Source organism: Nannobrachium achirus, assembly GCF_963921795.1.
Source record: "Nannobrachium achirus genome assembly, chromosome: 22".
NCBI classification, from domain to species: Eukaryota; Metazoa; Chordata; class Actinopteri; order Myctophiformes; family Myctophidae; genus Nannobrachium; species Nannobrachium achirus.
Window position 1 is genome coordinate 19798745 of NC_137829.1, and position 71989 is coordinate 19870733.

Sequence of the window (71989 nt, forward strand, 5' to 3'; positions counted from 1 at the left end):
CGAACGTAAAAACTCAGGGTCTTCATCAGGCCATATATATGAACTGATGAAGACCCTGAGCGGTCGAAACATGTTGGATTTTAATATTTTGTAATGAAATAAAGTACCCCGTTTTTACGCCTGTTCTCCTCCTCTTTTAACTTATTGAGTGCTCGGTCTTTCTACATTTTTATACATTTGAAAACTTGTGAAATGGGACATTCTGCATATAGAGTACTTTCTACTTTTGTTACTTTAAGTAGATTTTAATACAATACGTTTGTACTTCTACTCAAGTATAAATGTTGAATTCCAGACTTTTACTTGTAACAGACTATTTCTACATTGCAGTGATTACACCTTTACTTACAGTAAGCAAACCATTTGTGTATTTTTCCACCACTGTCATTACAGTAGGTAATCAATGTCTGTTTCTGAGCCAGATGATCACTACTGGACCTAAACCTTCACTTACTGTAGTTAAGTTGTAGCAGGGTCCATATACAGTAACCATGTTGTTTCTGCCATGGTTACTGGCAATAGTTGTCTAGTGGAAATTGTATGAATGTGTTTATTATTTACATTTTTCTGTAGGTCTCTGCTACCCCCACCGCAGACACATGGCACTCAGCTTTCCCACACATTTAAGGACCACAGTGGAAATTAACTAAAGCTTTTTTGTGTTTAAAACTTTTGACCGATATGTAAAATTTGTGTCAATAAAACTGTCAATATTGGGTCAATATGCTCCATCCGGGAGAATTATATAGGATCTTCAGGAATTCATCATATGTAGGTTACTGTACTTTCACGACGGCTTAGCCTGTCTGTGACCCAGGTCATAGACATCTATATTATGAAGACGATATGCGTCAGATTTCAGATTGTTGCCCTGAGGGTAAGAATCCACGCTACCGCCCTTTTCCTTAAAAGACAATGCAATTGTTAACATACACCGTGGCTGGGTGGTTCAACCTTCTTTTGAGCCAATCGCGGCAAAGGAGACACACAATATAAGGCTCCTGAACACCCACCACCAGCATCAACCTGTGTTTGCCTTCAGAGCTGATTAAACAAGGTATCCAGAGATTCCAGACACAGGAGCGGACCACTGCTATAGAGCCAAGATGAATCTTCACATTCTTCTAATCGTCGCTACAATCATAGGAAGAAGTAGACAACTGTCAGAGAGTGAGTGTCGTGCAATTGGAGAATGGAGGCTTCCAGAATTCACCGACATCGCAGTGATATGTGGTACCAACACCATCTGTCTGGGAATCCAAGCCTGCCCTGTCCTCTACACCGGCTACAACCACTCACTGTTGATTCCGAACCATAACTCAGACCCAGCCTGCAGCGGAACCCTGGATGACATTGTATCTCCACCCGTGGTGCGTTTCTGCTTCCCCTTGAACATAACCCATACCTGTGATAGTATCTTCAGGACCACCAGCGCTGCCGGCACAGGGGTGTTCTCAGACTTCTCCAACATCCAGACCGTCAACATCAGTGGCATTGTGCGAGCCTCTGATCCCACCACAGGGACAATCACCTACAATGCAGAGATGAAGTACTACTACTCCTGCGCCTACCCCTTAGAGTACCTGATCAACAACACCCAGATCGATGTGTCAGCCTCCTCTATCGCATTGAAGGACAAAAATGGCAGCTTCGTCAGCACCCTGCGCATGGAACTGTTCAGCGATGCTGCGTACACAACGCCCCTGGTGCTGCCTGAGAATGGAATCGAGCTGAGGAAAAATATCTATGTGGAGGTGAAGGCCATCAACTTGACAGAACAGTACAACGTGCTCTTGGACCGGTGCTACGCCTCAATCTCCCCACTTCCTAGCACACATACCAATTCCAGTTTCTTCAACCTGATAATGCCCTGCAACAGGGACCCGCTCACCAACATGATCGAGAACGGCGTCAGCCAGAGTGCCAAATTCTCCTTCCCGGCTTTCCGCTTCATGGAGCAGCAGAACGAGACCGTCTCCACCTACTACCTGCACTGCATCACCCGGCTGTGTGAGGTCAGCACCTGCCCCACCTTCCTGCAATGCACCCCTAACCCTGGCAGGAGAAGAAGAGCAACAGAGGAGGATGAGACTGCAGACTCCAACCTCCACACCATCACCTCCCCAGAGATCGTCACCCAAACGACACCAGAAAACGGCCACCCACTCTCAGCCCCACTGATGAAAACCCGTGAGAATTCGTCTACTGGGCTTAGTGCAGCTGTAGGAGTTTTAGCCTTCGTGTGTATTGTTGCCCTGTGTATCGCTGCCGTCTTTTACAAGAGGCTCAGGAACTAAAAGCAAACCTCCTTGAGCTGAAGGCGGGATAATGGGGCATCAGGCTATAGGCTAAATACTGTCTTTTGAGGTGTACCATATCCACCAGCTTGTCTAACTCTTCTGGTGGAGGACAGTGCTTGGTTCACCTCATTGTTGTTTGTGGGGAGATTTTTGTTGGTTTGTTGTCCAGACAGAAAAACGGTTAAACCGTGTAGGATTATTCAAATTGTAGATGAAGGAATATGATTTATTTGATATGTTTAGAATAGATGTTACGGTATCAATCAATAAACGTTATAGTCACAACAGCTAAATCACATTGTACGTGCAATTATGCATTCAGTATAGTGCAAGCTGATAAAGCACAGGCGAGTGTACAGTAGGTGTAAATTTAATCTTAGTGTTTTTAATAGCAAATGAACTGAAAGTGTTAATGCACGTATGCACTATGCATGTACTGTAAGCTTTTAAATTAGTTATATGTGAAAGTCTGTGAAATGTTTTGAAAGTGAAGTCAATGTACAGTATTACTGCTTAATTTATTTAATTCATCACTGGCTTGAAATAGAAATCAAATAAAGACTTGAAAGAATGGAGATTTCTTTGTTTTTGTTTGTCACAATAAGACAATAATTTGATGACCAGTGGACACTCAAAGAGTCTCTTGCCATTAATTGCGATTAGACGATTATGTAATAATTGTGACAGCCCTACATGGAATTAAAAACAGACATGACAAAGGTTACAGCAAAACAGCAGCCACTGCACCCCTGAGCCACTGCTGCTCCAATGTTAAAATAAAGTGCAGTGCTCACTGGGTAAATCCTCCCAAAACCTATACTATTGCAACAAATCACTTTACACGCCACTGGGAATAGACAGCTCATCCACACGATAACTATTGAGCTTCATTAAATCTTAATGCAGGGAATGGAAAAATACCATTTACTTACACAAGTAGTAGGCTAAGCTACGGAAAAGCGAATCCCCCCAGCAATGCAGGTTATGAATGATTGACACTACAGGCCGATACACACTAATACACAGAGATAGTAGATCCATATGCACACAGCACCTGCAAGCACCTCAAGGGATGTAGATATGACTTATGTGTACATACAGTATTTGCATTACTTACTTCTACTTAATATTGTTGACATTTTATCCGGTGTGTAGAGGCAGGCAGCAACTGTATTCACACACAATCGTCCTCGGGATCCACACGGGATGTCTTTGACATCTATGACTTCAACTGCTGTCAACGGTTCAACACAATGTTATAAAGCAGGGGTAGGCAACCTTAGGCACGGGTGCCAACATTGGCACAGGGGACGGTGATCACTGGCAAACTGGTTAAAGTGTTTTTGACTAAAATCAAATATTGTTTTAAACATGGTCAATTAAATCAAGTCACCTAATTTGCAGCAAATTGCATCCTGCACATAATTCTAGATTCATTAAAATGAATCTAATGGTCGATATAACATGTCCATCAAAATGAATGTCATTCAAATTGATGTTGACATGGCACACTATCTATTAAATTAAAACATGGCACTTCATTTCAAAAAGGTTGCTGACCCCTGCTATAAAGTGTACAGGTTAGGTTAAATGTTAGAACTATAATTATGCACACTGCAAAAACATCCAAAATTCACAATAATTATTCAATTTCTTTCCTGATAGCAGATCTTTCCAAGTTCCATGAATAACAGTTTGATGATTTTTTTTTGCTGCGAGTCTCATCATTAAAACGTTCAAATCTGCACACAGAATGGTTCAGTCACAGACACGCTTTTATGAGCCCATTTCATTTGATGGCAACAAATATCATCGCCGTCTCATTTAGCCACCAGAAACGTGCATTTCTCCAATTGGATTGTCATAACTCCGTAGTCCTAATATGACAGTACGTTTTATTGCTTAATATTATATTATATATGTTCCGTCAGCCCGCTTATGGCACCATAAATAGTAGACAACGAGGGAAGAAATAAACTCTGCTTGGACGCCATCGGACAAGTCCGTTCCCAGGTAAACACGACTGTGGAAAAATCCCACTCATGTCCAGCTGAGAGGAACAGATGATTTGCTCCATTAGCGGGAACAGGGGGGTCGGCTGGGGTGTTGGGGCGAGGGGGGGGATGAACCGCGGCCCAGCGGGTGATGATGAAAATATTATCCTTAGTGGAATGGAAGAGTAGGAGGGTGTGTTTCATGCGTATAGACCGTGTGGCCAACAGGTTTTCAAAGTGGGGGCCAGTTGCAAAGGAGAGGAAAAATGAAGGACACAAGAAGCCTTTCGTGCACACTCACAGTAGGACAAGTAAGACACTCCACCACAGTTTTCTAATTGGCCTCATGCTGGCACTATACCAGTCTACTTTAGGTTTGGCTATTACAATTACAATTTAGGCATGGAGTGGCTTTTTGTCCTGGGGTGTTTAGCGAGGGTTCTGTCAGCATCCCTGTGTTAGCTGATCTGAGTTAACGGCTATACCTGTAGCTCTTTCTTGAACCATAGGTCATACAGTCTAAGTACATTTCATGCAACTTCTCATGTAGGCCATGCCATTTTGCATTTTCCAAAACGTGCACAAATCGGTAGGCTATACATAATCTCTGGAGTCATGTGTTTAACAAAACATGTATCATTCAGATATGTCAATATTCAATTCCGAATGGCTGATTGCCTCCATTGTTCGATTGATTCCAAATTATTTGAATTTGAATCTCAGATTGAAGGGCTTCTATAAGGGCTTCTTATAACGAGATTTCACTTACAGTACACCTATAGGGGTCACCTCAAATGTGGACAGTATGAGAGAGCTGGCAAGAACGTCTGGGGACTCACATTAACACAAATGCAACAATTGTTTGTCAAAACATGGATTCTTTTCATATACAGTATGATTTACGAATCATGTAATACTGAGCATCAAACAGGACTTTGCCACAGTAACTGCCCGTAACTAGTTTCCTAGTTGTAAATGGGCTACTTTAGCTTTGTTTCTTTTTATTTACAGTAAAGCCATTTCGCAATGGGGGGGGGGGGGGGGCACTGCGCAGTTAGAGGCTATGGCTAATTGGGGGTCCTTAGAAATGATTGTGAACCCCTGGTGCAGTCTACAATAAATGCACCAGTCCATAGAATATTGCAATACACACATAATATAGCATCTCATCACATGTGTGAGTGCATGCGTGTCAGTATCCTATGTAATGTAGCATTACATAGGATATATTCCTTTCACCAGGTTAAGTTAACTCAGGGTAAAAATGGAACCAAATGCACCCATTTGTACACTCTCGAGAGTTGTAAAATACACCGTAAAATCCTCAGTGTCAGTGTATCAATTTATATTAAATTAACATTCAGGATTTTGCGTGTTACGTCTGTGCGTGTGTTCTTAAGTACTGTCCAAGGATGACAGTAAGGTTGAGTTGAAGCCAGTGGTCCATCCAGCGTCTGTGGAGGAAAACCCACATCTGAGGCAGCCTCGCTCCTGCTACGGTACCGGCCTCACAGCGGGCAGCTCGCCACCGCCCCGATGACGGGAAATAGGCCCTGTGTGTGTGTGTGTGTGTGTGTGTGTGTGCGCAAGTGTGACAGTCAGAGAAAATGAATAACAAAGACAGAGAAGGCAGTAATATGTGGGTATGTGTTGTGTGTGTTGATGTGCGTATCTATGTCTTTTATGTGTCCATGAGTGTGTGTGTGTGTGTGTGTGTGTGTGTGTGTGTGCGTGTGTGTGTGCGTGCGTGCGTGCGTGCGTGCGAAATCAGCAGCAAAAGTGTGAAAGTATGCAAGCCAGGTAGGTACAAAAATGTAACTACAGATGTTTATTGAAGAGGAAAAACCTATAATATGATAAATAATGATATATACAAGTAACATCCTTCTACACAAAGAAGGATCCTGAAGAATCTTCATGTCACATATTTCTCTTACTTACAAGACCTGTATACTCTTAACCGGGGACCCCCAGGGGTCTGTACTTGGTCCCATCCTTTTCTCCTTGTAAACCAAATCTCTCCACCGAAAATAGCCTCACATCGTGTCGCAACGAGTCATGTACACAGTATGCCTCTGCATGATATCCATGAAGTCCCTATTCATTAGAAGGGCTATTATCAGTTACTAGAAGCAGGGACTTTGAGTTTGAAGTTTGAATTTGAATGGAAGAAAAAATAATTCTGGGGTGCGCCTGATTTGAGTTAGGGATGTCCGATATTGTCTTTTTGATTGATATCCGATATTCCGATATTGCCCAACTCTTAGGGCCCCATTTTCATCCATGCTAAACCCTAAACTTCTTTGCCTTTTTTTACTATTTTGAAAAACGTTTTAAAATACTTCAAATAGCCGATCTACATCGAAATGTTGTGAGCTTGTAGATCAGCTATTTGAACTATTTATAAATGTTTTTCAAAATAGAAAAAAAGATTAAGAGGTTTAGGGTTTAGCTTGTCGAAATAGGGCCCTTAATTTCCGATACCAACCGATAACCATATATCACCAAAAGTCAACTAGACTGACCAACTCAACTACTTCTCCATTTTCCCACCCACTTTCTCAGCCTCTCTCAGCTCAATCCCACTCGACGCCGGACGTCCTTCAGTGCCGGAGAGGCCAGTTCCCGGGCCCTGAGCGTCCCCTGGGCCAACAGCGCCTCCAGGTATCCCTGGTCTGCCCTCAGCCTCTCTATCTCCTCCCTGATGGGCGTCAGTCTTTGGACGACCGCCTCGCACACCAGGCTCTTGTAGGCGCCCGTGTCCAGGCCCGTCGCCTGCCCCAGCACCTCCTCGACACTGATGCCCGCCATGGCGGCGTGGATGGTGACCAGGTTGGACACGCCCGGGCGCGCCTCTGGGTCAAAGGTCACCTCGGAGGTGAAGTCAGTGACGGCGCGGCGGATCTTGAGGGCGATGTCGTCAGGCGAGTCGGTCAGGTTGATGGTGGCCATCTTCTGCGTGTCCGACTTGGACATCTTGGAGGTAGGGTCGCGCAGGGATTTGACCTTTCGTGTTGAGCCTGTGGGAGAGAAGAGAAACGAAAATTGAGCAAGAGTCGTCTTAAATAACGCCACAGCTAAATCATCTGGACGGTTCGCAGAAAGATCTTTCAATGAACAACGTCACCACAAGAGAAAAACCTACACAGTAAAATCCCTTGGTCCATTTTGGTTACATTTGTACACTCTAAGACAAGTGTTACATTGACTCTCAGAATTCTGTATAATTCAGCATACTGTAGCTCAGACAGCATTACAGAGCTTCAATGAGTCAGTGCTGAGGCAGGTACAATGTACTTGTGGGAGCAGCCGTAGCCGAGCGAGCAGAGAGGCCGCCAGGGAATCGGAAGGTTGCCGGTTCGACCCTCAGCTCACCCAGCATACAAGTATGTCTCTGGGCACCCTGTTTTCCCATTCAGGTTAAAAACTAAGGCCGTTTTAAAACATGGCAGGCCAGAGTAAAGGGTTATTAGATTGTAAGTGTGCCCATGACCATGGGTGGCGTGCCAATGTGCAAGAATAGAAATATTGACACCTAAATGTTAGGTGTTTATTCATTAGATTAGCTGCAGCTGTACTGCTGTCATCACAGTATACTCTAAGGTCAATCTTATGTAGCCTAACTGATTTTTTGCCTGCTGTACATTTTAACCTGAATCGTAAAACAAACTACAAAATCATACAGCCTAGGGTTCCACCTATAACCCCTAGCAGCCCCCCCCCCCCCCAAATAGCTAATAGTTAGCTCACAACTTTCCACTTTTCTCTTTCACCTCAATCGCAGTAACATCCGTATACACCACGTCATCGCATCACCAATACTTTTTTCTTTTTTTTTCAAAACTTTTTTTTTTCCCAAATTTTTTCTCTCTCAAAAAAACCTTTTTTTTTCTCAAAAAACTTTTTTTTTCTCAAAAACCTTTTTTTCTCAAAAACCTTTTTTTCTCAAAAAACTATTTTTTCTCAAAAACTATTTTTTCTCAAAAAACTATTTTTTCTCAAAAAACTATTTTTTTCAAAACTTTTTTTTTTTACCCATATTTGGCCATTACACACACCACACTGCCGCAACATGGCGGTGAGGGCCGCGCAGCGGCCTGAACTCTAGACTTTTGCGGCCCAAAGGGCCGCAAACTTCTAGTTCATTATGAAGTGGTAACGTTAGCGTTTTCTCGTCATCAGTTGATGCTTCACATCCATATGGGTCAAGCTGCCATGCTCATTTGTTTACTTTTTGGAACACCGTTCTTGTACATTATGACACGATATTAAACACGTCTATGGGAATTCAGAATGGGGAGACGGACGTAGGATTCGTAATTACGTCAGACTTTGGTGCTCTACTGCTGTCTTTCATTCTTATATCACCACTTTCCTGCAGGTCTGCAGCTTGCCATACGTCCTTTGCTGTATTGATTGTCATACACGCTAACCCAGGACAATTAAGCACAGCCCGTCTCCCTCGCATTCCTTGTTTAGAAGAGAAACGTCAATAAACTACTGTTGCAATCTGAACGCAAATAAACACTGCCCTCTCTGGGGAACAATGGTTTCATTAGTGTACTGTCAGCGACTACCGGGTAGCGTGCGAGTGTTCAGATGACAAGCAGGCCGTGGCGGCATCGGGTGACTGTCGGGAAGCCAAGGATTCCTGGTTGTTTATCGGCCCCATCCTTTCTGCCACGGTGCCAGAACATCCAGTGTCTTTCTGTGTCATTATGAGCTGTCCCCACATCCTCCCAATACGTTCCAACGCTCGCCTCCGAGCCCGGGCCCCTCCCCACCGCCACCTCCACTCGTCAAATCTGCACCGCGTCATTTCTCTCCAACGTCCCTATTGTTCTCCCATCGTGGCCCTCCCTCCCTTCTTTATTCTAGGCAAAATTATTGAGGACGTCGTTGATTAGGTTTCAAAGAGACGCGCTGTGATCGCCGGGATCCACTCTGACGTCTCGTTGCTGGAGTTGAAGCGACGATGAGGGGAATCGACAGAGAAGGAACAATGAGGAGAGCTGCAGCGAGACTGTGTTACACACAGTTTGTGTTTGTGTGCGCGTATGCATGTGTGTGTGTGTGCGTGTTTGTTTTTGTATGACTACTTCTGAGGACATCAACATTTTAGAACAGCAATTCAATACAGTACATCTCATTTTTATCTTTTTTATTTTCCTATTTAAATCTAAGCCTAATGCCTGACTTATACTTAGTTGTGCGCTGGTGTCATAAACATTAGGCATAATTCCAACCTCAACCTAACACCTGAATGTCCGAATCCCAACCTGGATCTTTTCCTAATTGTAAGGCAAAATCTAAAAATAATCGTATTTACCGTCACCATAAAACAAACATTTCTCTCTGAGATACTTGTGGGGACATTTGGGGGCTCTCACAAGTATAGTAATGGAACTGCATAGAATATAAGCGCACACACACACACACACACACACACACACACACACACACACACACACACACACACACACACACACACACACACACACACACACACACACACACACACACACACACACACACACACACACACACACACACACACACACACACACACGCCAAATTGCTGCATGCACTGCACACACGCAGAAACCCCATCTCTGAAGTCATCTTGAGGACATCTCCCAAATCTATTATCACTCTATTATTCAGATATATGAGAGAGGGAACAGCTCTTTAATCAAAGGTCCCCTCCATGCATGGATGGCTACATCTTGTGTTTTTATGATGCCAGTAATTAAGGAGAAGAGGAACAGGGGGTATCTGAGTACAGGGGGGGTTCCCCCTCCGCATCAGAACATGCTAGCCATGTGTGTGTGTGTGTGTGTGTGTGTGTGTGTGTGTGTGTGTGTGTGTGTGTGTGTGTGTGTGTGTGTGTGTGTGTGTGTGTGTGTGTGTGTGTGTGCGTGCGCGTGCGTGCGCGTGAGCGAGCATGAGAGACTGAAAGGAAAAGCATTCAGGCATGTGTCCTTCGGTGTACTGTACACAGCTCATGTCTCTCCATGTCAGTGTAGGTTGTAAGACATGCATATGCATACAAGACATAGAAATAATTCATATATATATACCGGTACATACATTATATATATTTGGTTAAGTATCATGCATTATCAGTGTTGTACCCGAACGCGTTCAATGAACGATCGTTCACGAACACGTTCATATTTTGGGCGAACGTGAACTGAACGCTCTTTTGTTTCCGCTTGGTGAACGCTATTGTCAAACGCATTCATTCTGACGTCCATGAACGGCGCTCGTCGGCTCGTTCGCTCGTTCGGTCCGCGGTCTTCTGTCCTCGCGTCTTTCTTTTCATTCACACTTCACATTATGCTCCAAATAACACCCGCAGCTGCAGAAGACCTCGCGAAAATTGATATGTGAGCGGACAGAGGCGCGCCTCGGTGCGGTCTGCCTGGGTGCTTCTCTTCTTCCTTGTTACGTCTCGCAAGTTGCAACGCAAGTAAAGCCTGACTACTTCGCTGTGTTGCATGCCGAAAATAGCTGATCTGCAAGCTAACAACGTGTCGCATCCACAAGACAACGTGAGCTTGTAGAGCAGCTATTTTAACCAACGCTTAAACATGCAGATGGATGCGACGTTTAGAAACCTGACTTCACAATAAGCCCCTTTTCCACTGCAGCTTTAGCACCACACCACACCACATAAAAATATCTACATTTTTCATTACACAAAAGTAGCCCTATTTCTAAGAAACAAATTGACCCTTAACTGTGATTATAATACAATATAAATTTGTATTACAACTATCCTAAATTATAATACACTATAATGGATTATAACTGTGATTATAAAACACTAGGCAATAGTAGGCATATAAAGTATATGTATTACTATGATAATTATAATACACTATAACAGATTATGATAGTGGTTATAACACAATAGAATCTATTATCGTGTATTGCAACTATATCCTGCTGGTCTAAATGAAAAGTCAGTGAGTGGTCAGTCATTATGAGGGTGCAGGAAGACTGGGCACTATTGGTGGGCACCTAAATATTGTGGGCACTTCAATATTAAGTTGGATGAAATACAGTAATTGCTGTGTGTGGTTCTATTTGGGCTGTGTCAATAATTTTGACAAATAATAGCTTGCAGCAACGTAAAAAAACATTTGAATGGACAAAAGTATAAAAATATTATGGTTAAAAAAAGAACTAAAAAGAACTAAGTTAGTTCATTTTGGGGAACATGAACTTTAGTTCAAAATGTAGAATTATGAACTAGGAAATGAACTAGAAGTGTTGAACTTGAACTAGTTCATTTTGAAAGTGAACTTTCCCAACACTGTGCATTATATAGTGTAACGTGTGCATGCGTGTAATGAAGAGAGGATACATGTTGAAGACACACACACACACACACACACACACACACACACACACACACACACACACACACACACACACACACACACACACACACACACACACACACACACACACACACACACACACACACACACACACACACACACACACACACACACACACGTGTGTGTATGTCCCCACACATCCGACAGTCTGACTCCCATACACATTTGTCAAAACTCACCTGTTCAAACTGGCCTACTCACTCTAATTTACTCACATTTGTTTACTTATCATATTTTAGCTATATTGGTTTATATTGATGAATTCTTTGTCTGGTTTAATGAGAATTGGAATTTAATTAGAATTGTGCGGCGACCTTGGGTGTTCTGAAAGGCGTCTTCAAATAAAACACATTATTATTATTTTATGTGTTTTGCTGCACGTGTGTTTGTGTGTGTTCTGACTGAGCAGAGAGCTTGGTTCAGGGAACGTGTGTAGGGCTGTCACGATTATGACATTTTACATGACGATTCATTGTCACTCATACAATTGCGATTAATGATTTAATGTATTTTTGTTGTTGACAATTACATTTGTGTTTGGCTTGTAGACTCTGATGTTGCACATGGCAGATGTGACACATATAAATATATACAAAGAAATGGTTGACATATTTGTCAACTTTATACTTAAATGTCGATTGTGGAAATAGCCGACCTACAAGCTTACAACGCGTCGCTTCATGACACGTTGTGAGCTTGTAGATCTGCTATTTCCACTATTTTTTGAAAATGTTTAAAAATATATGAAATGTTTCAACATGGAAACGATTATGACAAAAATAATTGCGATTATGTCAAATAATTGCGATTAGACCAGGGGTTTTCAAAGTGGGTGATGGGGCACCCTGGGGTGCCGCGACGGTAGTCCAGGGGTGCCGCGAGATAATTTGATAATATTTGGAATTTATTTGGACACTTGAAAAAATATTTTGTATCATTTTAAACTTGAAGTACAAAGTTGTTTTCAGTCAGTTTTAACCAAAATGTCTATTATCTCAATGTTTTCCTCGCAACATAATCACTAAGATATCGTCACTGTCGGGCAGATACCTTGTATCTCCAAGTTTCAAATGTGTACGTCTTTTGCCCTGCTTCATCATACAAGACTGTCGCACAAAACTGGTCTACGATCTACAAGCACACAACGCCTCGCGATGCGAGGCGTTGTGTGCTTGTAGATCTGCTGTTTTCACTAGTTAAGTACATTTTAATGATTTTAACGGTTTTGGACATACAAGGTTTCCACCCGACAACGACGATATGCTATAAATATAAGGTGCTGGGAGTGAAAATTATAATGTAGGGGTGCCTCAGATTAAAAAAAATATTCATGGGGTGCCCTGAGACAAAAAAGTTTGGGAACCCCTGGATTAGACAATTATGTAATAATTTTGACAGGCCTAAGCGTGAGTGTTCTTACTGAGAAGAGCGCGTGGTTCAGGGAAGGTGTTTCCATAGCGGTGGTTAAAGATGCGAGCCAGGTCCTGGGCCAGCTCCAGGTGTTGGACCTGGTCCTCCCCCACGGGAACATGAGTGGACCTGATCCACAGCACAACAACAACCACAGGGAACAAACAGTACATCGTCACTGTCAGGTGAAAACCTCATGTGTCCCAAACTGTTACTTTTCGTTATTATCTCGCCACTGCCGGGCAGAAACCTTGTTTCTACCACTTTTTGTGGTCACATGTTCAGATACTGGATTCTGATTGGCTTAAAACAGTGGTAAATCAGTCAACAACCTTGAGTTGGCTCATGGACCCCGCCCACTGTTGTGTTGCAGTTGTAACATTTCCAAATAACCTTGCAAGTTACAACTGTGCTTTCTTTCATTTATATGGTAGTGGTAGAAAAGCAATTTACTGGCTTACAAATGGCTTACATCTTCAATAGGGATGGAGCTCGAAACAAGGGTCCGCTACAAACCCGATTACGAATGTATTATTGAGAACCTGGTATCAATAAGCTTTGGGCTTATCAAGCTTGTTATCGAGCATAGCGGCCCATGATGTCATGTTTAAACAATCAAGACAAGAGGCGATCAAGAAATTATTACAGTACTATTCATCATATAAAGTCATTTAACACTTATTGCACACTAATGAATGATTGTTTTAATGATATTTAATGATATTTGTTACTTTTGTCACTGTCATCTTCATAGATGGTGGTCAGCCACAAACTCACAGTCACAACAACTGGCCAATACAAAAAGATACCAGTTCTATTCAGAATTAGTCTTTTCATCTTTCCACAAATTTTTAGAAAACGCTCAAAAGTGGGCTCGATTGATTGATCAATAAGGTGCTCATTATCAATAAAAAAATAACAAGCTCCATCCCTAATTTTCAAGTTTCACATTTCTATGTTTTATTTTTGTAAATTAAAGGCCTACATTATAAAAAAGTGTCACACAAAAATCTTTGAAAATACAAAATAGCAGATCTACAAGCACACAACGCCTCTCGATATTGAATCATTTTTCTGGGGATCCCCTGAAACCCCCCCTCAAGGACCCCTGGAGGTCCCCGGACCCTAATTTTGGGAACCAATGGTGCATGTAACCATAAACAATGGTGTACTACATGCGCTGTGTTATGACCGGTTCTAAAATGTGGGCTTCCGGCGCCATTTTAGAGTTTGAGACGTTTGATTTATTCCATTTCATATAGTTAATATGTAAAAGTTGCTGCTAAAGAAAGTTGCTGCTGAGAAAACCAAACGCCCAAACAAGTTGATCTTAAAACCACCACCCTGACCACGCCAACACAAAGGCACACAACTGATCATGTGTTACTTTGGAAAACATGTAAATGTAAATGCTAAACACAAATGTTGCGTTTAGTTATTGTACAATATTAGCCACGCTGTACCTATGTACTTAAAATAAATCTGTTAATTTGTTCTCCAACGTGATCGTGATAAATGACTGCTTCTCAAATTCTGTTAATTAGAAAAACGAATGAATATAGACGTACGTGCCATAATGAAATAACTATAATTTAACATTCTGCCTCCAAACAGCATCTCTGTAAAATGTAGACTAACATGTTTTAATGTAGAATCAACATTTGGAATCAGTCAAGTACACAATGTTTAATACTCTGCACTCTGCAGTAAAAATCCTTCTCAGCCATAAAAACTAAGAAAATGCATATTCCAGCAACCAAGTACACTGCTGTACTGGCAACAGCACCAGACTGGATGTACTGTATATCGTTGCTGTTGGACAGAAACCACCCATCTCTGTTTTAACTTTTTGTGTTTTTTTGAAAATGAATGATTGAATGAATTATTACCCTACTTGATCACAATACAGCCTTACAGAAAAGCATCAAAAGTAGCAGATCTTCAAGCTCGAAACATGGCTTGAAGCGGCGCGTTTCAAGCTTGTAGATCTGCTTCTTTTGAATTTGAATCCCGAAAAGTTAGGTTTTGGACGGAAGGTTTCCACTCGACAGAGACGATATTATAAAACAATACTAAAGCAATCATACAAATATTGTAATAATCATGTCAAGTAGATCAAATTAAGGAAGATAAAGGCACATTCACTAAAGTGTCCGGGTGCAGTTCAAGACAAATTCAAATGAAGATTTTTATGAATAAAATAATAATCCATACACCGGTTGCAGATCGGCAATAAACCACTGGTGCATATGACCAAAGTCTGGACCATATTTAAGTGGATTAAAGTCAAACCAAAAGATAAACTGGACTGATAATGATGCATGTTTAAAAAAAGAAAAAAAGGTTCACTGACAAGGTTCACATAAACAGGTCACCATACAAAGCATCAACAGCAAAAAGTTGAATCTAAGAAAGTAACAATCACGTCACATTAAACTGTAGTAGTATTGACTAGTTTGTGTTCTGGCGTAGATCGTGGCATGCCGAAACGCAGAGGCTCGGAGAGCCGAACACGGATTATGTGCACGCTAAAAGACACATGGAAAACACAAACAATACTGTACAAAATACACACACACACACACACACACACACACACACACACACACACACACACACACACACACACACACACACACACACACACACACACACACACACACACACACACACACACACACACACACACACACACATCTGATGAACAGAGAGGGATAAAGCTCACTTGTAAAGCAGAATGTCAGCTGCCTGGAGGACGGGGTACGTGTACAGACCCACACTGCCTTCACCCTTCTGCTTGCTCTTCATCTGGTGAACAACACAGGACGGAAGGAAGGAAGGAAGGAAGAGAGAAAGAAAGAAAGGAAGAGAGAAAGAAAGAAAGAAATAGGTTTTGTTCCAGGGAGGGACCCCAGAAGAAAAGATTTTAGATTAAAAAAAATTCAAACAATATATAACCTACAGTATATTCAAAGATTTGCACACATGTTCACGATTTAAAAGAAATAGCAGATCTACAAGCTCATAGAGCGGCATGAAGTGACACGCTATGAGCTTGTATAGCTGTTATTTTTGAATAGCCAACCAAAATCACACTGATGCTTTCACAGTTTTAATGCATTCATTAATTCTTCATGTAAATAATATATAAGAGCAAAATGTACTTTTGTACAACTCCTCTGACATTGCAGCTCCTCAGTAACACCGATAAGCAACACTAGCGATAAAAAGAATACATCATGAACCCTAGTATCCATATTCTGGGGGGTACGTTGAGACAAAATTGCAGATTGGCTATTTTCAGTAAACAGATTTGGTATAGAGGGGAAAAACGGAAGGGGCCTAGTATAGACCCCTGCGGTACTCCGGTCAACGATGTAGGTAGGGTAAGTAGTTAAAGGAACTACTTTCCCCTCCCCAACAAGAATGCATTGTCACTTTCACGAGTCAGGGATTCTCAGTAAAATGGCGGCACGGCTGACTTCACACCCGGGTCGTTTCTCACAACGTTTGAGCTCAACTCATCTGTTCAGAGTAAACAAAAGGTGTTTTCTGCATAGCGGCGAAGCCCAGAGAACCGTTGGCCTTCCATTCCCCGCGGCTCCTGTATTAAAACTGCATGTGGTCCATGAAAATCACTGTAATTATGAGAACGTTTGGGGGAGAAAAAAGAAAAGAAAAAAAATCTGGCAGGTGGAACAGAAGGTTCTGAGAAACAAACAATAAAATGAACAATAGGGGATGCTGGATAAACTCAGGAGAACGGGGAATAAAATAAACATTATGGCTATTCTCTTGGGTATTGAAACTAATAAATGGTCAACGTGGTGAACTGAAAGTAATTGATTCAATAACAAAATGGTTGACATTGGGGTGTGTGGCATATCACAGCACACCACAAATCGGCACATAAGTTTAAATGATGTTATTTATTTTATCACCTAAGATAAAGTGACCATATAACACTAAATTTGAGTTTACAACTAGGTTCGTAAAAGAGTTGGCTGTGAGAAAGCTCCTCGCTCATACAATGGTAAAGCCAATGCCGTAGACTGGCTGCCTGCTTTGGTGTTGGTATTAAAAAGTAGACTGTTTACTATTTTAAGATGTTCAACTACACTACACTTAATGGCCTCTAGTTTCAGGGTGGTAAACTGGCACACTCAGCCTATAAATACCCAGTGCAGCGGTTCTCCCTGTTCTAAATTAATTATAGGTTATATTTATTTAATATAGGGCTGCATATCGACTATCTTCTCAGCGATTATTTTCCGTCAATGACTTTACACATCAACAAATTAACGTGAAATAATTCTACTTATTCTTTTTTTAATTAATATTCAATTAAGTCTCAGTAGCCAATTATTATAATAAAAGGTGAAATTGTTGACCATCTTTCAAAAATAGTGAAAATTGCCTATCTACACTGCTCAAAAAAAAAAACGCATAATCATTGCAATGTAACTCCAAGTCAATCACACTTTTGGGATATCAACCTGGCCAGTTAGGAAGCAACACTGATTATGAATCAGTTTCATCTGCTGTTGTGCAAATGGAAAAGACAACAGGTGAAAATGAGGCAATTTGCAAGACAACCCCTAAAAAAGGAATGGTTTTGCAGGTGGTGGCCACGGACCATTTGCCTGTCCTCATCCTTTCTGGCAGATTTTTGGTTAGTTTTGGATTTTGCCAGTGCCCTGACCACTAGAGGTAGCATGAGGCGGTATCTGCAACCCACAGAAGTTGCTCAGGTAGTGCTGCTCATCCAGGATGGCACATCAATGCGCACTGTGGCAAGAAGGTTTGCTGTGTCTCCCAGCACAGTGTCCAGAGCATGGAGGCGATACCAGGAGACAGGCCAGTACACCAGGAGACGTGGAGGGGGCCGTAGGAGGACAACAACCCAGCCGCAGGACCGCTATCTGGTCCTTTGTGCAAGGAGGAACAGGAGGAGCACTGCCGAGCCCTACAAAACGACCTTCAGCAGGCCACTAATGTGAATGTTTCTGCTCAAACTGTGAGAAACAGATAGATAGATAGATAGATACCTTTATTATCCCAAGGGGGAAATTCAGTTGTCCAGTTGTAGCACAGCAGTATACAGTTATTTACAAAGTTACAGAGAAGTAGGAAAAGATAGATAAGAGTAAAAAACAAGAGCAGTACAGTACCAAAAAAGAGAAGGTGCATCAATAGAGGGGGCGAATTAAATATAAGTATATATACATAAAGACTCCATGATGGTGGTATGAGGGCCCGACGTTCACAAGTGGGGCCTGTGCTCACAGCCCAACACCGTGCAGCCCGATTGACATTTGCCAGAGAACACATGGACTGGCAGGTCTATGTTGGGTTTTTTGGGTGTTCCCTTTATTTTTTTGAGCAGTGGTACTATCTTACACTTATGCTTTTTTTATGTACGTTTTCACCTATAATGACTTGCACAAAATATGGATACCAGATTGAAAGAGGTTAACTGTTGCAGCCCTATTGGTAAACGACTAATCAGTAATATTGGACATAATGAAGTTTTCCACCCGACTGAAACAAGATTGTAATATATCTCCACAGTTCCGGGCCGGGCGACCACACAATGTTCCTTCAACAGTGCTGAAATTCCCAATAATTGTTGCTAACCTTTCCTGATGTGGGTGCTGTGATTGATTGATTGATTGAAGGCTTTATTAGAAGTTTGCATAGGAAAATGTACAGATTCATGACGGTACAGTTCACTGGTACAAGGTCTACTAAAAGGAGATCCATGAAAAGACTAAGCTTATTTCAACAGGAAACCATTAAAGTATCTCATATAAATGAGATACTGGGGGGGCTGATTATTGACTGAGTAGGGTTAGGGTTAGTGAGTAAAATCGTGAGGGGAGATGCTGTGCTTGTGTCTCAATGGAAGAGTAGGGAGACCACCTCCAACCACTGCACATGTACTACTTATTGTATTAACATACTCTACCAATGATGTTCTACTCATTAAAATACATGAGTTATGGGCGGCAGCTTTAACTCTGAGAGTGTATGAAACTAACCAAATGGACCACGAGTTACAATTTATAAATTTACACTGAATTAAAAAAATTAACACTTGTAACTCTGTGTAACTCTCCAGACTTGCAATTTCCAATTGCATCTTTCTAGTTCTACTTGCTATGCAGTTTAAAACCGTAACAGAAATGTTGTTTGCTTTAAGGAATCGACTTATTTTCTACTCTTGAATAAACAATAAAATATATCAAATAACGTGTCACACATCAGGTTAATGTCTCTACCTTCTATTGTTCATATCCCTCAATATTTTTGTGATTAGATGTAAAGCACATTTTTATCTATTTTTTTTTTTTTTACATTGTTTCGATGAGTGCTCTATAAACCATTAAACCGGGAAAGCTTCTGTCATTTTAGAGTTTAGCTTTGGATATAGCAGAAAATAGCAGATCTATAAGCTTGTACATCTGCTATTTATGAGCATTTAAAAAGAAATCTTGAAAGTGTTTGAAAATCACACCAGTGTAAACTGAGCGGATCCACATATTTCCATATATTTAATGAAAGTCAACAGAGAAAATGTATTCACGAATACATTTACATAAATAGCACGCATGCGTGTCCTGATGAAGCCGGTCGATTTGACATATGGCCCAAGCGCGTGCCACCAAAACTGTGGAAGGAGTAGCGCGGCAAAAAATAGGTTTACTTAGGAGACGATGGAAGATGGATTAGAGTTGGACAAGTACTATAGTCTGGTTGCCCTCCACACAAATAAAGTGTATTGTTTTTTTACCTTCCACTGTGGTAGGTGTCTGAGTCGAGGCATGCTGGTGAGACAGCCGAGGATCCACGACAGCTCTGCATGTTCAGGCACCTGCAGGCGGACATATTTAAAACAGACCCATCAATATCATACGTTCTGTGGATTAAAGAAAAGACAGTTACACAGTAAACTCCTGTACACACAGACCCAAATGGACCTGCAAGGGTACATTTGTTTCCATTTGTACACCCTCTGTGTTAGATTAAGTCACCAGACAACGATACTGCCCACATACAGTAGGCCTATAGAGAGAAAATAATTAAACAAGACATTGATTGATTGAAGATTGTATTAGAAGGTTGCATAGGAAAAAGCAGTTTCATGACAGTACAGTTCACTGGTACAAGGTCAACTAAAAGGAGATCCTAGTAAGCTTTACAGTTTATTTATACAGGATCCCTTTATGTATCTCATATGACTTTGAAAGACAGACGATAGAATACAGTACTATGCATAGGATATCATCAATAACAAAAAAGAAAGAAGAGGTTAAGAAGAAGACAACATGTATTTCTCAAAGTTAAATAAGGCAAATGATAAATTGTACAACTTAAAATTTGTTTGAATGTGGACTCGTTCAGAGATTTTATACCACTGAATGAAACGTAAGTGTAGATTGTGTGTAAACAGCATAGATATACTCATTACCCTCTGAATACTCTGGGGGCCAGGGTGACTCCCTTGCACCTCCAAGTGGTCAGGACGGGTACTACTATGTTTCCTTCTAGTGTGCCACTTTTAAACAGGTCAGAGTCTGGCCTCAGAGCAAAGGACAAGATGCTGCTACCAGTATGATGCTTCAGGCCTCTCACTTAGTGCAGTGGTTCTCAACCTGTGGGTCGGAACCCCCTGGGGGTCCCCAAAATATTTTGGGGGGGCCCCGAGATGATTAACTTAATGTGCAACATTGTTTTCTCTCTCAACAGTAAACAAACCAACATAAAGTTTAAGTGTATAGAGGGTATCTGCATATTTCTAAAGTGACAATTTAAGGACTTTTAATACTTCTAAAATGGCAAATTAAACATCGGTCAAATTGTCAAACATTAGAGACCGAGATTGTGAAAATAGCCGATCTACTTGCTCACAACGCATCACGTTTCGAGGCGTTGTGAGCATGTAGATCGTCTATTTTCACAATAGAACCATGATATACCAGTATGATGCTGCAGGCATCTAAACCTTTCCATGCCAAGGACCCCCATCTGATAATTTTTTGTGCCAGGGACCCCCAGAAGAGAAGATTATGTGTTCAAAATCTATTCTAAATGATTAGTTTAACAAATGTTTCTGAGATTTCTCAAGCTGCAGCGCTGTGACTGTGAGCAATTATTTTTTATAGTCAACGGAGAAATGGATAAAATGATTGTGATACTGATAAGCTAACTTCTCTGTTGGGGGTTTGCAGTAACAACTCCAGTTTGCATCAGGCCCAAACCATCTCTCATGTCCTCAGAGACACACATCACCAAAAACAGAGAGATAGAGAGAGAGAAAGAGAGAGAGAGAGAGAAAGAGAGAGAGAGAGAGAGAGAGAGAGAGAGGAGGAAGACTGCCATGGTATTTTTTGCGGGAGGAAAGGCGAAAAAAAGGGGGGCGAAAAATCCCTCAGCTTCAGAGAATTAAACTTTATGGCAGCTGGCGATATGACCATCATCTCTCGTCTGCTTTAAGAGGATTCTGGAGCTTGTGTGACGTCAACGGGCAGATAGCAGGAGGCATGAGCCCAGATTCTACGCTCCACACGCCAGGTGGGCGAGGGTGTATTTATTACAGCGTCCACGTTGGGCCAAGGGACGGGACAGATGTCGAGGCGAGGGGATAACCATCGTCGGGGATGGATACGGGCCCGGGGCGTAATAAAAGTGGGGTTTTTAGGAAGGCTTTGGGAGGAACAGGCAGTCCATTCATACGCCGGGGCGCATGGCGTGTCTTTTAAAGCGCCGTTTTCCCAAACAGTGGATTCGGGGCCGATGTTTGGGTTGTGGACCAATTTTTATGGGTAAACAAACCCTTTTTTGTGTCTTCCTTTAAGAATACTGTATATATAAATATACATATTATTTCAAAAGATTTGAAAAAGATTCCAACATATTTCAACTTTTTTTAAGAAGTAGTGAAAATAGATGATCTACAAGCACGCTAATGTTTTCTCACTCAACAGTAAACAAATCAACAAAGTTTAAATGTAGGCTATATGCACATTATAAAGTGACAATTTAAGGACTTTTTAATACCTCTAAAATGCCATAAAAAACATTAGCCAAATTGTCAAATATTAGAGGCAGAAATTGTGAAAATAGCCGATCTAGATCTGCTATTTTCACAATAGAACCTTGTTATACAAAATGTAATGCCTCAACTCTTAGTGCTCCTCAGCTAAAATATGATGATTTTGGGGGTCGCGGCCTGAAAAGGTTGAGAACCACTGCATTAGACTGCTGCATGGTGACATGGCATGGCATGGGCCGGGGATGCACGTTCCCCAGGGCTGACAGACTCCACACTCCACCATGAAAAACAAAAAGCCTGGGACAGGCAGTCGCTTCTGCACAGTAGATCAACCTCTCCTGCTCTTGTTTCGGTAAGTGCGGCACAGAGAGCCAAGATATTCCAATAAAAAAAGAAAGAAAAAAGCCCTGGCGCTGGAGCACTTGCGGCGAGGGCGGAACTTTTACGGCTACAATACACGCGCATTTGCAAACACACACACACACACAGGCACGGGAGGGCGCACGCACCCACACACATACACGAGATACGAGTCGTTCTTCTGTGCACGTGCACACGACACCGACGTGTACAGATGAACGCGTGCACGAGCACACGTACAAAAACACCCACGTGATCTCGCTCGCTCTCGTTCCGTCTCTCGCACACTCTCGCCTCTCTTCCATTGGTTTGTAATGTGCCGTCCGGGGCGGGCGAATGTTTGATGACTGCCGCAAGAGACAGATTTCCAGCAAAGGATAATAAAGTTCTTTATTTCTCTCCCTCTCTTTCTTTCACACACTCACACTCACACACACTCACACTCACACACACACACACACACACACACACACACAACACACACACACACAGAGAACCAGCACGTGCACTTGATTTGAGCTCATCGCTATCTTTTTTCCCCTTTCTGTGTGTTTCAGTGAAGTCAGGTGTTTTCTTTGGGTCCTCATCATATTTGTACATGTGGAGCGTGTTCAATGGGAGGTCCTTCTCACTGCCAAGTTATGTAGCATGAAGATAAACGTGAACAAGAACAGTGCTCCGCGTGTCTGCGTGTCTGCGCGAGTGTGTGTGTGTGTGTGTGTGTGTGTGTGTGTGTGTGTGTGTGTGTGTGCAGCAGGGGAATACAGATGGACTGGACTATCATCACACATATGGCATCACCTTAACTCCCTCTTTTCTTTTCTCCCCCTCGCACTCTCTCACACACACACGATAGACTGAACCAAGCAAAAACCCACTTTCTCTGTGTCGAAGGGAAAGCCAAGACAGCTGTTCTTACGATGAATTCAAACCCCACCCCTTGGAGAGAAAAAAATAATAAAAAAAGAAGAGACTTTTTCACCCAAAAAGTAAAAGAAGAATCTGTTGAAATCCTGCCCGGCGTAAATCTATTATTATTCTTTCTTGGCTCCTTGGTGTGGCCGAGGCAGGAGTTAATGCCGGTTTATGGTAGTGTGTTTTCATAGGCCCTGTGAATTTGCGAGGCAGCCGGAGCAGATAAGAATGGGAGAAGTGATAAAAGTAAAGCATTCTGCGGGCGGCCGGCGCAGGGTAAACACCAGAGCGCCGGCGGCACGCAAAAGTAAACATTCAAAAGATGGCTGCCACTCTGGCTGAGTCTCCCCGATGACAAGGCCTGGAGAGAGACCAAAGGAGGCCATCTTTAAACGCACAGATGCATGCATACTACTGTACACAGATGCACTGGGGCACGCAGAAAGATGCACAAAGATAAGCGTGCACACACACAGACATGCAAATACACACAGAGGGAGTGAGCGAGAGAGAGAGACACTCACAAAGAAGCATGCGCAAGAATATTAACCACTTAATGTATATACTATATATGTATACTGTCATACGGTGAATAGCGAAAACACAACTCATTGTGAGCTTGTAGATCTTCTTTTTTCGCTGCTCATTCTAAAACAAATTATACCTGCTGAAATACAGTGAAAATTCTTGCATATAATGACATGCCCAAAACAGGGATGCCAGGCTGAAACTGGTTAAATCAATTCCACCCATCCATCATCCCGTCACACATCCATCCATCCATCCAGCTCTCCACCTGTCCAGCTGTCATCTTTCTTTCTTTCCATCCATTCATCCATCAACTCCACCCTCCAGCCTCCACCCACCTGTGACTGCTGGAACAGTATGGAGGTGTTTGGGTCTATCCCACAGGCCAGCAGGCTGGCTGCCATGTCCAGAATGTTGAGCCTCAGTTGGGCAGGCTCCTGCGGCTGGGTGAGGGAGTGCAGGTCTACGATGCTGTACAGCACCGAGGGATAGCGGCCCTGCAGGGAGGGAGGGGAGTCACCCACGCATCATGACATTTTAGCTGGCCATTAATTGCCATACAAACGATGTAATTGTGCTTGTGGAAATGAACATACAGAGAATAACCTTATGCGACTCCCTAATCGGGAGATAAGCGACCGTAGGTGGCTTATCTCCACAAATAGGGCAAAAATTTGTTTTTCCTAAATCTTCCTGATCCATGTTGATGACATGAGTGTAGACATGCTGTGTAGTGATATTTGTGATTTTAGGGCCAAAACTGTAGGAGCAGTGTCCAAAAATGTGTTTTAAAAATCAGCCTGAAGGTGGCGCTAGAATAGGGCCATGTGAGAAATGAGGGGTGGGGTCTCCGCGTTGCCTTGGCGGACTAATAGGTACCGGGCCCGGCTCTCCCGGACGCTCCTAGCCCGAGTTACGGCATTTTATGTGCGCTGCAGTGGCAGGGGGTCCTCCACTGGGGGCGCCACCACTTTTGCATCCGTTCTGGAGCACCAGGAGTCGGTGGTCCCCGGGAATTCCCCGTGAGCAGCCCCGTTGGGGTGGTCATTTGGTCATTTTTGCACATTTGGTCATTTTTTACATCTGGGGGTCCCCCAGGGACCTGGGGGTCCCTGGGGCTCCGGGGGTCCTTGGAGGTTGTAGTTTGGCAGGCAAGGAGTGTGTGTGTAAAATCTGGCATGGATCGGGTCAACGGGTGCGGAGATATAAGCAGGGAAAAAGTGTGACGTGTGAGCACATTTGGTCATTTTTTACATCTGGGGGTCCCCCAGGGACCTGGGGGTCCCTGGGGCTCCGGGGGTCCTTGGAGGTTGTAGTTTGGCAGTCAAGGAGTGTGTGTGCAAAATTTGGCATGGATGGGGGCAACGGTTGTGGAGATATGAGCAGGGCAAAAGTGTGACGGACGGACTGACTGACTGACTGACTGACTGACTGACTCACTCACTCACCCACCCACGGACAGCCTGTGGAGGTTTTGGTAGTAAATGCGACCTACGGTCGCAATCAAAATGTACATTTCTGTTTGCCATTTAAGGCTTTGTCAACAAACATCGCAAAGGGAAGATATGACAAATAGCAAATGATCGGTACCATTAGTCAAAATAAGTCATGTTCCATGGCTACAACTGAATATATATTTAACCAGTAAGACTCCCTAATCGGGAGATAAGCGACCGTAGGTCTCGCTAGAAGAGGGCCATGTGAGAAATGAGGGGTGGGGTCTCCGCGTTGCCTTGGCGGACGAATAGGTACCGGCCCCGGCTCTCCCGGACGCTCCTAGGCCGAGTTAGGGCATTTTATGTGAGCTGCAATGGAGGGGGTCCTCCACTGGGGGCGCCACCACTTTTGCATCCGTTCTGGAGTACCAGGAGTGGGTGGTCCCCGGGAATTCCCCGTGAGCAGCCCCGTGGGGGTGGTCATTTGGTCATTTTTGCACATTTGGTATTTTTTTACACCTGGGGGTCCCCCAGGGACCTGGGGGTCCCTGGAACTCCGGGGGTCCTTGGAGGTTGTAGTTTGGCAGGCAAGGAGTTTGTGTGGAAATTTTGGCATGGATCGGGCCAACGGTGGCCGAGATATGAGTAGGGGGAAAGTGTGACGTGTATGTGGTAATGTTTTTACACCTGGGGGTCCCCCAGGGACCTGGGGGTCCCTGGAACTCCGGGGGTCCTTGGAGGTTGTAGTTTGGCAGGTAAGGAGTGTGTGTGCAAAATCTGGCATGGATCGGGGCAACGGTTGCGTAGATATGAGCAGGGCAAAAGTGTGACGTGACGTGTGTGACGGACGGACAGACGGACACCTGGTGGAGCTTTCTGTAGTTGACGATTATGCAAAGTAATTGTTAATAATAATAATGATAATTTGATGTAATTATTATTATGTTTATTTCAAATACTGTACGATGATGTAGTTAATTGTCTCAGGCCTACTGTACCTGCAGGGCCACCCAGCTCTCCAGGGCCCCCAGGTAGTTCCCCAGGTGAGGAACACCTGTGGGCTGGATCCCCGAGAACACCCGCCCTTCTCCTCCCGGAGGCTCCTGGGAGTCCTGGGAAGGAGATGGAAATAAGATTAGACTTAGAGGGTTTGTTTGGGGATGAGAAAATTTAAGTTTAGGTTTGTTTATAGGTTCCTTCCCCCACAAAAACAAAAAAAGTGTTTTACAACACTTCAGGAAAGAGTGAGGAAGGAAAGACCAGTCCAATGTGTGTGAGGCAACAACACCGCAGCAGGTTTATGAAAACATGTCAGCCCAGAAGACAGCAGGAGGCCTGGACTCAGGCCTGGAGAAGAGGGAGGTAAGGCTTGGGCTGATAATCCATTATATTGGACATTTGTTAGTTACCATATGCCATATTTTCGCCGCTGTATTGAATCAAGATGGGTTACAGCCAGGCGCAAGGGTAAAGGTTCCTGCCCACTAACCGCGGAGTCTAGGGGTTTGAATCTGCCGCGAGTGCATCCGGCTTTGGCCGAGAGTCTTTTATAGCGATCGGCCCGTGTTTACGGAGGAAAGCCGGGCAGGGAGGGTGATATTTATCACCACAAGTACATTGTGCACCTATAGCAGGCTGGGGCGGGTTGAGCGGGAGGACTTAGGATTGAGGTGCTACGTCCTCCCGGTTGGGGCTCCTCACTGGCAGGTGAGTCAGTAGGGTATACTATACAATACATACAACAGCAGGGGCAAGCAGTGGGAGGAATTCATTGGCATGATGACTGAGAAAAGGTGAAAAAGAATTGTCTACTCTAAAAATTAAATAAAATACACATGTGAACAAATTATAAAGCGGGGTTTATTTGCCACTCACTCATGCAGAGAAATGTTGGTGAAATGGTCCACAAGACTAGGTGAGCCTGTTGGCAATGTGGAGGCCTGCATCGGTCATGCTTGTATTGATTATTAATCGATTATTAAACCTTCACAACATGCGCAGAGGTAATTATCCTGCTTATTACACAGCTACTTAATAAATACATTAGTAAATTGACCCAAAAGTAACAACAAAACAAAGTATTTTGTTGATTACAGTTTCAGACTTTGAAAATAAGGAAGTGTTGATCAAATCGAATCAATTTTCGGTTACTGCATCGTCTATTTCTCGCTTCAAAAAGTTCAAATGTTTTCAAAAACATTCTTGAGAGCAATGTTTAGCTGTAAATGACATGTGTGTGTTCGTTTACATGGCTGGCATGTCGGACACAGCATAAAATTCGAGCAGCGGCACTGAGTGCAGCCAGGTGCTCTGAGCCTTTGATTAGAAATCGGTCCGTTATTGAGCGGAACGGTCATTATCCAGAAATAACACACTGCTGAATTTAGCGATTGACCAATCAGAATCAAGCATTCTACCAAGCCGTGTAATAACTTATTATAATTGATTAGTTGGATTAAGTGTTGCACCCATATATCACGTACAACACAGAAGGGAAAACTTATAATGGAATGTTGTGTGGTATCTCAAACATTGATTTAACCACTTCAACCGGGGGTCCGGGACCCCTAGGGGGTCCTCAGAGTTTCTACAGGGGTGTGCCATTTCTGAGGGGAACATTAGCCGAAAATATCAGATACAAGCTCACAACGCCTAGCAGCCCGAGGTTTGGTGTAGAGGGGAAAAGAGCAGATCAAGTACAGACTACAGAGCAAACGGTCAAGTTTACTAAGTATTGAGGGTTTCAGTGATTAAATGTCTGTCTACACCAAATGTCTTTGCTGAAAATAACAAGCTGGGCAATACAATAATGGACACTAAATCGATATTGTGATAGATATGAGACTGGATTTTGCTATCCTAATATTGTGTCTTTTCCCTGTCTTAACCCATTCAGGCCAGGAACACAGTGTGTGTAGTACAGTACATATGAGTACAGCAACATAATTTTGTAATAATATTTGATGTTTTTCAGAAAACTTATGTCAGGCCTAACTTAAGCCCTAGTTTATGCGTAAAACATGTTTAAAAATAGCAGATCTATAAGCTCATGATGTGACATACGTTGTGTGTATATAATAGGGATGGTCCGATCAGGTTTTTTGGAACCGATCACCGAGCACCGATCACAAAAGTTTGATCACCCGATCCCGATCAATCATCGATCCGATCAAGTTATTATTTATATTTTCTAAATGTTAATGTTTTAACTTTATTTCATTCATTCACTCATGAATTCATTTATATATTTGCCTCCCATAGTTATTTACCAGCATTACTATGTATTTATTATCATAGCAGTAACTAATTATTCCTTCAGCACTGTGGAAATCAATACCCCAAAATGGCCTCAAGTGGGCATACTGAACGGCTGGTTGATCAGATGCACCAATCCGATCGGATCGGTGAATTTACCTTTTGATCTAAACCACCGATTATCGCCGATCATGCTTTGATCGGCCCGATCCGTTCCATTACCGATTGATCGGTAACATCTCTAGTATATAATATATATAAACATTTATATAATTGTCACGAGCCGATCTGTCACACTTGGTAAAATTTGCTTGCCCTGGCCTAGCCCTTACCTTTAGCATTAGACAGAGGGAGAGTGTAAAAGAGAGAGCGAATGTGTTAAGAGCAAGAGAGAGAGAAGGGAATTGGAATAGGGAGGCCAGCAGATGATGAATATAGTATAGCATGTCCATACCATATATCATACCATATCAGAAAGCATTTAAAAAACAAAGGCTCTATGTTCCAGAGCTGGCACTGTGTGCGAGGACAGCAGCAGGCTGCTTCCTCACACAGATCAGTCCCTGCATTCAGGTCCTTGGGCAAACATTGCGTTTCTGGTACAGCTGGGGCCTGACTTACTTCACCCAGCTCAGCTCCTTTTTGGCACGGACCCACCTAAAATGAACACTTGGCATTCAGTTTGGTCCGCTGGCACAGGCCCAGCGCCACCGCTCACGGCTCCAAGCCTGTCATATGATACAATTATAGGGCGAGTGGAGTGGACGCACATGTCGTAGGGTCCGGAACCGCCGCGGCGACTAGCACAAGGGCTTCTTCTTCGCTGGACGCTATTACGCGGTCGATTGAGGCCACCGCGGGGCAGCGGAAAGCACTCAGGTTGCCAGCTGGAGCGGTTCTCGTGGGTTAGTTAAGATACAGTCGTTTTGGGGCCACCCAGAAGGCTCGTCCCCGCTACCACGTACTAACAACACCTCCAATCATGACATCATGTGGTCGAACCCGGTCGACGAACACCTGTATCACATGTCACCCCTTTGTTCCCCCGTTTTTCTTTTTCGTCTTACTCTCTGCCTCTGCTGTAGGACTCAACAAACTCTGGAGTGTTGACAGAACTCTGAAAGTGTAAGAGTAAAGGTCCATTTTCAAATAATTGTTCAATAAACGACTTAAATCCTACAGTAAATGGTTTGTTGACGGGGGTCCCCAAAGGGCCTACACTTGCTTCCCTTTGTCGTCGCATCCTACACCAAAACACTTGGCTGAAAATAGCAAAACAACAAGCTCACAAGTTCGCAACACGGTGCAATGCATCGATGCAATTGCAGAATGTTTGCCTATTATGACATTCCCAGAATAGGGATGCTAGGGTTTATGTGGTTAAAAGGACCATATACCGTGTATAGCCTACGTTGACATTTACTGCTGCACACCATTCCGTGGTTTGTTTGATTTTCGAGAAAGCCACTGGATTCTGTTCATTTCAGATATATGAAAAGCGTTTTAGTCCAGATTCATCTGAGAACTCCCAGCAGAAGACATACTGTAGGAATGATTTACGATCACAATTCAAATGACCATAAATTGTTGATGTTTGCATTGATTGACTCAATTATTCAGTAAGTTCAGTGAAGTTCTTGTGACTTGGGAGAAAACATAAATAAATGCATATTCCGGAATCAAAAATGAAGCCATTAAGAATAAAATGGAGTATGTTTACGGCCAATGCCGGGAATAGACATGTTACGACTCCTGTGTGGTCTTTAAACCATTACTGTCTAGCAAGCAAGTCAGATATATTTTAAAACTAATTCTACTACATGCAGTCTGTAAGTAGCTACCCCATTTATCCTGTGATGAATGCTGAACATTCATTTTATCTGTGTCAAGTTGTGTCATACTACTTGAGTCTACTGTATGTGATTGTGCAGGGCTCGACAATAACTTTTTCAGCTACATTTACTTTACATTTAACTTACTTTAACTCCTGAGAAGTTAAAGTAAATATATTTTCACTTGTACAGGTACAAAGGGCACCCATCTGAGTAAAACTATTTAATTTTATATAAATGTACTTACACGTTGCACATGAAAAAAATCAGTCCATCTGTAACTAGGACTAGGTGTGGTTATTTCACTAACACCATTGTTAGAAAATGGAAATAAGGCATTTAATTTCTTTACTCCATGTGTAGTGTGCAATGGATATGCTATTCATTATCTAGGTTAGGCAGGCAGTGGACCTACAGCAGAAAAACATTAACAACTATATAATGCAATTGTTTTTAGTAATATCGTGAGTAATATCGATATCGAGGTATTCAACAACGAATATCAAAGGTTTTCCTAATATGGCCCAACCTTAGTCTGGCACATACACACTGAGGATTCCGCCGTTTATGGAAACAAAAACAAAACAAACTATCCAGAGTTTCTGCATTATCAAGAACAATTTCCTTCAGCTCAGCATGAGCAGCGTTTGGCGGGTCACAAACAGGGATCCTAACAGCAGAGCTCCTTCTGGGAACGTTCCCAGGAGCATACAGGAGGTTGCGGTGTTATCGCCTCCATCAGGCCAGCCATCTAAAAAAACACTCCCAAACGCTCTCCTTCGAGCTTATCATAAGCCATCATAATGACGACCCCAGCGGCTTCCAGGGGACACCCTCAACCCGGGCACTCGCTGCGAGGAGACTGTTATCTATGACAGCCGAGCTGGGCTACCATCACAACTAATTGGACGGAGGGACCGAGCTCTGCTGTGTGCCGAAGCACCCCGCCCCCGGGAGCCCCGTAACCAATGACCCCCACAGTCCAATAACCAGCCAGCTCTGCTGACTTCTCCATGTCAGCTAGCCTGAAGGGATTGTGTAATGCAAGGGTCTTCAACAGGGGGACCGGGACCCCTAGGGGTTCCTCACAGTTACTACAGGGAAGTCCTCCAAATCTTTGTGTAATAGGATAATTCTTTTAAATGATCAACTTGAACCCTCGCATCCCTATTCTGAGGAGAACTTTTGCCAAAAATAGCAGATCCACAAGCTCGTTTGTAGATCTGCTATTTTTGGCAAATACTGTAGGTTTGGAGCGAAAGGTCAAATTTTCAAAGAATCAACGATTTAAGTGGTTAAATGTCTGAAAAAAACATTTAACCACGCAAATCCAACATAGACTGATGACAGTGCTTGTCAAACAGAACACGTCTATGAATCTATCGATGAAATCGATGAAAATCTGTATGTAGTGGGGGTCCCTGCTTCATCTCCCTGTCAGCTAAGGGGTCCTTGGCCTGAAAACGTTGGAGACTCCTGGTGTAACGAACGACTACATCATCAGCGTTGGTCCAGAACATCCTCCATCTCCCTTGGCCTGAGCGAGAAGTTTGTTAGGGAGGCGAGACAGAGAGAGAAAGAGAGAGAGAGAGAATCCCGATTTATACAGAGTCGCTTGCCAGTGTCATGCACCAAAAACAGACGATCTGCGCCGCAACGCATTGCTTATAGATCGGCTGTTTTTAAGTGCGCGACACTACACACAACCAAGTATAAATCAGGCAAAAGAGAACAGGCAGAGGCCAGGCAGTACAGGAAGGAACCGGGTGCTTATGTCATTACCAAGGGAGGTAATTGCAGCGGAGTGCCATTGATGCAGAGTGGCTCTTAAGAGGTGTCAGGATTGATTTAGGTGCAGACAAGGCCAGGGGGAGAGCGAGGGGAGGAGGGGGGGTGCACTACCCCCCCATCACCCCCCCCCCCCCCTCGCAAGTCTGGTTCATGTGTGTTCTCACCTCGCGTTGACACGCCAAACGCATGTTCAACCCCCTCCCCCTGGGGGGAAGCCATTAGCCATGCAGACATGGTAATGGTGTCATTTGAGCCAATCGAGCGTCAAAATTTCGAGTCAACGCCGGGTGCGCTAACTGGCCACTGGGCAGTACGTGGAAGGCTATCACGCATCACATCGCCACTCCAGACACCGCTGGCTGGCTGGGCCGTTACACTTGGTCCAGAGGGGAGAGGGAGGGAGGGAGGAGGCTTTAAAAACGTGTGCTGTGCCACCAGAGCTGTTGGAAGGGAAGCCAGGGCTACGAGGTGACGTAAATCAAATACTGCACGTTGACAGGAGCAGCGAACAGACAGAGATGGCCTATGTTACAGTGCTTTAGTGCTGGTATTGAATACGGCACTGCAAACAGCAAGGCTAACAAAGTATTCTAACGGCAACATACCGTATAATTATTCACATCACAACACTGGTCCATATTAAACCTGTGCCAGATTGCAACTCATTTGAATTGTCAATAACGTGCAGTTGTTTGATCTCCAGTAATTCAACGGTGGGTTGAATGACCCCTTTTTATGGCTGATTGAACACTGTGACAGCAAACAGCAAATCGAGTACACCTCCAATGGTTTGGACTATTTTTAAGCTACATTCCAACAAGTTTTTCAAAAGGCCTAAACCAAAAAGGTGCCAACGTCAGTAGAAAAGACCAGATGTTGGATGAATAAACTCCTGTCAATGCCCATTGCGGGACTGGAACTGGAAATGAGCTTTGGCCATACACACATGTAGAGTGCATTGGCTGCTGTGAACAATATGGTAGCAATATGAAGACCCTCATTCCAAACCGCTCCATACACATTTTCTATACTTCTTTTCCTATACTGTATTACTATTTACACATTTCTTATATATAGAGAATGTAATGCTTTATATCCAAACATTTTAATCACTTATAGTTCACCCCCAAAATGACTTTTTCTATCGATTACTCACCCCATGGAGACTTGAATTCATGGATATTTTAATTTTTTTGTCGCATTAGTAAGCCAATAATTTGAGGAGACTCTTTGTGTCTCCATAGGGAACCACTGCTGGTCACTAAATGATTTGCTTAGTAATGCGACAGAAACAAAAAAATGTATTCAAGTCTCCATGGGATAAGAAATCGATTGAAATAAAGCCACTCTATCAGCTCACAATACGTCAAAATAGTGAGCTTGCGGATCTGCCATTTTTGGAAATATAATCAATTTCAGAGACAATTCTCGCTTATAATGACATGCCCAAAGTCAGCTGAAATCAGAACAGGAATGATTTTTCTTTTTTTTATGTTTAAAAAATGTAAGATTTTCTAAAAACTTTAGACGGATTTAGAAGTCGTTTTTAAAATCGGCCTCAGAAAATTCAATTCTATCATATTCGATTCATATTCGATATTACTTTTCCAAATGTAAATATACTTGGTTAATCCTTAGCTTCCTTATTGAGTTATGTCTACTTCTCCACACAACAGTATTCCCTTCAAACTGTGGATATTTTAAGCATTCATAATTGCCTGCGCTTGTGTCATTCTAACAAACCAATAAACCAAAAGTTATGACAAGTAAGCTCCTTCCCTTCCGCCCAGCAGGACCTCCCCAACTCTCCACCATCTCATCATCATCACATCACGTCCGCTCTCCTCTCGCGTCGTCTCGGTGTCTCTCGAGCGGCTGGGCGCTGCCTGATGACACGTAACAGGCATGGGAACATTGGGTGTTCTGCCTCCTCATATGTTATACTGACAGGCCACGATGCTGTCGTATTACGGCGTCGGCTAGGTGACGAAAGCTCGCTTCATCCGCATCCAGCATATGGCGAATGCATTCCACGCCATGTGTGTGTGACATTAACGCCCAACAGCCAAAAGGTTACATATACACTTATTCCATGGCCGTGTTTTCACACTTGCGGAGCGGAGCGCGGACCCTTTCCGGGAAATATATGGCCGTCCTTTTGTCTGTGTGCCTGACTGTGTGTGGTAATTTCATAATGTCATGGGGACAGACAGAGGGGTGTGTGTGTGTGCACACAAGTACATCCACACATTTATGTCAACACGTGCCTATAACAACATCAGGGAAGCTGCGAAGGTGTCTGTCGGTCTGAAACCGACAGCTCACAACGTGGGTCTGCAAGCCGCTGCCCATCAAAATAACAGTAACACCACCTAAATACACTGTACCACGAGTAGCTATAGGCTATTCTATATGGAAAACAATGGTCAAACACAACCAATTCGCCTCATTTGAATCTTCTCTTGGAATAAACTTCGGGCTTCCCCACGTTTTTCCAGACAAGACCCGGGTCCAGAATTCCATGGAAAGACTCATTTTTTGTTGTCTCTCAAAGGTTTTCCAAACCCCTGAAACCACTGTACGATGAGATGTTAGGATGATAAATGTTGGGACACGCCAACTAATTGAGCGCAAGACAAAATGAAACGACATCTTTCCAGGAGAACGGCCTTAAAGATATTAAACTGGCACAGGCTAAACCAAAGCGAGCAGGATCGTTATTTCACTTGGTGGCCCATCTTAACCTCTCAAATGAACACTAAAAGTCCTCCAAGTTGTCTACAAAAGACATGACCGCTTGTGGCAGTCCCCAAACATGCAGCATTGAAGGGAGGGTTTAAGTATAGGCCTCCATTATGGACCTCCATCCTTAGCAGAGTTGATTCAGCTTCCAGCGGGTCTAGGCACTTGGTCCTTGCACAAACCCATGCCATTAATCATAGGCATCGTTCGGCTGGAACCTCTCGGACTTGTGAAACGCTGCGTTTCTCTTCTTCTCTTGGACTTTTTGGAGCTGCCTTTCGAGAGGGGGAAGGGGGGTGGGGTGTTTCATATATCATATCAATGCCGTGGCTTCCTGGAGTGGCTCACTGACATCCCGCTCACTGTGGGGGCTGACGACCGGACCCCCGAGGTCACCTGTACTTTGACTGTGCCAATTTCAACACTTCACAAAATCCACCTCCAGGGGCAACAGCCAGGGCCTGCTTTCCCCGCTGCAGATTAACCATCGGTTCTTTGTGGAGCCCGGGGACACTCTCTAGATTTGATCAGAGCAGCCAGCGATGCAGGTTTAAGAATTGGAGATTGTCCCCCTTCTCTGTTTCAGGGCTGACAAGCTGCAGCCATGGGGTCCCCCCCAATCTCCACTCCCCCTGCCGCCCCCCCCCTGCTGAGCGTCACACACACACACACACACACACACACACACACACACACACACACACACACACACACACACACACACACACACACACACACACACACACACACACACACACACACACACACACACACACACACACACACAGGTCTCAGTGTTCTCCCTTCTGTCCTGCTCGCCCCAGGCACCCCATTAACAGCGACATCATGCTGAGACGCACCTTGAAGCAGGCCTCACTCACACTCTGCTTGTCTCTCTCCCTCTCCCTCTCTACACACTATCTAATGCAGGCGTCTGTCTCTCTCCCTCTCTCTCACACACACCATCTAATCAGGCGACCTACAGAGCACCGCTTCAGTGAAGTATTGAGCAGGAAATGGACCTTACTGTACTACTCGCCCCCCTCTCGTTTCAAAAGACTGTGTGTTTAGCCATTATTTTAAAGGCTATCACAGCTTGAGACAAAAGTGTGATTGACCACAGGGACACAGCACAAATTAACACACACATCCACCTAGAGGCAATGGAATGAGATAAAGAAAAGCACAAGAAAGCAAGAAGAGGAAAGTGATAAAGACGAGAGTTATAAAGAAAGAGTATAGACTATAGCCCGGTCCAGATTTTGGGCATGTTTTTTTTTTCTTCTTCTTTTTTCCTTCCGAAGAGGGTGTCTGGGATTGGGAGGTGTGTTTGGGGGGGGGGGGGGGGGGGTGGGGGTGGTGGAGGTGGAGGGAGGGAGGGAGGCGGGCGGCCCAAACGGAGCGTTTGATTAAATCTGCGGTTGACGTGTGGGACAGGTGAGATTGATGAGGTTCCTCTGAGCTTCACACTGTGAGGAGAGCGCCGGGAAGAGGAACAGAACGCAGCAGTGTGGCGGGCCAGGGCTCGGGGCCCGGCTCGCGCCGTGGGGTCCCCGCGGCTGATTAATGGGACTGGAGGCCCTTCAAAAACACTGCTCCCCGCAGACAGGGGGCCGACGACGCTCCAAAAATAACCCGGGCGGGGAGAGGAGAGGAGAGGCAGGCGGGCAGGAGGCGGCCCCCGCCGGCCCCTGGCTCTTAACGGGCTGCAGCTTCTGGAAGGACGCGCGGCACTACCTAATGTGTTTCACATTTTAAGTTTAAGCCGAGGCTCGAAACCAGACAAGGTTTTAAGGCAAGACAAGTGCAGCCACAGAATAAGCTTACATTCTTTAATATGCCTTTAGGTCAAACTGATGGTCCTCCTAGCTGGACCAACGTCACAAGCAACAAGTGGTAAGGAGCATTATAGGCTCAGACAGAGCCACAGTGATCCTCTGTATAGTTAGACATTCTGTTTTGGAGTTGGCATGTGGACCAATTATTTGAGCCAACTATGTTTTAACGAGCCTGTAACATGTGGCATTTGATGGGAAAATTAAGATATATCATGCATTGCAAATAGTTCCGTCATTAAGGGAACTTTTTAACAGAGCAAAATCAATTCACTGTAACAGAATGAACAACTTGCACTCTACCGTAAGTACATTGTTGAAAGATGGCCAATACAACATAGTTGGCCAACATCGCCACTGCTCTACAGTCTGCCCACAGTGCACCAGCTGGCTACAACTGTGAAGACTAGCTTAATTCATTTTTAGCTTGTTTAACTATTATACAAACATGTTCATGCCAATGGCACTTGTTTCCACACCATGCTGCCCTCTAAACCATTTTAAATGGCTCCATTGAAACACTTCCTTGTTCTCCCGGGGTTTCGACTCGCGATAGACGTTTAATTTTACTTCACAGACCGGGGGAAACAAATGAATGAAACAGGGAACCAACCCTTACCCCCAAAAACACATAAAAGTCACAGCGCAGCAAAAAATAACCCGGCACACACTTCATAAATGTATCAATATGTAATTATGGTAACACTCAGGGGCAAGCCACTGCCAGCAACAGTCAGTCACTATATGAAGAAGTCCAGTAATTTCCTCCCGCACAGGCGGTGTCTGTTGACTCGAGTGCTGGCCCGAAAGTAGGATACCAGATACTGGCTATGTTTTAATTAAAAACGTCAGACCCTCAGTACGAGACCTCGAACCTGCACGGACTAAAGACATGAGAACCTTGTAGGAATCCCCAGGCAGCAACTTGGACGCGTGACTAGAACAGACATAATCTGTAATTTGACTTAGCTAAGGTACGAATAAAACGGCAAAAAGGAAAATGTGGACATGTGGGAGACAGTTTCAACATACGGGTAATGCACCGAGCATTTTGAGCACAGTGGTCCCAGCCTAGAGAAGACTTCAACCGTGGGGCCTGATTACACAAAGGGGACAGCACTGGTGAGAATTAGGGGGTCGTTTCTGACAGTTGAAAATAAATAGGGCAATTAATGGACACACTCAAAACGGTACTCCCCTTCTCTCATGTGCAGCACTGGGAGTTGAGAAAGAGAAAGAGAGGGAGAGAGGGAGAGAAAGTCTTAATGGTTTTAGCTGACAGTGCAGTAAGTGAATTTGGAAGCCGAGGAGAACACAGAGTCGAATTAGGAGTCACTTCCTGTTTCCTGGAGCCCGGGGGCTGAGATGACTGATATTGGCCATTAAGAAGACCACAGGCGAGGGAAAGAAGGAAGGCTGGGCCCAGGAGAGAGGAAACAAGAAGCACCGACAGACCTCCGTTTTAATTGTCCCCATTTACAACCAGTGTGAGATTGGTTTCAGGGTCAGGGTTTAGGAAAACATTCCACTTTTTGTATGTTGATTTATGCAATTTTTATATTTACATCCTGTTTAGATGTCGCATAAGTTACCATTATTAGCCACTGCTTTTCCTCCTCATGCCACAAAAGATTGAAAACCTGGATAAATCATTGTGCAGAACAACTGTATTATAGAAGCATACAGATGTAATATTATATAATGGAGGCATACCGTAGATCAGTCATGAAATGCTTGAACCCACTGGTTACCCATTCTTACCACTCTTCAAGCATTTCATGACAGTTCTCTGTTTCAAAAACAACACTACAGAGGTTCATGGAAGGACAGCGGGGCTGATTCACAAGACTTTACCAAAACTAGTACATCTGACAAAGGCTTCAGTTGGTCTTTGTATAGGTCCGCTGAGGTTTGGCGGGTCTAAAAAAAAACAACACACACACATTTTTCCAGAGGCACAATAAAAAAAGCATCGGTTGACGCACATCACACCTCAGGATATTGTGAGTACAGGCCCGGCCGGCATTTTTTGCGCTCCGGCCGTCCACATTTGGAGAAAATTAAAACAAATGAAAGCCAACACTTCATTTCTGCTGTTATTGCTGGTAATGAGGCACTGCTGTGATGCTTTCGAGTACTCTGCTGCTCTCCCACCCCCGCCCCCTCCCCTCCCGACGCAAACACACCTCTCCATCGTCTCCGGAGACTTGACTTCTTAACAAAACACAGACGGGGCCGGTGGTGAACGCAGCATTCCGTTCCTCTGCACCACGCGGCAATCATTACACAGCACAGCTCATACATCAACCGGCCGAGAGGGGTGAGGGTTGTGGATGGGGGCGAGGGTTGTTTTAACGCAAGAATTGCTCAATAATTAGCGCGGTTGTTGTACTGAAACGCAGTAGTTATTCTTACACGTGCCAAGAGACTCGTTGTTTTGACTTAACACCCCATTTGCCTCTCTGTGGCATGCGTGACACGGCATGAAAAATTGTTTTGAGAGTGGGCCAGTTAAGAGGTGGTTTACTTTTTAAAAAACCCATCGGAAAATAAATGCTACTGTACTTAAGGGTGATTATTGCGGAACCTATGCCCGTTTGTTTGAGAAGGAAGAAACCTCAGTTTGAAAGGGGGCAGTTGTGGAGGCTGATTTATCTAAATCCACCGCAGTACAAAACGCTACTATTGTCGAGGTCGACTTAAAAAAGGTGTGATGTCACGTACAGGAATTGGACGGAAACCCGTTTCTGATGTTTCTGAACTATTAGGAACCTCAGGCTTCGGGCCACAGTAGGAATAGCAGACCTTAAAGCCAGACAGAATTTAAACATTAAAGGGTTATTGGTCATTTTATTGCCTAATCAGGGTTTTGTAACCTCCCTGGGCAGATTTTAAGTAGCTTGATTCAGTATTTACATATTTAATATTAATTTTATCAAACACGCGCCCTTCCTATACAAACCCATTGTAACTTCAAACATTTTAACCATGATAAATTAATTTGTTTTTTTATCACTTTTTTTTAATTTATTTATATAATTATTTTTTATTGTATTTAATTTTTTCCATTTTCCCAATAAAAAAAAATAAAAAAAATAAAAAGAAAAAATAACAGGTATTTTCAATGAATCTATCATGGTTAAAATGGAGTTTGAAGTTACAATATAGGAAGGGGAGGTGTCCGTTGAAATTAATATTAAATATCTAAATACTGCATGAAGCAAATTAAAATCTGTCCAGGGAGTTCACAAGTAGATGATAAAATTATCAAAAGTTTTTTTGAAAGTGAAATATCCCTTTAATGTTGTCATGGACAAAAACTATTTTGTAACAGGATTCCAGGTTTTGGGAATAGATTAGAATAATCGAATAACATTTGTCAGGTGGAAACCTTGTATGTCCAAAACCATTAATCACTAGCTCTAGTTAATACATTTCATCTGGTAAATATTTATAAAACCCACAGACAGTATAAAAGTATAAAATATAAAATATGAATACACGGTTTCTGCCCGACAGCAACAATATCGTAGAACGAAAATAGTCAAATGGCAAGAGGTATTTCTCTTTGAACAACAAGACAGCCATTTACCAATGCATATTAGGGCTGTCCTCGACTCAGGATTTATGAAGTCGATTCGAGTCGCGGGGGTTAATCCGACGCGTCGACGAATCGTTTTATAGTCTACTTTGTATAAAAAAATAATAATAATAAAAAGTGTTGCTTTAAACCACGTCAACATAATACAATAATACATTAAGAGATGAATTGAATACACAGTGTTTTCGGTGATAACGGTGCGCGAGCACAAATGTTATCTGCATAGCAGTGTACAACCATAGAGTTATAACACACCGTTAAAACAAATAAAACATCTCCGCTGTTTCAACTCTGCCCCGTCTCTCGGCAGCGTGCAGTAGATGAGACATTCGCGAACGATTCCGCTCTCTTGAACAGCTCTTTTAAATGAACGATGGGATCCAGTCCGCAGTCGCGGGACACAGAGCACTGACAGAGTAATGAGTCAGTGTCGAGAACGGATTCATTTCAGAAACGGATCATAAAAAGGTGGAGGCACAGCTCCCGCTAGAGCCAGCAGTGTGGACATGTCATGGACGCAAACACAGCGAAACACAATCATTCATCATGGATTACAACACTGGAACAATTCAGAAAATGTAACTTGTAGCCTACACTTGTGTATGTTAATTTGACTTAAGAAGATTGTGTACTTCGTGGACGTGCGTTTGTGCTGTGGCAGGACTGGAGGTTATTTAATATGGGATTTTGACAGCGTGCTTCCTCCTCTTAATCCCCGGCTCCGAATGTTTTAACGAAGCGGCGGTTCTGAACCGTTCTGGCCGTTCTGTCTCACTTTCACCCCTACGCTGGTGCGAGACAATAAATAACTGTTCGCCAATTGCTACTTCTCATTGGAAGTACATGACACCAGTCCAGTAGTAGGCTAACTGGTGATATAAAAAATATATATATTTTCGCCTCGACTCAAACAATTGGCGTCGATTCGCAGGGCTTAAAACGACGCGTCGATTCGTCGATTTTTAGAGGACAGGCCTAATGCATATACATATACAGTATATGGACTGCATCTAAAAATGTGATGGCATACACCCCTCTACTATGAAACCTCAATGTCCACCCTTAAAAGACAATTTTGTTTGTTGGTGCGCTGGTACAGGGGCTGCACCGCGACTCAGCGTGTCACGTATGCCTTGATGTGTTACAAATGTTTGTATATATGTTTTGAATACATGACTGCTGTGTCGTAAGACAAATTTCAGTGTGAACTGACAATAAAGTACTATATCATTATCATATCAATTTGATTTCACCTCTGGGACAATCAGATCTTATTTTATTGTCGTTTGTGACACGATCAACACAATCCTGAATAATTTTTTGTATTCAATCTGTGTTTTTAGATATTTTAGTATTACAGGATGCTACAAAGCATCATGATGCATTTTGCATCATATGAGGTTGTCCCAGAGGTGAAATGGTCCTTTAATGTTATGCCATTGAGACCTAAGGCCGATTCTAATGGTTTCTAAATCAACAGATTTCTGAAAAACACATATATTGTTATATCAGTGCTCAAACATTTTCATTTCAAGGACCCCCAAAAGTATATGCATTTGGCACGGCCCATCTCTTTGTTCCAGGGACCCTGAGAAGCAAAGATTTGAGTTAAAGATTTTCGCTTTAAAAGAACAAGCTCATCGCGTGGCTTGAGGTACGCTATGCTATGAGCTTGTATATCTGCTATTATTTTTAATAGCCAATGTATAAAATGACACGGATGCTTTCCCGGTATTAATGGGTTAATGCCATTCTGACCAGTATTTACCTGGTCAAAACCTTTAATTGCATTATTTAATATAATCTTTCATGGTTCCGACCAAACAAATTACTCTTTATTTATTTAGCTTATTTTAAATATCATCTAATTACATATATCTCTCCTAATTAATAGGGTCTAGTGAGTTGAGTTGACTAGTGACTGAGTCTCTTGTCAACCAGTCAGTGAGAGAAAGTAGAGCCCAGAGTGCCCGGACCTGGGACCTGCTGGCACTGTCATCTATATCAGTCAATAGTTCTCAAACCTTTTCATGGCAAGGGAAGGACACCCAAATTGACACATACAGTATTAGCCCATATACCCCCATTTGAAAAGATTATGCCAGGGACCCCCAGGGCCATCAGAGAAGATTTGTACGGCTATAGCAGTACGGCTATAGCAGTGATTCTGAACCATTTTAATACTGTAAAAAAGAACACACAGTTCATATGCATCAGGCTACGGACACCCATTTGATAACATTTTCATCTATGGGGCCCCAATCTATACTGTAGTATCATAAGTGTTAACACAGAACCCATTTGGTTCCTAAACCTAAGTTATCAATCATTTGGCTGGGAGTGGCCTGGGGGCCCCTTAAAACCCCTTCAAGGACCCCATCCCGACCCCATTTTGAACTATATAAATCTATATTGACATAATAAGGATCAAGTGACACATTCCAGGCTATTGGATGAGGCAGCAAATGCTTGCAGATATAAACTAATCAAAGAATCAATCAAAGAAAAGGCAAGGTCAGTTTATTCAGGAATATTACTCTATATAATATAAATAATGAATTTCATAGCACCTTTCATAATTAAGTACATTAAAGAGATTAATAAAAAACAGTAAACAGATTAAAAGGAAGCAATTAAGACAAACAAAGCGCCTTGGGTTAAAAGACAAAAACAAGAACATCTTAAAAATACAAATAAAACAAAGTTACGTGATGCACTGATGAACTTGCAGATCTAATCATTTCAAAAGATCTTTCTTTTGAAATACTTGGAAACATCATGACATGCCCCGAAAAATGGATGCCAGGGAAATGTGTTCAACAGTCTGCCTCTCTAATCTCTTTAGGTCTCTTTTTGGCATTGTCAAAGTGTCAAATAGCTCTATATTCCCATATAGCTATCATTAATATACATCCATCTCTTCCTTAATAAGCATAAAACCTAAACAGGACACTGCATAAAGAAGTGAAATTGGAAGGGATGAAACAAGTACACAAGCAGAAAAAAAATTGGAAGCGGAACACAACCAGATAAATGGTCTTTGCGGGTTGTCTTTCCTGATTTGATAAAATTTGTAACCCACCCTAACCCTAACCCTAACCCTAACCCGTTTACTAAAAAACTGGAGAGAAGGGGAGACTAAGCTGTAAAACACGTCTTGTTTTAACCAAAACATGTCACTCAGCATCTTTAAAAAATGACTACACTGAGAGTGAAGCTACTGTATATGATATGGCACGGCACAGCAGCATATAACAGACAATAACGACCATGTTAGATAAACCAGGGGTTCACAACCTGTGTGTCGGGACCTCCAGGGGGGTCCCCAAATTATTAACTTAATGTGGAACATTGTTTTCTCACTCAACAGCAAACAAACCAGCATTAAGGACTTTTTAATACCTCTAAAATGACAAATGAAATTAGAGACAGAAATTGTGAAAATAGCCGATCTAGATGCTCACAACGCATAGGCTTTGTGAGCGTGTAGATCTGCTATTTTCACAATAGAAGCATGCTATACAAAATGTAATGCCTCAACTCTTAATGCTCGTCAGGGTGGGGACCCCCAGTTCAAATATGATTATTTTGGGGGTCGTGGCCTAAAAAGATTGAGAACCACTGATGTAGGACAACAGCAATAAAACAAAACTACCACTAGGACAGCCAGCTTCATCCTGAAGCTAGAAAGAAAGAAAGAAAGAAAGAAAGAAAGAAAGACTAAGTAGATTTATTTAAGTACTGTACTTTGGTATTTGTACTTTACCTGAGTATTTCTCAATACTTTTACTTCTACTCCACTACATCTCAAGAGGCAAAATTGTACTTTTACTCTTGTGTTACTAGTTACTTTGTAGATTTAGATTATTATTAAAAACATACATGAACCACTTCAGCCCTATATGTAATAATATTATGTCTGTTTGAAAATAGATTTGTGTATTCAATAGATTTTTATGAAAACATGAAATGGGACATTCTGCACAATGAGTACTTTTACTTTTGGTACTTTAAGTGCATTTTAATACCAATACTTTTGTACGTTTACTCAAGTAAATACTGAATTACAGACCTTTACTTATTAGTAATTTCTATATTGCACTGTGAATATTTCCCTTTTCCTTTTTGAAAGCTTTTTTACCCCTTTCTTATTGATGATATCCTATGCAAAGTACTGTGTTCTATCTGTCTGTCTTTCAATGTTATATACGAGATACATAAAGTGGTTCGTGTGTAAATAAGCCGAAAAGCTTACTAGGATCTCCTTTTAGTTGACCTTGTACCAGTGATTTGTACTGTCATGAAACTGTACTTCCTATGCAAACTTCTAATACATTATTCAATGAATGAATGAAGGATTGAATGAATGAATGGAGGGCACTGAACTGAACCAATGACAGCAGACAGACATGAAGGTGTCAACTGTCAACAAAGACTCTCTATCAAACCACAACATAAAGCACCACAGTGGACAGTATTTCATAAAGACGAAGTGTACCTTGGCTTCCGTGCCTGCTGCCGTCGTCAGTAACCTCCACGGAGAAGAACGATACTTTAGAATACTTTTCACAAGACGTTTCACATTACTTCTAGCGGGCAGCGCCATCTTGGATCATGACGCAGAGCGAGTACGGACGGTGGCTCCGAAAGGACAAACGTGACTAAACTCGCTTCACCATGCAGGAATTCCGCAGCTCAGACAGTCAGTGAAATGGTAAAAGATTATGGATGCTGCTTTTTCCTACGTTTTATTATATATACTATTGCCACTGTCCACTGATATAGGCCGATTCTACAAATGTCTTCTGAATCCTAACAGTTTTCTGAAAAGAAAAAAAAAATAATGTTGCTGCTATATCAGTGGTTCTCAAACTTTGTGAAGTCAAGGACCCCCAAAATTATATGTATTTGGCCGAGCAAAGAAAGCAAAAAATTTGAGTGAAAAATGTTCACTATAAATTTGGGTCTATTCTGCATCTAGCTTAAAACCCAAGACCAGTTGGGGAACCCGCACACGCCTGTCTGCCTCTCTGGAGAGAGGAAATAGGAAAACTATCCCATAATATTAGTCAATGATAGCAGGTTATCATGGACATGTTATGGCCCTCTGCCCTAAAAAACCAGAGAGCAGGAACTTTTTTGGACACACTGACTTATTTGTGTATCCCAAAAGTCAAATTAGGTCAAATAGCCTTCATGATATTGGGGGATAAACAATTACCTCAAGAACATGATACCCAAGTACCTGTCAAAATACTTTATAAACATTAAGGATGTCCATAATTACAACACCAGAGGCAGCGCTACAGATCACTTCCAACCCAGAGTCAAAACCAACAAAGGGTCAAACTCGTTTTTCTGCTATACCACCAAAATGTGGAAAGCCTTACCGAAGGCCATAAAGGAGTGTGGATCACTAGCATCCTTTAAAATTGCCCTGAAAAACCACTTACAGGCAGCAGCCGTTCGCAACTGGTAAAAAAAAAACTAACCTAGCCCAACCCTACCCTCCCCTGCCCCTTCTTTGTATATACTGTTTGTTTAGACTTACTGTTTTCTTTTTTTGTTCTATCATTTTTGTTTTCTTTACATATCTACTGCATAGTACTGTGTTCTATTCGTCTGTCATTCAATGTTATATGACATACTTAAATGGTTTCCTGTGGAAATAAGCTTAGTCTTTTCATGGATCTCCTTTTAGTAGACCTTGTACCAGTGAACTGTACCGTCATGAAACTGTACCTTTTCCTATGCAAACTTCTAATAAAGTCTTCAATCAATCAAACAGATATACCGGTACAACAATTAGTGTAATATTATTTGCCTATATCTCATTTGGCTGACCAGTTGGAACACCACATCCTCAATTTCCCCCCTACTTCTGACCATGATGATAATGTTAGTGATGTTACTAGGTTTTCAATGTAATGGGTCCCGGGACCCACAGGTGGTCATTCAAATGGGTCCCAGAAAAGTTTTATGAGTCCTCAATATAAAGTTTACGCGCGCAAAATGGCGTCGGACGTCAGTGGAATCAAAACATTGACGTTTCTATCGCCCGTTTAAGACTTTCTACGTGGATTTTATTTGTGTTAACGTAGGGTAAAGTAGGATGCTTTCACCCATGAACAATGGTGGTGTCTGTGGACATTTTTTTTTTCTTTTACCGCAACGCGGTAAATTATTTTAACATGGACTCCCGGGACCCCAGGACCATGACATGAATGAGTCCCTGGGTGACTTGAATGAGTTTTTTTTTTTTTTTACTTTTTATTTATTTCAAACAACAAAGAAAACCACATATAAATACAGCAACAACAACAACAACAATAACAAAAACAAAAACAACACAGGGGGGGGGGGGGGGGGGGGGCGACACTATTTACTCTTATACAAAAACTTGAATGAGTTTTTGATGCGGGATGCGCACGTAATGACATCACTGAAAATCATAACCACCACCAAAAATATTGTCTTGTCTCCTCATTGCCTCAACGATTGATTGACCACAATTCCACGACAGTGATGACACTATGAATATATTAATATACTCAGTGTTGAGAGACTGTATACAACTTATGTATATTCATCCAAAGTCATTGTTTATAGACTATATTAATTCTAACAGGTGACATGCAGATATATTCATATTTACACAATTACACACAGACAAGTTGCGATCACTTTTCATGATTCAAGTTTCAACTTTATTGTCATAACACAGGTTTACACAAATTCCCATGATTTGTTTGTACTTTTTGCAAATACTGTGAAGTTTTCAATCAATGAAGTCCAAAAAATAATATATGTCCTTTTTGGGAAACAAATCTCGAAACTTGGTCTTCGATCTTGAATCAACTTATTCTCCCTGCCGTCTGACTTCTCATTTTGTGCTCGCCCCACAGTGCGGAGGTGCCAACTGCAAAGGGATCTTCTTTATCTTGCGGTTTTCTGCACCTCCAGACTGGGTCCTCTTTCTCTTGACTCCCGCAATCCTCCCCCTCTCCTTTGTCAGCGGCACAGTGATTTGTGAAGACCGAAGGGCGGGTCTAACCTGAGAGCTCTGCTGCTTGGTCTGAAGCTCCTTCATGGGGCTCCTCAGCCCTTCATTTTTCTTGGTCAGCTGCTCCGTTTTATTGGACCTCTTCTTCTGCTCCCTTTCTTCGGTCAGCCGAATGAGTGCCATGGTCAGCTGCCCCACCTCATCGGTCCACTTCTGCAGACAGACAACATGCACTCATTAATTGACCAATTAGTGTTTGAGGTGGTTCAAACACACACACACACAGGCGCGCACACACACACACACACACACACGCACGCAAGCACGCACGCACACACACACACACACACCCAGGGTGTCTAGTCTACAGGCAGGGACGTGCCGAGAATGTTAGAGAGGTACTGTAGGGGCTGAAATCTCTAAAAGGACCTTTTGGTGAAAATATTGAAAATAGACGACCTCCAAGCGTGAGCTTGGATGTCTGCTATTTTCGGTGCTTGATACCACACTGAACTAAGCATAATAAAGTGAATACTGGAGATGTGGCGTAACAGCATGGATTTCTACACAGAGAGAGCAGTTCTTTCAACATAAAATGCTGCATTTTATTTTTTGGACAAGGCAATTCTCTTGAACGCTGCCTTCAGGTATGGCATGGAAAGAGGTAATTTGCACTTTTTTCACCATAGTAAAAACTGCATTCATGGTCTGGAGAGGGCACTTTTTACAGACGGGATGTCTATGTGTGCATGTGCCTGTCTACAGGTATTAGGACGTACCTTTTGTTGACCCCTTACCTGTTCAGACCACTCCTGGATGGTACGGATATCCATGGTCTCCAGACTCCCCTCCCGCCACCTATAAACCTCTCCGGTGTCTGTCTGGTAGAGCTTTCTGAGGACCCTAGGAGGTGTGAGGGTGAGGCTCAGCACCTTGAGCTCTTCGTCCTCTCCGTCTTCCTTCTCCACACGCAGGAACTCCAGAGTGAAGTTATCAGGCTGGACAGGAGGGTTGAACTTCTGGAAGATTCCATCTGCTTTCAGCTGGAGTCGCTCCTGTAGTTTGCAGTGGATGTTGAGCCCCTGCACCAGGCCATGGTTATCCACCCCCACCACCAGCTGGCCGCCCCCGCTGTTCAGGAAGGCTCCGCCGTATCTGCGCACGTCGTCATCAAAATGCTTCTCATATTCTCCTTTACAGACAGAGAAGAAAACTATTGACAAACATACAGTACTATGTATACAATACATATACCTATTAGGGGTGTAACGATATAGTAACTGAATCTAAAAATCGATTTAAATTTTCAATGATCTACTATATTGTTATGCAAAAGCAAAACATTGTATCGTTTGGCTTTGTATCGTATCGTTTTACAATGCAGATAATCACTATCAAATTGTTTTGCAATGCAAATAATCGATTGTATGGAAACTAAGTATTTGTGCCTTGTATTAGCAATTTTAAGAAGGAAAATTAAAAAGAGGGGTCTAATTACTTTTCCATTACATATAGCTACTCTTGGTCTATTGATAAATGTGTGTGATCTCTATGTTCATGTCAAGGTTAGGGTTTGTCCATGTGTTGAAATGAAATGTCCATGTATTTGCTAGAGAATCATAATGTTCATGTATTTGCTAGAGAATCACAGTGTTTTCTTATTTATATCTGTAACCCACATGCCCTTGGCTAAAAACATATTCTGTTGGTTCATTCACTCCTTAAGCCCAACCTGACTTCTGATTATTTTAGGAAACCTTCTTTATGCATTATGCTATTATTGTTTGAATTTAACACTGCAGGTCACTAGTGTTACATAGGCTATAATAGATTTTATAATAGATTTTTCACAAAACCAGCACTATTGACACATTTCACACAGATTTAATTTCTTTTCTAAATAGTTACTATAGTTTTAAATCATTGAATCAAATCGTATCGCCATGAATGAACCAATATTGTCCATGTATTGTATCGTCAACCATGTATCGTGATGCATATCGTATCGTTATAATATGTATCATTACACCCCTAATACCTATCTACTGGCAATAGATCTATGATATTCATGCATATGTGATAGATTATACTTACCGGTATGCTTACATTTATTGATAGAATATATGTGTTAACTGGGTCAATCCAAGCAGATGTCTATGTATTTATTTATGTATTTTATCTTTTTCTTATCATTCTATTCTTACCTGTGATTCATTCTAAGGCTGCTGCCTACAACGCATGAATTCCCCCTTTTTGATGAATGTAAAAAATTAAGGCCTTTTTTGAGGACTTGCTGCTGGACTATTTATATTTTTGTCCCACTAATTCTCGCACAAATATTGTGTTGCTTTCTGTGAATATAACTTAGATCAGCTTTGATGGAGTGAAGCATTTACATCCCCTCACAAATCTATAACTGTTCTTTTGAATCCTTACCATATCCTCTTTTGAACGCCATGGTGTGAGTTTCGCAGGAAATTATTTTCCCGTATTTGAGGGTTTTAACATGGGCTGTGACAATAGGCCTCTCGGGTGTGTTCTGTTGCACTGGAACATTTATTGCCTAAGATACACAAAAACACAAAAAGGACAGCAGACATTGTGGGAATCAGATCACAAGACAACCATTTTCAGAGGAGGAGAGATAGCTAGAAAGAGAGGTAGAGTGAGTGAGTGAGTGAGTGAGTGAGTGAGTGAGTGAAGGGTTCCTAAACATTTTCCACTAAAATATATTTTCCAGACCATATTTGACAGATGTTTGTTAAGATGTTAATATGCCATTTACTTTGAACTTTGCTTTCAGCGACATCAAGCCTGCACTCTCAAAGAAACACTGCCTGCTCCAAATGCTATGTAAATCGAATATTGGGGAACAATAGCTGATCTACAAGGTCACGGGAGGAATTCAACAAAAAGGTTAAGAGGCACCAAAGGCAAATGTGTGGAGTTCTCCATACCTGAGTGGCTTTGGTCTCTGGAGAGTCCATCTGTCCTGAAGACAGGCTGTCTGTCTCTGAAGAGACCTGGGAGGCTACGATGGTGGTTGTATCTGAGTCCTGAGAGTCCTGGGAGGCCTGGAAGTCCTCCTGGGAGGCCGCCCAGGACTCCCAGGCATCCCAGGGCTGGGAGTCCTGGGAGTCATGGTGGTCCTGGAGGTCCTGGTAGTCCTGGGAGCCCTGGGTGTCCTGGGGGTCCTGGGAGTCCTGGAGGTCCTGGGAGCCCTGGGGGTCCTGGGAGTCCTGGAGGTCCTGGGAGGCTGTGCTGATGCTCATCGCTGACTCCAGGGAGGCTTGGGGGGTGATGCTCATCGCTGAATCCAGGGAGGCTTGGGGGCTGATGCTCATCGCTGAGTCCTGGGAGTCCTGGGAGGTGCTCATCTCTGAGAAAGACAACATTTTTTAGTAAGCCCAAAGATGCTGTACAAGATATTGTTTCTGACAACACTACCATCATGGAGGCTAAGGACACTGCTGCTGCAGCTACACATAAAAATGCTTTCCGTCCTAAATCTAAATTTATACCATATAAAGGCAGAAATGCATCACTTGACACGTACTGCCGCCTAGTAGATAGAGATGTCCAAACAATCCTCAACAAGAAACATGAATATAAAGTATTCAATAACATGACAAAAGCTGAAAGACAGGCCCTTAAAGACCTGCAGAATGATGCTACTATTATTGTTAAACCAGCTGATAAAGGAGGAGCAATAGTGATACAATCTATTCATGATTATGAACAAGAGATCAACAGACAATTGCAGGACACAGACTTCTATCAGAAACTGACCAAAAATCCTTCCACAGAATTCCAGGAGTCTATCCATGGCAAACTACAGGAGCTTCTGAATAATGAGGACATCAGCAAAAATGAACATGACTACATGAAGGTAACTCATCATCGAACTCCAATATTGTATACTTTGCCAAAAATCCACAAGTCATTACAGAACCCAAAAGGGAGGCCCATAGTATCATGTATTGGTTCCCTAACAGAAAACATTTCATCTTTTGTAGACCACCATCTCAAACCCAGTGTGGCAGCGTTACCTTCATATATAAGAGATTCCGGGGACTTCCTACAGAAACTACAGGAGATTGGACCAGTAAGTGAGGAGGACCTTCTGGTCACCTTTGATGTAGAGAGCCTCTACACTAACATTCCCCACCAGGGGGCCCTTGAGGCCATTGAACATTTTCTGGGACAAAGTACCCTAGACACCCTACCAAACACTAAATGTATTATGGACTTAACAGCCCTAGTACTACAACACAACTATTTCTTCTTTAAAGATACTTTCTATCTCCAGAGGAAGGGCTGCGCTATGGGCAGCAAAATGGCCCCTCAACTAGCAAACATATACATGGGACTGTTTGAACATACATATGTATTGAATCCAGTAAACCCGTTTTACAAATACATTAAGTTTTACAAACGTTTCATTGACGACATCTTTCTAATCTTCACCTCCACACCACAGGACCTTTCGAGCTTCCACCAATATCTGAACAGCCGGAATGAAAATCTTCGCTTTACTGTGGATGCGGACAAGAATGAATCCAACTTCTTGGACATCAAGGTAGTTAAAATTGGAAATATACTCACCACAAATTTATACCGCAAGCCAACTGATCGTAATACACTTCTCCGTTGTGATTCTTATCACCCCACAGCTCTGAAACGGAGCTTACCAATTAGCCAATACAACAGACTGCGGAGGATATGCAGCACGGAGGAGGCCTTTCAGGATCAAAGCCAACTGATGTCAAATAAATTCACACAGAGAGGATACCCAGACCGCTGGATTCAAGAAGCCAGAGAGAAGGTGAGCCACATCTCCCAGACTGACTGTCTAAAATCCAAAAACACGACTAAAACACAAATGAAAAGACCTAAGTGCATTCTCACATATTCACCTGTGGGCAAGGAAATTGACAGAACATTAAGGAAACACTGGCACATTATGGAATCTGATAACGCTTTCAAATCGGCATACCAAGGCCCACCCCAAATTGTGTACAAGAGAGCCCCAAACATCAGATCCTCGCTAGTCAGATCAGAACATAAATCTTCAAGACCAAAAACATTTCTTGACAATGCACCAAAGGGTAACTTTAAGTGTGGATCTTGTGCACAATGTAACTTCACCTCAAGATGTGAGTCATTCAAACATCCACACACAGGAAAAGCTTTAACCATCAGAGGAACCATCACATGCTCCACTTCCAATGTCATATATCTGTTGACTTGCCCTTGTGGTCTTGCATATGTGGGCCAAACCAGCAGAGCCCTGAAGACCCGTATAAGTGAACACCGATCTAACATAAGAACAAAAAATCCGAAAAGTCCAGTTGCACAGCATTTCAATAAGATGGGACACTCTGTTGCCCAACTGAGGTATGTGGGTATAGAGAGGGTCATACTTCCCCAAAGAGGAGGAGATATACACAACCTCCTCAATAGACGTGAGGCTTTTTGGATTTATTCCCTGCGCACTCTACAGCCTGATGGTCTAAATGAAGATTATGAACTGTCAGCCTTCCTTTGAAACCCACAGAAGGACACTTTATTGTCTATTGCCTTATGTCTACAGTATACTCATTGTATGTTCTCTTGTTTGCAGTATTGGCCATTCACTGGACACCTCAAACACCCTGTATGGACTGTCACCCTGACCTGAAGTACACAATTGATTTTAACTTTAAAAAAACTGTTTTAAAAAATTGTAAAACTTGTAACTTAAAAAATATTTAAAAAAATTGTAAAACACTGTTCTAAAAACATCCTAAAAATATTATGTGGTGGTACCTTTTCTATGTAACTTTGTATTCACTATATGGTATACTGAAAATAGTATGGTCATGTGATATGTCATGTGACTCTATCCTATAAAAGGAAGACAATGACTAATGATTTTCACCTGATGAAGGCCAGCTGATGGCCGAAACGTCGTCTAACTTTATGTTTTAAATAAACACTGTGGAGCATTGAGCTGTGTGCGGACCTCCATTCTTTAATCTCATGTCAACCTGAGCCCAGCACCAGCACTTGGAAAGGATGTGCGCATCATCTTGTTCTTTTAACAAAGACAACATATGACACATGAAATTGAAAACACCCCCCCGTTAATTTTGAAGACTTAAAGATGGGATGCCATGATCCCCCCCCCCCCCCCAATATGATCAGGTATTAGTATTATGATTATACTCAGTGGTGCTTTGGGATTTTCTTTTCCGGGCGGACGGTCATTTATTGACGTCACGTGCACGCGCGCGCCTCTAGAGGCTATTTAGATAGAAAGGATGTCAGCAGATCTAATGGTGGGAAAACAATAGTTTTCTAGTCTTGATTACATTTGCATTGTTACATAAGATTTTATGTTCTACTTTATTTTAATTCATTTAGAAAATACAGCGCTGCAGTAGGCTATAGAAACAAAGTTTGTCTTGAACGAATTTCAAACACTAAATACCACAGTAATGGAGCCATGTATGAGGACACGCACACATCGACACATGCAGTCACAGCTGGAAACCTAGGTGTTAAAGTAGGCTATGGCGGCATTCACACAGGCACGTTTTATTGCGATTAAAACGAATCCTCTAACGTATTGTCAGAAAATACACAACGTTTGGGCATGTGTGAAGATGCATCCGTATTCTTTTTCGAATCAAAGAAACGAATGCAAATCCACAAAAAAACGGTGGTTTCGATTCGCTACAGCAAACGCTTCACTGTTGGTGTGAATCCATCCGTCTCAAATACAGGCAATATATAGAGCCATGTGCGGGTTAAATCCATAGTTATTTATAAAAGGTTAAATCCCCCTCCAGACCGTCCGTTCTCATTAGATTTCTGACCATTCTGGCCGCCTCCTCCCTTCATTGATTCAATTTCTGATCACTGCACCCTCGATCGCACATGGTGTATTATTTGTGAGGAGTTGCTCACAGTTAGATAAAAGGAAAGTGCCACAGGAGTCACTTCTTGTATATCATTATATAGGCTATAGGCCTAATATAATATAGGCCGATGTGTGGGTCTCTCGCCCTTGCTCGCGCGCGCGGCTCTCTGTGCCAAATAATGTCCAAATGGAGACGCTTCATGCGCGGAGCGCAGAGAGGGAACCAGCGGAGGGCAAGACGAGGGGCAGAGAGAGAGAGAGAGAGAGAGAGAGAGACGTTGATGTCCTCCTCTTCGTACATATTCATATCTTGCTATTAAAAGTATTTGCTGTCTGGTTTATTGCTGGTAGATTTTGCGAGTCCCTCCGGCCGCCGCTGGTTTTATTTTTTGATCGCCCGTTTACGACCGTCGACCAGAGATAAATAGGCTGACGCCTGCGCCTCAATTTTGCGGCGGTCCTGCGTTTACATTGTGAGTTGAACTTGAAGAATTAATAAACACAGGGAGATGGAGGGGGCATTATTATGCAGCTTGGATACATACATGTCCCATGGACAGACGTGGACGATTCCTTGTTTCGGATGACAAAGTGCAGTGCGAGCGCAAACGTATCAATTAAATATGCAAGAATGTAGCAACTTCACCCCTCCCATTCGCACGACTAAACCGAATTATATTATGAGAATGTGGCCTATATATCCCTATGAATATAGGGGGCTTGAGGACGCTCACACATTCACCACTAGAAACCTGTTATGCATAGTAGCCACTGATTAAAGTATTGCTTGTAGTTATCGCGGATTCGCGGGATGGGGGGTTGTCGCGGCTCTCGCGGGGGGTATGCACGCGTTTACACTGTTGTGCACCGTTCGGTGTCGTCCGTGCGTCCGTGTGGGAATTTTTCGACCACACGGCGTCCGGTCGCGTCCGGCCTCCAAAGCGCTACTGATTATACTAGGAGGAAGATGTTTTTCCAAAAACGTGTAGAGGAAGAGTTAAAATTATGTTTTTATGTGACCCAGCTGAAGTTAGCCACACCCACTGTGTTGGGTGTATGGTAAAAGGGGTGGGGATGATTTTATGATGTTATTAAATCAGTGTTTTTCGATCTGGCCTTTTGACTCAAACTATGGCACCACCTTTTTAATCAAGACTGATTCAATATTTTTAAAAGGTGATTTTATCATTTAATGAATATTAGTAAAATTGTTTAAAACTATTTTCTCAAAAAACTATCCGACAGAAGGACATTGACGGGCTGGCAATTCTTTGCTTTTGCCAGGCCGAAGGCATGTCACAGACTATGTTATGCCCCCTGTCTGTCCGTCTGTCTGTCCGTGAACAGCTAATCTTCAGCACCGTAAAAACATAAAACATCATGTAAAGTGTTCAGTGCGGAGCTGGTAGCTCTGTTTGACTAAAGCAGGGGTCAGCAACCTTTTTGAAATGAAGTGCCATGTATTTATTTTCTAGATAGTCAGTGTGCCAACTATGCCATGTCAACATTTAATAAAACTCCATCAAATTGAGTCACATTTTGATTGTCAGGACACTGTTATAACGATCATTAAACTATGATCTAATGACCCACCTATCTCCCTGAATCCCTCCCCAGTCAAAGTTCAGAATTTTAATGAATGCACAACTATGTGCGGGATGCAATTTGCTGCAAATTAGGTGACTTCATTTAATTGACCACGTTTAAAACAATATTTGATTTTAAAATAAAAATCCTCTCTCACACTTCTGCCAGTGTGCCAGTGATCACCCTACCCTGTGCCAATGTTGGCACCTGTGCCTACGGTTGCCTACCGCTGGACTAAAGCCTAACCTATACTTGATTGTGCATCATGTCTCGCACCAGAAATATCAGATCTAAGCTCAGTGTCATGTTAATGCCAATCCAGAGGAAAAGAGATAATGTTTGTTTTCTGAACTTGGTGAAGTTGAACATGCAGTCCATTTTATTATTTTATTGTCCTAAATATGATGATATAAAATGTTTACATTAAAGATGTCTTCTCTTTTTGGTGATTTCTTTGAGTTAGATTATTATGAAAAACATGTTTCTGGAAAGGAGCTTTTGTTGTGGGGTTAGGGTAGACAGAACATTGTATAATTCTGGGTGTATGAGGTTAGCAACCTCATGCACAGCACTCGCGAGAGGGCACCAACTCAAGCTACAGACATTTATTCAGATACCCTCAGAGTCTCCCGAGAGGGGGGGAGTATGTGAGACTCAACAATACAAACACAACGGTAACAGCCCTTAACTAATCACAGCTAACGAGATGGCTCACCTAAACAACATCAGCTGGGGAGAAATTGGAAGTAAAGTGTCACTGCGAGAACATCTGCAGGAACACAAAAGGTAAAAATCACACCCGTGTGAACTGAGCGGTGGTTTAACCCCCCCGCTTCCCCCCTGTGTGTGTGTGTGTGTGTGTGTGTGCGCGTGTGTGTGTGTGTGCCTGGCCTGAAAACAGCGCCCCTCCCTTAACATGTGTGGTCATAAAAGGTACTGTAGGCTACATACGGACGCACCCACATACATACACGTACGTCTACACACACGGCCACGTATAGGAGCGGCGAGACCACCGCTCAAAAATACATCAAGCCAGGACCAAGTGTGGAGAAGAGGGGTCACAGGTGCAGCACACAACTTGGTTGGTGAGTTGGTGAGACGAAGGAGAACTCCAGGCAGGAATAATCCCACAGTACAGGAGAACTCTACGCACCTGTGTCACCTCAAGACCTCAGGAGGGACCCACCCAATACCTCCCCAGAGAAGCCTCTTGTTGGGGAAAAAACTAATAGAGCAGGAGAGGGGAGTTTAGCCTTGGTCAGGAGGAGGAGATGGGCAGTGATTTGGCCACCACTGCCGACCCGGCCATCAGGAGGGTGTTGTGGTTTGTGGGTCGAAACACCTATGATCCATTAGATCATAGGTGAAAAAATTAGAAAAAATTATCTTTCATCAATTGGATGTGTTTCTGCAGAACAATAAGGTGCACAACAAATTCCAATCCGGCTTCAGGAAAGGACACAGCAAAGAAACTGCACTTTTAAAAGTTATTAATGATCTTAGGGTGGCTGCTGATAACAAAGATGTGTCCGTTCTCCTACTGCTGGACCAATCGGCGGCTTTTGACACAATTGACCATACAATTCTAATACAACGTCTCGAACACTGGGTAGGACTGTCAGGTACAGCTCTGTCCTGGTTTTGCTCGTATCTGACAGGCAGAAGCTACTCTGTTAATCTAGCTGACTTCGAGTCAAACAAACACAACATCTGCTCTGGTATTCCACAGGGCTCGATTCTTGGTCCTTTATTATTCTCCCTCTATATACTGCCGCTGGGAGAACTTATTTCCGCTCACGGTGTGAATTTCCATTTCTATGCTGATGACACCCAGTTGTACCTTTCGGTGGCTACGGACGACCCCTGTGCTCTAGACCCATTGCTGACGTGCGTGTCCAGCATAAAATGCTGGATGAGTGAGAACTTTCTCAAGCTAAATGAGGACAAGACAGAAGTTCTCATAATAGGTTCTACTGCCCAGAGAGAATCAATAATAAATAGACTTGGTAACCTGGCTAAAGAAAATAACACCTCTGTTAAGAACCTGGGGGTGATCATTGATGCTGAATTAAATTTTAATACACACATTAATCATGTCACGAAGATTGCCTTCTTTCACCTTAGAAATATTGCGCGAATTAGAGCCTATCTGTCGCTGAACGATGCAAAAACGCTGATCCACGCTTTTGTTTTCTCTCGGCTTGATTACTGCAACGCACTTCTCTCTGGTCTGCCAAAGAAAACAACTGACAGATTACAACTTGTTCAAAATGCAGCAGCCAGAGTTTTAACAAAAACTAAGATAAGAGAACATATTACTCCAGTTTTAGCGTCGCTACACTGGCTCCCGGTTGTTTTTAGGATTGATTTTAAAATTCTTTTACTTGTTTATAAAGCTCTAAATGGTCTGGCACCTTCGTACCTCTATAACTGCCTGCATAGATATGTTCCAACCCGCCCACTCAGGTCCTCTAGTGCAGACCTACTTGAGGTGCCAACAATGACATATAAAAAATATGGTGAAGCAGCTTTCTGCTTCTATGGACCGACAGCTTGGAATAAACTACCACTACACCTAAGACAGGCAGCCTCGGTGGATAGCTTTAAAGCACAGCTCAAGACCTATTTCTTTACTCTTGCTTTTAGCTAAATTTTTTAATCCCTATGCTGCTATTGACGTCCGCACGGCTCTGAAATTGTTCTTCAATGTTCTATGCTTTTATTTTTTCTTGCTTTATTGTAATCATTTTACTTATCTCTTTTTTATGTATTTTTTATTTCTATTTTACTTTTTCTCTGTTAAGCACGTGTGCTTCATTTTATGCTCTGTAAAGCACTTTGAGCTGCATTTCATGTCATGAAAGGTGCTATACAAATAAAGTTTTATTATTATTATTATTATCGATGGTAACCACCTGAAGACATCAAATTTTCCTGGCCAAGGCTACATTCACCAAACGTGAATGGAGGAGAAGCATTGTTAGATGTAATTATAATCATGAGCTGTAATGGAATGAAATTATGTATGTGACCATAAGGTAAACATGTTGTAAACAAAACATAAAATGGTGTCTTATAAACCCATGAGGGTTGGACACTTAGTGCAGGACACGAAATTCAATAAAATCATGGTGACATTATAATATTGTATTCAGCAAAATTTGGGAGAGATCACTTTAATGCAGCTCAGAAATCTTCCACTTTACATCAGGACAAAAATCATTTCTATTTATAGAATGTCATGCCAATGATTTGTGTTGTAGCAATAAGACCAGCTCACTGTCAAAATATTCGCAAACCTTTATTTTATCATTATTAAAAATGGATGATATGCTGATACTACTAGCATTAGCTACATGCTACTATAGCTAAAGAAGGGGCGGGGTTGGTGCCTTTTAGCTCTATGGTTGGTGCACCAAAAGCATCTCATTCTGGACCTCATTCTGGGCACGTCGATGAAAGTTCTACGTTCTCTTCAGCAACAAACTTCGAAGCCAAATGTCCTCCAGCATTGATCAGCAGATAGACATCTCCTCCGTTACTCAAACTTTGTTCTATCTGCTAGCTGCATTAGCCAGCTAACCGTTTACATGCATTTAGCTGCTAGCTAAAAACAAACGAGCATGTTGTGATAGCTCTGCTAACACTACTGTGTCTACCATGCAATTGCAAATAGTCTACCAACTAAACCGCTATACGCTTTAGAATGGGTTGAATGGTGTGGAGAAAGAGATCCCCTGAAGCTTCAAGTAAACATAAAAATCCATGATAAATAAACATTATATGGCGAGAGAGAGACGAGAGAGGCTCGTCTCTGTTCAGCCAATCTCAGTCTAATCTCAGTCCAGCCTACACTCTGTTCTTATGACAATGTAGCGTCACTGCATGGCTTTTTAGCACCAATTTTGAAACCCTCACACCACCAGCTGCATCCACGGTTTCTGTCAGATGTAAATGCAAGCAAATATACGTTTTGGCCATAATTCTTTAAACACGGGACAGCTCATAACATTAAGCCCGACCTCTCAATAGTCCGACATCATGCCCAGATGTTTAATCGTCGCTTGAGTAAATAACCACAGTGTATACATTATAGCTACGTCTCCTATAATGTTGTTAACTTACCTTGAAGTATACTTCTACTGTAGGCAACAACTTTACTAAGCGCCAGACCGCCAGTCAGTGAGTGAAACCAGTCATGGAGAAAGGAAGACAATCCTATAATATGATAGCAGGTTATGATACGACTAGTCGGGTTATCATGACATGGACGATTAATATGTCACCGCCCACAGCTGTACAGCTGAGTGTGGATACAAATAAGCCGCGGGAAGTCATTTACAGGCGGCGCGATTTTGGCAAATCACAACCAAGAACTACTTTCCTTTTCCCTGGAGACAACAAGGAATATCTACCAGGAACAGTCAACAACGTCATTTTCGTCATTTCAGGCTCCATGGGACGCCGCCATGACACTTTGGCCACCCAAAATTAACATTAGCGTCTATGAGCACTTCGTCACTTCCGCCACCCAAAAGTGGCCACCCGGCGTCCCATGGTGTGGTGTTGTCTGTTCCTGGTTGGGAGACAAATCAAAAGCCTAAACGTCGCACAGCCTCACTCACCACTATAATGCATGCCGACCGGGTCCGGGTACTAACGTATAATTTGTTTTTCTCTTCAAAATAAAACTCGAAAAAGGCCAAATTCCCATTTTTAACTTTAAAATGTAAAATGAAAAACAGAAAACAGGACCATAGACCGTTTTTCTAAATGTCTGTAAACATTGGAAATCAGGTGGAACCAAGTTGAAAAACGCTCTGTTTTCCTTTAAAGCCATTTGTGTTTTCTTAATTTCCCTTCAAAAACAGAAAACAGAACACTGACCCCCGTGTTCCGTTGTTATATTATCCATCTGCACTCAAAGTCAAGTGCAAAAGACGGCTTGTTCCATAGTTCGCTTTGATTCACCGTCATTGTCAATGAAACCAACCAAAAGGACGTGGCGGAGGACCTTCAAAATAAAAGTCACGCCAGCTGAGCTACCAGTCCAAGCGCCAACGACTTGCTGCGTGTCTCTCTCCCATTTTCTGTCAGTCTACTCTCCTATCAATAAAGCTATAAAAGCCCCCAAATAAAATAAAAATAAAAGTCACATGTTTGAGGATTTTACTGTCAGGATACTTTGCCAATTAATTGGTTGCCTGTAGCTTCCATAGGGTAGCTTCAGATGAAACAAACGTGTTTGTGTGATATATAGCTATAGGCCTATATATAGTTATATTATTTTAAGAGCCATATCAATTAATAATTAGGTGGGGAATTGTAGGCTTAATTAAAGAATTAAAGAATTTGCACACGACAGAATTCATTCAATTCATTTCAAGTGTTATTCGAGTTGCGATTCGTTGTTCAAGTTGGACAAAATGTGGACAAAATATTTTCCCGAATATGGATATGACTGACGTCCATATGAGGCAAGCTATGGGCTTATATATTTATGACATCAGGGATCTCCATATGGGCAGGTCAGACATATGGGCAGGTCAGACAGCTATAGACATTGAGGCATTTGTAAATGAATTCTGTCTTGGCCATATATGGAGCGTCCATATATGGACATTGCCAAATATGGGTCAACAATGTGATGTCACAACAGGTCCGCTATAGACATCGAGGCGTTAAGCTGCCTTGGTCAATGAGTCAACGATGTGATGTCACAACAGGTTGGATTTAGACATTGAGGTGTTACCTATCTACTTACCCACTGACGGTCAAGGTTCTGACGGGTTTGATCCGTACGGTCGCAATTATAATCGCGCTTAAGCGCCTTTCCCACTGGGCACATAACTATAAAGATAACTATAACTATATTTTCACCATTGTATATATATATATATATATATATATATATTATTATTATTATTATTATTTGATATAGTTGGTGATAACACTGCCATATATCCACTTGGCTTAGAACGATTTAAAAACTATATTTTTTTATTGTTATATACTTATATTGCTACTGCTCAGTGTGAATGGCCCTTTATAGGCCTACCTTTAAATTACATTTAAAATCTATACCTCTACCGTTAAATGCGAAGTTTTGTCATTGATCAATGCTTCACAATGTTTTTCTGCTTTCATGATGTTTGGAAAAGTCCTATGTATAAGTGCAAAACATTTATCATGTGACACAATGAACATGATTAACTTCTACAGAACATTTGAAACGTTTGAATGTCCCTAGTACCCAGTTGTCCAGGTGCCCACCTCTCCAACTTCCCACATGTCCCTAGTGCCCACGTGTCCCTAGTACCCAGTTGTCCAGGTGTCCACCTCTCAAATTGCCCACATGTCCCTAGTACCCACATGTCCCTAGTTCCTAGATGTCCAGGTTCCCACCTCTCCAAGTGTGTGGTGTCTGTCTGTCTGTTGTGTCTGTCTGTCTGTTGTGACATCACATTGTTGACCCATATTTGGCAATGCCCATATATGGAAGCTCCATATATGGCCAAGACAGAATTCATTTACAAATGCCTCAATGTCTATAGCTGACCTGCCCATATATGGAGATCCCTGATATATGGACATCATATCCATATTTTGGAAAATATTTTGTCCACATTTTGTCCAACTTAAACAACCAACCGCAACTCGAATCACACTTGCAAATGAATTCCGTTTTGTGCGACCTCACCCTTTAGGGCGAGGGTGCTTTTCGCCCTTAGGGTGTCTTATATAGCCTATACATAAACATGCCAAATATGACCTTTAAGGTGGGTTATGGGAGCCTTTGCTGCTGACTTTTACTAGATGTCTTTGGGTAGGTATGTCATGAGTAAATTGCATATGACCTACCTACCCAAAAAGGAGAGCAATTAAAAGGGGAAAGGTAAGCCTATATTGCATAATTAAGTGGTTCTCAACCTTTTCAGGCCACAACCCCCAAAATAATCATATTTTCACTGGGGACCCCCCCCCCCCACCCTGACGAGCACTAAGAGTTGAAGCATTACATTTTGTATAACACAGTTCTATTGTGAAAATAGCAGATCTACATGCTCAGTGAGCATGTAAATCGGCTATATTCACAATTTCTAATTTTCTAATATTTGACAGTTTGGCCAATGTTTAATTTGTCATTTTAGAGGTATTAGAAAGTCCTTAAATTGTCATTTTATAAACCCGCTTCACACTTAAACTTTATGTTGGTTTGTTGAGAGAGAAAAACAATTAGGTTAATGATCTGGGGACCCCCCGAAATAATTTGGGGACCCCCCCCCCTACAATTCCCCACCTAATTATTAATTAATATGGCTCTTAAAATAATATAACTATATATATAGCAATATATCACATAAACACGTTTGTTTCATCTGAAGCTACAGTACCCTATGGAAGCTACAAGCAACCAATTAATTGGCAAAGCTTCCTGACAGTAAAATCCTCAAACATGTGACTTTTATTTTTATTTTATTTGGGGGCTTTTATAGCTTTATTGATAGGAGAGTAGACTGACAGAAAATGGGAGAGAGACACGCAGCAAGTCGTTGGCGCGTTATTTGGAATTGCACACGCGTTCTGGGCAAACCCCGCCCATGGAAGCTTTTGATTGGCTGAACTGGCGCTAGGGAGCGCTCCTTTTTGTCCGCTTGGACCGCACAGAGGTGCGCGGTGCGTTTATCGTGCGCTTGCCCAGGCCTTACGGCCTGGGCATAAATAGAACGATTGCATTCACCACGGCTTCGTAACTCGCGCGGCGCTCCGCCGGCCGCGCGGCCCTGGCCCGCTCTTCGCGGCCACTCGCGCCTGCGGCGCTCGGGGGCGAAGAGCAGGACCAAGGTCCGCTGGCCTTCGCGCCGCTTGCAGTGTCGTGGACAATAATCAACGCCTCCGCCCAGAACGCGTGTGCAATTCCAAATAACGCGTCGTTGGCGCTTGGACTGGTAGCTCAGCTGGCGTGACTTTTATTTTGAAGGTCCTCCGCCACGTCCTTTTGGTTGGTTTCATTGACAATGACGGTGAATCAAAGCGAACTATGGAACAAGCCGTCTTTTGCACTTGACTTTGAGTGCAGATGGATAATATAACAACGGAACACGGGGGTCAGTGTTCTGTTTTCTGTTTTTGAAGGGAAATTAAGAAAACACAATGGCTTTAAAGGAAAACAGAGCGTTTTTCAACTTGGTTCCACCTGATTTCCAATGTTTACAGACATTTAGAAAAACGGTCTATGGTCCTGTTTTCTGTTTTTCATTTTACATTTTAAAGTTAAAAATGGGAATTTGGCCTTTTTCGAGTTTTATTTTGAAGAGAAAAACAAATTATACGTTAGTACCCGGACCCAGCAGGATATGAATGATGGATTTCTTGTTTACCCATTGAATAATATGAAACATGACTAAATGATTGTAATGTAGGCCCTATACATGATGTGAACATGCACTGTACACCATTATCATACTTATGTTATCCTTTAAAATAAAATAAAAATGTTCGTTTTCTTCTGCATACTAGGCTATTATTCAAAAAAATTAAACTTTAATATAGGCCTATTCTATATAAATTGCGAATGCAGTGAACTATTCAAAACCTGTTTGTTTTATCTTTGATGCCAAATTGATGGTACATACAGCTCATGAATATCACAAATCCATATCTCAAAATATTGCATGCTCTATAAGAATTTATAATAGAGAAATGTCAACCTTCTTAAGTCAGAGTTGCTTGAAGTCCAGTGGGAAGTTGTGATGATTTGGGTTGTTATGTCATCTGCATGCTTTATTAGGCCTACACAATATTCTATACACGCACGCACGCAGGCAGGCACGCACGCGCACGCACACGCACGCACGCACGCACACACACACACACACACATAAATATAAAAAAGCTAAAAAAAAGAAATATATATCTATCTATCTATATATATATATATATATATATATATATATATATGCTCTGTAGTTTTTTTATTATTATGCCAATTTCACTTGTTTATCCTCTATCTCTCGCCAGTCCTGATTTGATGGAATTGGCTAAAGAGCCTTTATACCCTTGTTATTGAATGAATATCAAACACAAAATAGAGCTATTTAACACACATTATGTTCAAACTATATCCCTTACATAAACCTTTAAACTGTTAAATGGTTCAGCACAGATACAAAACACATCAGCACACAAATGTCACGTTTATAAAATATATATATCATAATAGATGTATTTATTGCGACCGTAGGTCGCATTTACTACCAAAACCTCCACCGGCTGTCTGTCTGTGAGTGAGTCCGTCACACTTTTGCCGTCACACTTTTTCCCTGCTTATATCTCCGCACCCGTTGACCCGATCCATGCCAGATTTTACACACACACTCCTTGCCTGCCAAACTACAACCTCCAAGGACCCCCGACCCCCAGATGTAAAAAATGACCAAATGTGCAAAAATGACCAAATGACCACCCCAACGGGGCTGCTCACGGGGAATTCCCGGGGACCACCCACTCCTGGTGCTCCAGAACGGATGCAAAAGTGGTGGCGCCCCCAGTGGAGGACCCCCTGCCACTGCAGCGCACATAAAATGCCGTAACTCGGCCTAGGAGCGTCCGGGAGAGCCGGGGCCGGTACCTATTCGTCCGCCACGGCAACGCGGAGACCCCACCCCTCATTTCTCACATGGCCCTATTCTAGCGCCACCTTCAGGCCGATTTTTAAAACACATTTTTGGACACTGCTCCTACAGTTTTTGCCCTAAAATCACAAATATCACTACACAGCATGTCTACACTCATGTCATCAACATGGATCAGGAAGATTTTGGAAAAACAAATTTTTGCCCTATTTGTGGAGATAAGCCACCTACGGTCGCTTATCTCCCGATTAGGGAGTCTTACTGGTCTATATACTCTTGTATGTATAATATTTATACAGTATATATTATGTATATATTAATCTATGCCTACTGCAAATCTTTCACAGAGGAAATACCAGATGCACACGAAAAGCACCAATTATCCACAAGGAAAGGCCAGACTGGAACAGACAACACTTGGTCAGTGCTAAACGTGTCGCAATGCGGCGTGTTCTTTATTTAGTTATATTGTACTTACAATATGTAAACTTTATGAACTTTATTGCAAATAAGCTGGACATAAAAAAGAGTAGCCTACACTTTTAATACCAGTAAGACTCCCTAATCGGGAGATAAGCGACCGTAGGTCACTTATCTCCACAAATAGGGCAAACATTTTTTCTTCCAAAAACTTCCTGATCCATGTTGATGAGATGAGTGTAGACATACTGTGTAGTGATTTTCGTGATTTGAGGGCCAAAACTGTAGGAGCAGTGGCCAAAAATGTGTTTTAAAAATCGGCCTGTAGGTGGCGCTAGAAGAGGGCCATGTGAGAAATGAGGGGTGGGGTGTCCGCGTTGCCTTGGCGGACGAATAGGTACTGGCCCCGGCTCTCCCGGACGCTCCTAGCCAGAGTTACGGCATTTTATGTGAGCTGCAGTGGCAGGGGGTCCTCCACTGGGGGCGCCACCACTTTTGCATCCGTTCTGGAGCACCAGGAGTGGGTGGTCCCCAGGAATTCCCCGTGAGCAGCTCCGTTGGGGTGGTCATTTGGTAATTTTTGCACATGTGCTCATTTTTTACACTTGGGGGTCCCCCAGGGAGCTGGGGGTCCCTGGAGCTCCGGGGGTCCTTGGAGGTTGTAGTTTGGCAGGTAAGGAGTGTGTGTGCAAAATCTGGCATGGATCGGGGCAACGGTTGCGTAGATATGAGCAGGGCAAAAGTGTGACGTGTGACGTGTGTGACGGACAGACGGACACCTCGAGCAGCTTTCTGTAGTAAGTGCGACCTCCGGTCGCAACTAGCCATCAAACACTACTAATATGGGCTGAAGTAATTAAAGGAGGTCCTGTTTTGCATGTTTGGAATTAATATAATATATCAGTATATTCGTATTCCGATATTAACCTGTGGGCCGCATTAAGTGAAGGTGGGGGCCGGGCCGCCAGTTGCCCATGTATGACTTAGACTAGAGTATAGTAGATTACACTACACTACATTCATTTCAAAGACACAAACTTGTACTTTTGACTTTTGGGATACGTTACATTCTGAATGTCAGAAGTAGTGAAAATAGCAGATCTGTGTCGTCATAAGCTTGAAAACAGGCTATTTTCACTATTATCGTAATAATTGATGGCTGGACTTGTAATTGAGTAATATCTGACCAGGAGTATCTGTACTTTTATTTGAGTACAGGAGTCGAGTACTTTGTCCACCACTGCTCCTCGAAGGTAGATTACAATCACAGCTGTGACATTGTTACAGTCATCTTACTGTAATTCATTCAACAGCCATATCTAGCCATTCAAACTTTCATTATGCTGGTTCTAACAGGCTGTACAGGTGTTTATTCTTTTATTTTGAATTAAACAGAGGTTCTATATTCAAGTTTCCATGAGAGGCGATCGCTGCTGGTGTAGCAAAAAAAATAATTAATTCTATGTTTCTGTAGTCTGTCTGTCTGTCTGTCTGTCTGTCTGTCTGTCTGTCTGTCTGTCTGTCTGTCTGTCTGTCGGTCTCTCTGAAATACTGTTTGAATGGAATGTTAAAAGTTTTAAAACTCAACACAGTCTTAACACGGTGGATACTGACAAGCAAAATGCCAGCCGGTCACACCAAGCACAATGACTTATGTAGGCCTATCTAATATATTTACATTAAAATAGTTAGTCAAGTCAAACTGATGTCAGGGTTCACTCCACAACTATAAAGGATTCAGCAGTGAACCATGAAGTTATGGTCATTGTTAATAGCTATCGCTATAAATGTAGTTACAGTGCTTGATGTGAATGGCTTAAGACAGTGTTTCTCAAACTTTCACATTTCAAGGTCTCCCCTTAACTCTTACAGTGTACAAATGGAACCAAATGAACCCTTAGGGTATGGTCACACCAAAGTATGTTTGCCACAGGAATGGAGTGGATTTGCAGAGAAATCTGCCATTCGTGGATTTCTCCCAAATTCCGCTCCATTCCCATTGAAATGCATTGGCAGAATCCGCTTATCAGCTGGCAACCATACTTTGGTGTGACTGTACCCTTACAAGTGAATGCCTGGAATTCAAAATGTACTTACTTGAGTGAAAGTAGGCTACAAAAGTACTGGCATCAAAATGTACTTTAAAGTACCAAAATAAATGTACTCATTAGACAGAGTCCCTTTTCAAGTTTTCAAATGTATAAAAATCTATTGAAAATAGCAGAACTAGAAGCTCACAATGCATTGCATCGCAATGCATTGTGAGCTTGTAGATGTAGAGCTGAAGTGGTTAATGTATGTTCCGTAATAATATTCAAAATCTACAAATTAATTAGTAGTAGTAACTAAAGTTTACAAATAATTGTAGTGGAGAAGTAGGCCTACAATATTTGTCACTGACATGTAGTGATGTAAAAGTATTGGAAATACTCCAGTTAAGTCAAAGTACCTCAAAACTGTATTTAAGTACAGTACTTAAGTAAATGTACTCAGTTACTTTTCCCACCCCTGCTGCTGAATTGCAAACCAGCTGCCTCCTCAGTCCTCAAGCCCATTGGTAAGCCAGTTGCGTCATGTTTCAGCCTACAGTTAGTATATGGAGGAGAAAGAGCTAGAGGGATGCAGTTACTGCAGTCTCCCACCATCATCAGCCACATGTAGGCTATACAGCAGAGTGTCAAGACATATGTGGTTTCCTCTCCGTCTCTGCATGCTCGCCGTGTCTAATTGGGCTGCTGTTGTGTCTGTTCTAAAAAACCTGCACCCCCCTATAAGAGCAGCTGCGTAACTCTCTCTCTCTCTCCTGGATGCATTACCATACAGGCTGCCTCATTATGATGTGCCGATATATGTGATTATACACCCAGGCCGGCTAGGGTTACAGCATGTTTGGAGGGCATAATTCTCAAAGAGTTCCCAAGACGTCTGGTGTCTGAACCCCACACACACACACACACACACACACACACATGCAATGGTGCGCTCATGCGTGCACACACACACACACACACACACACACACACACACACACACACACACACACACACACACACACACACACACACACACACACACACACACACGCACACACACGCACCAAAATACACTTTCCCTCTCACCTACACACTTCACTCTCGCACACACACACACACACACACACACACACACACACACACACACACACACACACACACACACACACACACACACACACGTACAGTATGTACCACCCACCCACCCCACCCATCGTAAGTTACCAAACATCTGCTCCTTGTTCCCCCCCACCCCCCACCCAGACCCCCACCACACCCTTTGCATCTGGTTGCATTTGCAGCACAAATATAGACTATCATTCCATATTCATTATTGTTTCCCGAGGCGGTATATATAGGGCCGAGAACGTTGGTGCATCAGAGGGAGGGAGAGAGAGAGAGAGAGAGAGAGAGAGAGAGAGAGAGAGAGAGAGAGAGGGGTCTCTCATTCTTGGGAGAAAGACTGAAGGTAAAGTGGGAAATGGTGTGTGTGTGTGTGTGTGTGTGTGTGTGTGCGTGCGTGCGTGCGTGCGTGCGTGCGTGCGTGTTTGTATGTAAAGCTCCTTTGAATTGAATTGTGTGTGCGCGCGCAAACAGCATGCGTGAGTGCGTGGCTGCGTGCGTGTGTGTACGTGAGCGCAAGCATGCATATTAAAGTGCACACAACAATGTGTGTGTGTGTGTATGTTTTGCGTGTGCGACTGCGCGTGTGTGTGCGTGCGCGTGTGTGTGTGTGTTGAAACCTTTGGCTTGTGCTTCCTGACCACCCAGAGGTTGGTCCTCTCTTCTTCTCCTTTTTATAATGAATGCCTCCTCCACCTCCAGGTTGCGTGGGAAAATGTTCCGTTTTACGCTCTGTATTTCTGTTAGTATCATTATATAGTCAAATCGCCATTGTATTCATCATATAGCCAGTCATATTCATCATTAGATGATCCATTGACATCGATCATCTAATTAACAGAAATCTAGGATACCGCAGGGCACCAGGTGGCCAGAGTGCAGTGGCATCCCTGCAAACAGGCCCCCCATTAAGCCTCGGTCACTGACACCATCCATCCAGTCCCCACTGTTAATTTGGAAAATACACTGGTGCTAATATAGGCTCAGTGGATGGAGATACAGTTTCACGTTTTACGGGTTTTACGCGCACATGGCTTAAAATGGACAATGGAGCAACTCAGGACTGGCATTCTGAAGCTGAGCCCGGCAAGAACCCCCTGGAGGAATCTTTAGCAATGTTATTCTTTGTTTCCTTACCCAGGAATGTTTGTTATGCTGTCCCCCTCCAAGCAAGCATGTTGTGGAGTGACATCACCCTGTCAGTATGTTATAATAATAACAATAATGATAGTAATATTCCCAATCATTGGATCAGTGACAATAACTGAATGTAAAGTGTGCAATATAATTTACTTTACTTACATAAAGGGATATTCCGCTTTCAAAAAAACTTGGTCATTATACATTTGGTCCAGGGTATTCACAAAAGCCTAATTAGATGAGAAAATGACCAAAAGTATTTTTGAAAGTGGAATATCCCTTTAAATGTGCATACCATTGGTGTTGGGAAGAAACCTCTTACCTCCATATTTTTACTTTTTGTGTTTTTTTTGTAAATTAATGTGTTTTGTGCTTATCGATCTGCTATTTTAGAATTAGAATCCTGTAAAGTAACAGCTTTTGGACATGTTTCGACAGAGACGATATCAAAGTAGATGCTAGATTACTCACACACCTGTCCAATATGCCTGTCTTGGCAGTCTAGCCAATGAAGAAAAGTGTGTCATAAAGAAAACGGGCAAATCGCATAAACAGATTATTGAGGGTGAATGCTTGTCCACCCTCATGCTTGTGAGGGTGAATGTTCTACAGAACAAAACAAAAACAAAACTTCCCCCATGGGGGAACCTCAATCAGAGCCTACTACAGGTGGATGATGTCATGGTGAGATGATGTATCAAGTAATTTGCACAACCATACATGCATGCACACAGACGACAGACCGTGTCCGACTGTCCGTACCCGCTTTAGACCAGATAAGCAAACTGTAAAGCAAATTGATCCCAGTCCACCTGTCAGCTCAAGTCCATTTACTGTAGTTAGTAACATCAGAACCTGTCACCCCTCTGAACAAAGACTGGGAAAATAGAGAATAATGGTCCTAAAAATAACCAAAGGTTCACAGGACTAATACAGGGGGAAACTGCTATATCTGTTATTTTCAAAAACTCACAGTCATGCAGCATTCAAACCTCACCCTAGTTTGTATACGAAAACTAGCAATCTATTAGCCTACAGTAGATGAAAATGATAAAAACATAATCTAATGTCTTTAAAAATATGTATTTAAATTTGTGATTCAACTGCAACTTGACTGTCAGTTGAACTGAATGTGGAACTGAATGTGGAGCTGAAATCAATTGTTGCACATGCTTGCTGGCCAAAGAGATTATGTGTTGGTGCATATACTGCACCAGTAAAAATTGTTCCTTCAACAGAACTCGAGGATATATTACAATAAAACAACATCACTCAATGATCAAGAGCATGAAACAACCCAGCAAACAATTCTCCAACCTTCGTCAAGGCTGAGTCTAATAGACGTTGAGTCACAACATGACTTTATTTTAATAATTTGAAAATATACAATGGTGGCCATTAATGTTTTTTTTATTTTATATAGAGTTTTTGTCTGAAAAGTTTATATGATCTACATACTAGAAATAATGATAATACCATTCTTGCCAGCAGTAAAAAGGACCAATCTAGTCCATATCAACTTGTCAGTAGCAGTGCATGTAAGTAGACCAGTCCCCAGAGGCCTGTTGGCCTGGACCCGCGGCCCGCTGTGCGGAGGTGAAAGGCTGCCAAGGTGATGAGTGAAGGCCTCGTCTTTTCATCACTCTCTCCCCAGATCACAAATTGTCCGTCTTTTCACC

At 42.6% G+C, this 71989-nt stretch overlaps 3 protein-coding genes across 3 annotated transcripts; 1 reads left to right on the top strand and 2 right to left on the bottom strand.

Moving 5' to 3' along the window:
• Window positions 1-1106: 1106 nt before the first annotated feature.
• LOC308308087 (zona pellucida-like domain-containing protein 1) lies at window positions 1107-2297 on the top strand (the record flags this gene model as incomplete). The annotated part of the gene is made up of 1 exon (XM_080753456.1): window positions 1107-2297. The coding sequence occupies one exon, from the start codon at window positions 1107-1109 to the stop codon at window positions 2295-2297; it is 1191 nt and encodes a 396-aa protein (XP_080609582.1).
• A 4568-nt stretch (window positions 2298-6865) lies between these two features.
• On the bottom strand, window positions 6866-24390 carry wars2 (tryptophanyl tRNA synthetase 2, mitochondrial; the record flags this gene model as incomplete). The annotated part of the gene is made up of 5 exons (XM_080753009.1): window positions 24310-24390; window positions 19907-19987; window positions 15839-15921; window positions 13124-13242; window positions 6866-7314 (listed from the first exon to the last, which is right to left on the bottom strand). Exons 1-5 carry the CDS (start codon window positions 24373-24375, stop codon window positions 6866-6868), a joined length of 798 nt encoding a protein of 265 aa, XP_080609135.1. The 5' UTR covers window positions 24376-24390.
• Window positions 24391-47143: 22753 nt separating this feature from the next.
• LOC308307698 (uncharacterized protein) lies at window positions 47144-60363 on the bottom strand. The gene is made up of 5 exons (XM_080752965.1): window positions 60086-60363; window positions 50424-50845; window positions 49903-50029; window positions 48264-48658; window positions 47144-47679 (listed from the first exon to the last, which is right to left on the bottom strand). The coding sequence occupies exons 2-5, from the start codon at window positions 50841-50843 to the stop codon at window positions 47347-47349; spliced, it is 1275 nt and encodes a 424-aa protein (XP_080609091.1). The 5' UTR covers window positions 50844-50845; window positions 60086-60363; the 3' UTR covers window positions 47144-47346.
• Window positions 60364-71989: the final 11626 nt, after the last annotated feature.

Coding starts and splice junctions, on each gene's coding strand:
- LOC308307698 (XM_080752965.1), bottom strand. CDS start 50,843: ATGAGCACCTCCCAGGACTCCCAGGACTCAGCGATGAGCATCAGCCCC. Junction 50,030..50,423: donor CAGAGACCAAAGCCACTCAG/GTATGGAGAACT, acceptor TGTGTATCTTAG/GCAATAAATGTTCCAGTGCA. Junction 47,680..48,263: donor TCCAGGAGTGGTCTGAACAG/GTAAGGGGTCAA, acceptor GTCTGTCTGCAG/AAGTGGACCGATGAGGTGGG.